The sequence below is a fragment of the Ranitomeya imitator genome, chromosome 1 (genome assembly GCF_032444005.1).
Source record: "Ranitomeya imitator isolate aRanImi1 chromosome 1, aRanImi1.pri, whole genome shotgun sequence".
In the NCBI taxonomy this organism is placed as follows: domain Eukaryota; kingdom Metazoa; phylum Chordata; class Amphibia; order Anura; family Dendrobatidae; genus Ranitomeya; species Ranitomeya imitator.
In genome coordinates, this window is record NC_091282.1 from 951,921,604 (window position 1) to 951,993,692 (window position 72,089).

A 72,089-nucleotide genomic window follows, 5' to 3' on the forward strand; every position below is an offset into this window, starting at 1 on the left:
AGACAGGAGAAATTTAGGGTGCACAGCACTAATGGTAACAGATCTGGCGACTCTCTTAATACGCTTAGGGCAATCAGAAATAGCATGGGCCGAATCACCACAGTAAAAACACAACCCATTCTGACGTCTGTATTCCCTCTGTTCCGCTCTAGTCAAAATCCTATCACATTGCATGGACTCAGGACTCTGCCCAGAGGACACTGCCATATGGTGCACCACCCTGCGTTCACGCAGGCGCCGATCTATCTGAATGGCTAGAGACATAGATTCGCTCAAACCAACAGGCGTGGGAAACCCCACCATAACATCTTTAAGGGCTTCAGAAAGACCCTTCCTGAAAATGGCTGCCAGAGCGTCCTCATTCCATCCAGTGAGCACAGACCATTTTCTAAATTTCTGGCAGTATAGCTCTGCTGCTTCCTGACCCTGACACAGGGCCAACAGTGTTTTCTCAGCATGCTCTACTGAGTTAGGTTCGTCATACAATAATCCGAGCGATTGAAAAAATGAATCTACATTAAGCAATGCCGGATTCCGACTCAAGAGAGAATGCCCAGTCCTGAGGATCGCCACGTAGCAGAGAAATAACAATCTTTACTTGCTGAATGGGTCACCAGAGGAATGGGGTTTCAGAGCAAAAAACAATTTGCAATTATTTTTAAAGTTCAGAAACTTAGATCTATCCCTGTAAAACAAATCCGGAGTAGGAATTCTAGGCTCTAAGGCCGGAGTCTGAACAACAAAATCTTGAATATTCTGTACCCTTGCAGCAAGCTGATCCACACGAGAAAATAACCCTTGAACATCCATGCCTGCATCCAAATCCAGAATCACCCAGAGATCAAGAGGGAAAAAAAAGACAAAACAAACCAAAGGAAAAAAATGACTCAAAACTCCTTTTCTTTTCCTTCTTTTGAGAGGCATTTAGTTCAATTTTGGCCAGTTGTACTGTTATGGTCTGGTGATTATGGAGCGACATGAGACTAGCTCTGAGCAGGTGGTATCTATACTGACCACAGACCCTAAGCTCAACACACAACTAGAAGCAGCCGTGGATTGCTCGTAACGCTCCCTAGGCAACTCGTCACAGCCTAAGAGCTAACTACCCCTACAGACAGAAGCAGGAAAACTATCTTACCTCAGAGAAAATCCCCAAAGGAAAGACAGCCCCCCACATGTAATGACTGTGAGAGGAGAAAGAAATGACATACGTAGTATGAAACAAGATTGAGCACAGGAGGCCACTTCTAGCTAAAAAGGAAAGTACAGGAAAGAGCTATGTGCGGTCAGTAGAAAAAACTAGAAAAAGTCCACCGCAGAGAAATGCAAAAATCTCCACACCTAACTAAAGGTGTGGAGGGCAAACTCTGCTGCCCAGAGCTTCCAGTTAGCTGAAAAGATCCATACTGATAAACTGGACAAATGAGCAAAAAACAAGACAGTACAAAACAACAAGTCCACAATAAGTGAACTGCAAAGGACACGGAAGGACTTAGCTTTGCAGAACTTGGTCAGAGTGTCAGGAAAATCCAAAGAGCACTGACTCCAGGCAGAGACAATTGACAACTGGCATTGATTGAGGGCTAAGGCCAGACTAATATAGCCAAGCCCAAAAGACAATCAAAGGAAACAGCTGAGAAGCTAAATCCAAGAAGCAGCCATACCACTAAAGACCACAGGAGGAGCCCAAGAGCAGAACTCAGAAAAATACTACTTACAACCAAGAACGGAATTCACAACAAGTTTCCACTCATTCATTCCTATTTGTTTTGTTGTGCATTTCGTGTTTTGGATACATATTGCTTTAAGTTTCCGGTCTTGACGCTTTGATGTCTTCCTTGGTCTATCAGTATGTTTGTCTTTAACAACTTTCCCATGTTGTTTGTATTTAGTCCAGATTTTAGACACAGCTGACTGTGAACAATCAACATCTTTTGCAACATTGCGTGATGATTTACCCTCTTTTAAGAGTTTGATAATCCTCTCCCTTGTTTCAATTGACATCTCTTGTGTTGGAGCCATGATTCATGTCAGTCCACTTGGTGCAACAGCTCTCCAAGGTGTGATTACTCCTTTTTAGATGCACACTAACAAGCAGATCTAATTTGATGCAGGTGTTATTTTTGGGTATGAAAATTTTCAGGGTGATTCCATAATTGTTTCCTCAGAATTGAGTGATTCCATAATTTTTCCCCTATGCTTGGTTATAAAAAGTAACCATTACTGACTAAACATTTTCTGTTCTTGATTTCTATTAGTGTTTCTTAAAGCCAGAAAGTTGCCATTTGAAATGACTTTAGTTGTGTGCCATGTCTTTGATCTGCTTTTTTTCTCCAAAATTAAACAACTGAATGAACATCCTCCAAGACTGGTGATTCCATAATTTTTGCCAGGGGTTGTATTATATAGAGTCATTACAAACAGAGCAATCTATTTCAAGTGTTTATTTCTGTTAAAGTTATCGCTTACAGCCAATGAAAACCCAAAAGTCATTATCTCAGTAAATTAGAATACTTTATTACACCAGCTTGAAAAATTATTTTGAAATCCGAAATGTTTGCTAACTGAAATGTATGTTCAGTAAATGCATTCAATACTTGGTCAGAGCTCTTTTTGCTTCAATGTGGTGTGGCATGGAGGCGATCAGCCTGTGGCATTACTGAGGTGTTATTGAAGCCCAGGTTGGTTTGATAGCAGCTGTGAGGCAGCGACCGGTGTTATATGCGAGGGTCACTATGTATTTCCCAGGATGCGCACATAAGCGTATTGAGGCCATGGGAGTGCATTGCAGTCCTAGGCATAGCTGTGATTGCAGTGCAAAATAAAAGTAAGAGATGGTCTTGGGCAACCTATTTTCTCAAGGCAGATTTAAGAAAACCCACCATGGGCTTTTATTTTTTAAACGGACTACTGGAAGGTAGTGGGGTGGTCCACTTCCTCCCGGCCAGTTCTTACAAGTGGCCTATGGCCACAGGTACTTTGTAAAAGCCATGCACCAAAGAGTGGGGGGTGTCAGATTTTGAGTTTGCAACTTGCAGAGCAGACGGCTCTGCAAAAGCTCAGCCTGTGTAAGTTAACACAGAGCCAACAGAGCGAACTCCTGGCACCCCGCAGCGTGATATGGTGGTGCAGTCACCCTTGGCAACCGGACTCATACGGACTTTCTTGTATCCCAGCTGTGATCAGAATACCGTTTGTTGTTTTGTTTGTAAGTACACGGAACATTAAACTACACTTACTTTTGAACTTTCCTGGGTCACTGCCTCATCACTGCACAGCCTTCAGCTCTTCTGCATTGTTCATCCTGGTGTCTCTTCTTCCTCTTGACAATACTCCATAGATTCTCTATGGGGTTAAGGTCAGTCGAGTTTGCTAGCCAACAGTGATACTGTTGTTTTTAAACCAGATATTGGTACTTTTGGCAGTGTGGACAGGTGTCAAGTCCTGCTGGAGAATGAAATTTCCATCTCCAAAAATTTTGTGGACAGATGGAAGCATGAAGTTCCACTAAAATTTCCTGGTAGATGGATGTGCTGACTTTGGTCTTGATAAAACACAGTGAACTTACACCAACAGATGGATGGTAAACCTACACCAGCAGATGGATCCCCAAACCATCATTGATTGTGGAAACTTCACACTAGACCTCAAACAGCTTGTATTGTTGCCTCTCCACTCTTCCTCCAGACTCTGGGACCTTGATTTCCAAATGAAATGAAAAATTTACTTTCATCTGAAAACAACACCTTGGACCACAGAGCAACAATCCAGTTCTTTTTCTCCTTGGCCCAGGTAAGAAGCTTCTGGCATTGTCTATTTTTCATGAGTGGCTTGACACAAGGAATGTGACACTTGCAGCCCATATACTGTACTTGATAAGTCTGTGTGTTGTGGTTCTCAAAGTAATGACTCCAGCAGCAGTCCACTCCCTGTGAATCTCCCCCAAATTTTTGAATGGTATTTTCTTAATCATTTCAAGGCTGCAGTTATCCCGGTTGCTTGTGCATCTTATTCTACACACTTTTTTCTTCCACTCAACTTCCCATTAATATGCTTGGATACAGCACTCTGTAAACAGCGAGCTTTTTAGCAATGACCTTTGGTGGCTTACCCTCCTTGTGGAGTGTGTCAATGACTGCCTTCTGGACATCTGTCAAGTCAGCAGTCTTCTCCATGATTGTGGAGCCTACTGTCTAAGACTAATGGACCTTTTTAAATGCTTAGCAAGCTTTTGCATGTGTTTTCTGTTAATTATTCTAACTTACTGAGATAATGACTTTTTGGTTTTCATTGGCTGTAAACCATAATCATCAACAGTGACAGAAATAAACACTTAAAATAGATCACTCTGTTTATAATGACTATATGAGTTTCACTTTTTGCATCGAAAAATTTAAATAAATTAACTTTTTAATGATATTCTAATTTTGTGAGAAGCACCTGTATCTAAAGTGAGTCGACCAGTATGCACCAACTTTGGTAACGTGTACAAGAGACCAATTGTCAGATTTCAGTCGAGACAGACTTGAATCGGATTGAGAGAATGCCCAGAAAAATTCAGGCAGTGTTGAAAGCCAAAGATAGTAAGGCAAACAAAGGAAACACATTTCGAGGTCAAAGCAGGACCTCTTCATCAGGATAAAAAAAATAGGTTTTTGTCCTGATGAAGAGGTCCTGCATTGATCTCGAAATGCGTTGACTTTGTAAACCTGTTAAAATAAAGTGTCTAAGGAAAATATTCGTGGAATTCTATTATCAGCAGCGCATCCAGTGACACTTCACCCTGGTATGTTCTTTCTGAAAGCCAAAAGGTGGCTATACAAAATACAAATTAAAATGGACTTTTTTTTTTTTAGGAGCAAAACAGTAACAATGTAGTGACTTGACAACAATACGCATAACTAATAATCTGCAAAATAGTTGCAAACCAAATTTATGTATAAGGCTGGTTTCACACTTGCGTTTTTGTCTGCTGCGTTTTTTTTTTCAAAAAAAGCATGCGTTTTTTTTCCTATATTTAACATTGAAAACGCATGCGTTTTTTTGTGTATGCGTTTGGTCGCGTTTTGCAACGCATGCGTTTTTTTACTGCATGCGTTTTTTTTCTAAAATGCTACTTGTAGTATTTTTAGAAGCGTTTTTTGGACAAAAAAAAAACGCATGCGTTTTCTTGTGTCAAAAAATGCATTGGAGTCAATGGGGATGTATGCGTTTTTTGGTGCATGCGTTTTTTGCGTTAAAAAACGCATGCGTTTTTTTATTAAAAACACTGAAAACACACTAATATGCCACCACCCAACGTAAAGGTGATAAAGGGATCCTAACCCTACCCCTAACCCTAAGGGATCCTAACCCTACCCCTAACCCTACGGGATCCTAACCCTACCCCTAACCCTGCCCCTAACCCTAAGGGATCCTAACCCTACCCCTAACCCTAACCCCTTTATGGTTAGGGGTAGGGTTAGGGGTAGGGTTAGGATCCCTTAGGGTTAGGGGTAGGGTTAGGGGTAGGGTTAGGGTTAGGATCCCTTAAGGTTAGGGGTAGGGTTAGGGGTAGGGTTAGGATCTCTTTAGGGTTAGGGTTATGATCCCTACCCCTAACCCTACCCCTACCCCTAACTATTTCTGTTTATAGTGGGTTTTTTACTTTTTTTTAATGATTGGCAGCTGTCACACATTTCTCAGCATGCGTTTAAAAAACACAAACGCATGAAAAAACGCATGTAAACGCGGTAAAACGCCGCGTTTTTTACACCACATGCAAAAACGCATGCGTCAAAAAAACGCAGCGTTTGCATGCGTTTTTTACCGCAAAAACGCACCCAAAAAAACGCAAATGTGAAACCAGCCTAAGATAGCCAAGATGATTGTCTATAAAATGATGGTAGTTTCACATTTGAAACAGTAGTGGATGATGATATATGGAGCCTGAAAGTGAAAAGTTCAAAACATTAAAACATTGTTACCCTTTTGCTCGTTAGTGTAAATGTTTTGCCTGTATTTGGTTTGACCAGTCATTCTGTGTTGACAAAGTCCCTTTAACATTGGACATCATTGGTGGGCAAATGCGAAGGGAGCTGCCAGTGGCCAAATGCATTCCTAAGTCCATTCAGAGTGGCAGAAAATTTCTCAGACAACAATCAATAGCCTCACTGATAGTATGCCAAACCGTAGAATTGCGATATTTTATGCATGTGGAGCTTGTTACTGAATAAATCCAGACGTTTGGAGATTTTGCTTCCATTTTTTTATTATTTATATATCATTAACATGCCCATCGATCCTGTGATTCCACAAATTTTCCTTCCTAGTGTTGCAATTTCAATGTTGAGGAGTGTATGGGGCCGATTCACAAAGACTGGCATTGCGCACAACAGTCTTAATGAAGGGCTCATACAAATGTGATTAGCCAAATTCATTAACAGAAGCACGCCACTTAATTCGGTGCACCTTAGTGGTGTGCACCTTTCCAGAAACTGGAAGTTACACTTCTGGGTTAAGGATCTGCTCATTTTAGTGGAGCAGCTTTAAACTGACATAAAAAATCAAAAGCTGCAAAACTTTTGAAGAAGTCCAGACAGCGCAAAAAGTTAGCAATTATTCAAAGCATTTAACGTTAGTTTTCTGACACTGAAGCTTTGATGAATTGGCCTAGTTATTTGTGGTATATCACAGCCAGGTACAAAGACTTCGAATACTCACAAAACTTAAAACATAGGAATACAGCATAAAATGTGAATGACATTAAAGCAGGGGTGGGGAACTTTTTTCCACCAAGGGCCATTTGGAATTTTATATTAGCGTTCGGGGGCCGTTTAAAATTATTAACTTAAACATTAGCCAACTATGCAGGAAAAGGAGGTCTGGAAGCTTCAACAGGATCCACATGCAACACCAAATGGGTAGAGCCAAATCAGAAAGCAGGTGGGTGCTCGCAAGGCTAGTGAGCACAGCCAAACAGGAAAAATTGAGAAAATAGCGGCACACCACTGATGAAAAATTTTTTTTAAAAACTTTATTCAAGCCATATTAAAAACATAAAAAGCCTTACACGTTTCAGGTGCATACAGCACCCTTAGTATGCACCTGAAACGCGTAAGTTTTCATGTTTTTAATATGGCTTGCTATGCCTGAATAGAGTTTTTTTTCATTTTTTCATCAGTGGTGTGCCACTATCTTCTCAAATTAGCCAACTATATTTATTCAAACATTTAAATAACTTGCAGCTCCCCCCACACACACACACAGTATAGTGCATCTCCCCCCCACACACACACAGTATAGTGCATCTCCCCCTCACACAGTACAATACAGCTCCCCCCACGCACAGTACAGTGCAGCTCCCCCCAACACAGCATAGTGCAGACACACAAACACACACAATACTCACACCCCTCCTTGTTCCCCACGCTGCTCCAGGCTCTGTTCCATAGTGCATCTCCCCCTCACACAGTACAAGTGCATTAAAGGATTAAAGGGGTTGTTCACTACTTTGATATTGATTGCCTATTCTTAGGGTAGGATACGCCTGGCAGATTGTTGGGGATCTATCTAGCCCACAAAGTTATTACCTGCAGTGGCGGATGGATTTAAACAGCGTACAGAGCAGATTACATAGTGTATGGAGCGGTGCCGATTACATGCCGAGAACGGCAGCTCTCTGCAATGGCCACTGAACAGTGCACTGAATTGAGCTTATGACGTAGTGGACAAAACCTTTAAAAATGTAACACGAGTTGGGGCATGAGGTTACCAGGTCATCATAGTATGACAACTATAGACTGAACTGTCTAATAAGGTACAACAGGATTACACGACCTCAATCTCTTTCCATTATGACACATTTTTGACGTAAAGGATTAATTTGGCTCCAAAGTGAATAAAACGTACTGAGACTGGTGTAACAATACCTACATTTTGCTACAATTCAAGCAGTTTTACAGCACAAGACTAGCTTAAATGCTTGATTAATATGCTCCTATGAGTTATAGGAAAGAATGAAAATTTCATTGGATGGGGACTGATGTGCCTCAGTTAACCCCTTAGTGACCACCAATACGCATAAAAACTGCTGTAGGCCTTATTCCCTCACTGTCGTTTTAAAACGACGATTAGGAATAAGGTAATAGCAGCTCCCATAGTCGGAAAATCTCTGGGGGTAGCGGAGACCCTGGAGAACACTATCAGGGCTGGTTTCTCCAGTCCTCAATTATGTGAAGAAAAAAAAAAAAAAAAAAGAGTGGGATCCGGTGTAAAAATCATCTCTCTCTCCTCTAATATGATCTAACATGTATATGTAAAAATGGAGACTCTGGTCCATTTAACAGATATGCAACTTAAAGGCAACTCTGTAACCTGTCTGGCAAGTGGAGCTGCACACAGAGCTAGCTATGCCAGCACTTTACAGAAGCAGCTGACCCCCCCAATACAGCCGGCTAAACCACACCTAAAAGTTGATAATGACAGTTGCACTTAGTATTTATTTTCTGCATATGCAGCTTTATCATTTACAAAATAAATGTAAAATATTCAAAATTGCAAAATTCAAAAGATCAAAAAGGAATCAACTAAAGAACTTTAACAAAAGAAAATGTGTTTATTTACACAGTCATCAGAATCCAGAATGTAATAAAAAGAATATATACAGAGATAAATCGTCCAAGGTTCTTGACAATATGCTTAAGCGTAGCTAGGAATTATATGGCTTGCTTTTTTACAAAATGCCATAGGTCAACTGCAAAACAAAAAAAGTCAGACATTAGTAAGACCGTCCGATCCAGTGACGTTTATTCTGGGGAAGGGGGTGGAATGACATTATAAGAAATTCTACCAAAACAAAGTTTCAAAAGTCACGACGGCAATGATTATTTCTTGCTGATTTCTCCACTGATGTAAAAATAAAATGCCAAGTATAGACCTTGATATGTCTCACTAGAACACTAAAGGGGTATGCCCCTCTCCAAGATCCTATCTCAACATGTAATAGGCGTAATAATAATATTAACAAATACCTCCAAATAGTTCGCCCTTTTCACTATGTTCCTTTGCCCATGTGCAGGGTATTCCAGTAGCCTAAGTATCCATGGTGATGACCACTCATATAAAGACAGTTAGTTGTTAGTGGTCGCAACCATGGTTACCCAAGATACTGCAATGCCCTGCACATGGGGAATGAGACATAGCGAAATACTACATTTCTAATTGGAAGTATTTGCTAATATTACTACACCTACTACATATTGGGATAGGATCTTGGAGATGGAAATACCCCTAATACCTACTAATAGGCCATTTTAGAATCTCATCAGGCAGGTCCGTTACCTAATACTAGAGGATTAAGGGTGATGGTACCAAATACTAAGGGACCCAGACAGGTGCAAAACGGATGCAAATCAGTACCCTCAGAAGTGATTCCCAGTTTCAATAATATTTTAATAGCATTAAGAAACCTAAACTGTAAAAGTAGAACTGTACATTTCTGAATAATAATTTCTTGTTATCAAATGTAAAGACTGATCTTGCCTAATTAAAAAAAAGGAATTGCTTTGGTGAACTAACCAAGTATATTACTTTTTTTTTTAAAGAGCACTATAAAAAATATTAAAACTGCTCTGTTATTTAGATGCTATAGACAAAGGAAATGTCTATTAGATAGTTTCCATGCATTTTGACCAATGTAAAACACTGACCTTCAGTGGACATCGGGCTTGGACTCCCCAGCAATGGCGCCTCCAAGAAGACAGAAAAAAAAATTCTCATTATGGCTTGTCAATATCAGCTTAAGTTCAGCAACTTTACTTAAAGGTTTGTAAATCGCTTTTTTTTTATTACTGCATGTACTATTGCAATTTTTATTTTATTAAAAACGGTCTACCTTTTTTGTTTTTATTAGAGCTTACATGTAATACAATACAGTGCATGCTGCTCGATCTCACTCTGTTCTCATACGCTCTCTATGCAGCCACGTCTCTCATCTCTCCTGAAGTTAAAGATCAAATGCAATTTCAAAACATAAATTAAGGGTGGGCGCAATCTTGCCTTGCGCAGGCGTGTACTATGGAGGACAGAGAATGAACTTCAATCCAATATTGCAGCCAGCAGGTAAGGAAAGGGTGAATCAAAAACCCAAAAACCCCGCCTCTATGGCTGAAGATTGTTCCCTCCAAATTCAGGTGATAGTGTCCCTTTAAAAAGCAATCCGATACGACTAGAAACAAGAGGACGGACTTACGAATTTAACCATAGCAGCAACTTCTTCCGCACTGCAGCAGAATGGGCTGTCCTTAATCAGAATGTTTTTACTGTGCAAAAAAAAAAAAAAAAAAATACAGTTTAGAATTAAAAAAAATGATTTTATAGTGTTTTTAATAGATCAGTGAACTGAATAATAATAATCTTTATTTTTATATAGCGTTAACATATTCCGCAGTGCTTTCCAGTGTGCAGACATTATCATCACTGTCCCCGATGGGGCTCACAATCTAAATCCCCTATCAGTATGTCTTTGGTACTGTAGGCAAACTGATGGCAAAGAAAGACTGCAGACCTTAATCAGGTTAACCCGTTATTGTATTAAGCTACAGGATAATTGATGAATGGATCATTATAGGGTTTTTAAAATGCTGGGACCCAAACAAATCCCAGAATAGGGGTCCCAAAGTCCCCTACATTAATAAAGGAGTAGTGTATAGCGATCCTGGCTCAGTCATCGGATGAGGTCACACGAGTCAGTCCCTCCGAAATTATTTATCCCCCATCCTGTTCTTCAGATGAACATTTACTCCAAAAACACAGAAAAGACACTAGGACTGTACAGAAAATTAGATAATTAAGCAAAAGGTCCAGCAGAAAACACATAACATGAGTCTTACCACACTATATCACCACACTCTGACTTCTTATGAACCATATTTAGCCAATGTTCATGGGTTTCTTTGATAATTCCAACTGCAAAACTCTAAAAATAACAGTCAAGTGTAAGGAAACACAAGTTACCCTAATGTGTCCTATCGGCCAAGATACACGGAGCTCAAGGAGCCAAAATTCTGGCTTAATTTGTACCAAAAAGAAGCATACATGACAGATTTGTTATGTTGTTTTTTAGACTTATGTATTTTATTAGACAGTAAAAAGAACGGCCAACAAGGTTTGGAAAATAAGTCACATTAATGGCATCCATCATTTTGTGGCTAAATATTGGTAAGGTAAGCTGGTCAAGAGGTTGTATAACGAAAACAGTCTAGAAGAAGATGAATTGGCCACAGATTCTGCTCATCTGGTCTAGTGTTATAAGGTATTATCCTGCATTCACACATACGGGTCAAGATTGCTTACAGCGTCCAATTTTTTCTCGTACAACCCGTAGACCCAAAGAGTGGATCTATTCACAAATCCATGAAATACGTGGATACGAGCGAGACGCAGATCAGGTCCTATTTTGATCAGTGTTTGCGGATATGAAAGGTAAACGGGGAATGCTTTATTAACCCCTTCATGACCCAGCCTATTTTGACCTTAATGACCTTGCCGTTTTTTGCAATTCTGACCAGTGTCCCTTTATGAGGTAATAACTCAGGAACGCTTCAACGGATCCTAGCGGTTCTGAGATTGTTTTTTCGTGACATATTGGGCTTCATGTTAGTGGTAAATTTAGGTCAATAAATTCTGCGTTTATTTGTGATAAAAACGGAAATTTGGCGAAAATTTTGAAAATTTCGCAATTTTCACATTTTTAATTTTTATTCTGTTAAACCAGAGAGATATGTGACACAAAATAGTTAATAAATAACATTTCCCACATGTATACTTTACATCAGCACAATTTTGGAAACAAAATTTTTTTTTGTTAGGAAGTTATAAGGGTTAAAATTTCACCAGCGATTTGTCATTTTTACAACGAAATTTACAAAACCATTTTTTTTAGGGACCACCTCACATTTGAAGTCAGTTTGAGGGGTCTATATGGCTGAAAATACCCAAAAGTGACACCATTCTAAAAACTGCACCCCTCAAGGTACTCAAAACCACATTCAAGAAGTTTATTAACCCTTCAGGTGCTTCACAGCAGCAGAAGCAACATGGAAGGAAAAAATGAACATTTAACTTTTTAGTCACAAAAATTATCTTTTAGCAACAATTTTTTTATTTTCCCAATGGTAAAAGGAGAAACTGAACCACGAAAGTTGTTGTCCACGCTGAGTACGCTGATACCTCATATGTGGGGGTAAACCACTGTTTGGGCGCACGGCAGGGCTTGGAAGGGAAGGAGCGCCATTTGACTTTTTGAATCAAAAATTGGCTCCACTCTTTAGCGGACACCATGTCACGTTTGGAGAGCCCCCGTGTGCCTAAAAATTGGAGCTCCCCCAGAAGTGACCCCATTTTGGAAACTAGACGCCCCAAGGAACTTATCTAGATGCATAGTGAGCACTTTGAACCCCCAGGTGCTTCACAAATTGATCCGTAAAAATGAAAAAGTACTTTTTTTTCACAAAAAAATTCTTTTAGCCTCAATTTTTTCATTTTCACATGGGCAACAGGATAAAATGGATCCTAAAATGTGTTGGGCAATTTCTCCTGAGTACACCAATACCTCACATGTGGGGGTAAACCACTGTTTGGGCACATGGTAAGGCTCGGAAGGGAAGGAGCGCCATTTGACTTTTTGAATGAAAAATTATTTCCATCGTTAGCGGACACCATGTCGCGTTTGGATAGCTCCTGTGTGCCTAAACATTGGCGCTCCCCCACAAGTGACCCCATTTTGGAAACTAGACCCCCCAAGGAACTTATCTAGATGCATACTGAGCACTTTAAACCCTCAGGTGCTTCACAAATTGATCTGTAAAAATGAAAAAGTACTTTTTTTTTTTCACAAAAAAATTATTTTCGCCTCAATTTTTTCATTTTCACATGGGCAGTAGGATAAAATGGATCAAAAAATTTGTTGGGCAATTTCTCCCGAGTACGTCGATACCTCATATGTGGGGGTAAACCACTGTTTGGGCACTCGGCAGGGCTCGGAAGGGAAGGCGCGCCATTTGACTTTTTGAATGGAAAATTAGCTCCAATTGTTAGCGGACACCATGTCGGGTTTGGAGAGCCCCTGTGTGCCTAAACATTGGAGCTCCCCCACAAGTGACCCCATTTTGGAAACTAGACCCCCCAAGGAACTTATCTAGATGCATATTGAGCACTTTAAACCCCCAGGTGCTTCACAGAAGTTTATAACGCAGAGCCATGAAAATAAAAAATAATTTTTCTTTCCTCAAAAATGATTTTTTAGCCTGGAATTTCCTATTTTGCCAAGGATAATAGGAGAAATTGGACCCCAAATATTGTTGTCCAGTTTGTCCCGAGTACGCTGATACCCCATATGTGAGGGTAAACCACTGTTTGGGCGCACGGCAGGGCTCGGAAGGGATGGCACGCCATTTGGCTTTTTAAATGGAAAATTAGCTCCAATCATTAGCGGACACCATGTCACGTTTGGAGAGCCCCTGTGTGCCTAAACATTGGAGATCCCCCAGAAATGACACAATTTTGGAAACTAGACCCCCAAAGGAACTAATCTAGATGTGTGGTGAGGACTTTGAACCCCCAAGTGCTTCACAGAAGTTTATAACGCAGAGCCATGAAAAAAAAAAAAAAAAATTATTTTCTCAAAAATGATCTTTTAGCCTGCAATTTTTTATTTTCCCAAGAGTAACAGGAGAAATTTGACCCCAAAAGTTGTTGTCCAGTTTGTCCTGAGTACGCTGATACCCCATATGTGGGGGTAAATCACTGTTTGGGCACATGCCGGGGCTCGGAAGTGAAGTAGTGACGTTTTGAAATGCAGACTTTGATGGAATGCTCTGTGGGCGTCACGTTGCGTTTGCAGAGCCCCTGATGTGGCTTAACAGTAGAAACCCCTCACAAGTGACCCCATTTTGGAAACTAGACCCCGAAAGGAACTTATCTAGATGTGTGGTGAGCACTTTGAACCCCCAAGCGCTTCATAGAAGTTTATAATGCAGAGCCGTGAAAATAATAAATACGTTTTCTTTCCTCAAAAATAATTATTTAGCCCAGAATTTTTTAATTTTCCCAAGGGTAACAGGAGAAATTTGACCCCAATATTTGTTGTCCAGTTTCTCCTGAGTACGGTGATACCCCATATGTGGGGGTAAACTACTGTTTGGGCACATGCCGGGGCTTGGAATTGAAGTAGTGACGTTTTGAAATGCAGACTTTGATGGAATGCTCTGCGGGCGTCACGTTGCGTTTGCAGAGCCCCTGATGTGCCTAAACAGTAGAAACCCCCCACAAGTGACCCCATTTTGGAAACTAGACCCCGAAAGGAACTTATCTAGATGTGTGGTGAGCACTTTGAACCCCCAAGTGCTTCATAGAAGTGTATAATGCAGAGCCGTGAAAATAATAAATACGTTTTCTTTCCTCAAAAATAATTATTTAGCCCAGAATTTTTTATTTTCCCAAGGGTTACAGGAGAAATTGGACCCCAAAAGTTGTTGTCCAGTTTCTCCTGAGTACGCTGATACCCCATGAGTGGGGGTAAACCACTGTTTGGGCACACGTCGGGGCTCAGAAGGGAAGTAGTGACTTTTGAAATGCAGACTTTGATGGAATGGTCTGCGGGTGTCACGTTGCGTTTGCAGAGCCCCTGGTGTGCCTAAACAGTAGAAACCCCCACAAGTGACCCCATTTTAGAAACTAGACCCCCCAAGGAACTTATCTAGATATGTGGTGAGCACTTTGAACCCCCAAGTGCTTCACAGACGTTTACAACGCAGAGCCGTGAAAATAAAAAATCATTTTTCTTTCCTCAAAAATTATGTTTTAGCAAGCATTTTTTTAGATTCACAAGGGTAACAGGAGAAATTGGACCCCAGTAATTGTTGCGCAGTTTGTCCTGAGTATGCTGGTACCCCATATGTGGGGGTAAACCACTGTTTGGGCACACGTCGGGGCTCGGAAGTGAGGGAGCACCATTTGACTTTTTGAATACGAGATTGGCTGGAATCAATGGTGGCGCCATGTTGCGTTTGGAGACCCCTGATGTGCCTAAACAGTGGTAACCCCTCAATTCTACCTCCAACACTAACCCCCCCACACCTCTAACCCTAATCCCAACTGTAGCCATAACCCTAATCACAACCCTAACCACAACCCTAATTCCAACCCTAACCCTAAGGCTATGTGCCCACGTTGCGGATTCGTGTGAGATATTTCCGCACCATTTTTGAAAAATCCGCGAGTAAAAGGCACTGCGTTTTACCTGCGGATTTTCCGCGGATTTCCAGTGTTTTTTGTGCGGATTTCACCTGCGGATTCCTATTGAGGAACAGGTGTAAAACGCTGCGGAATCCGCACAAAGAATTGACATGCTGCGGAAAATACAACGCAGCGTTTCCGCGCGGTATTTTCCGCACCATGGGCACAGCGGATTTGGTTTTTCATATGTTTACATGGTACTGTAAACCTGATGGAGCACTGCTGCGAATCCGCAGCGGCCAATCCGCAGCCAAATCCGCACAGTGTGCACATAGCCTAATTCTAAAGGTATGTGCACACGCTGCGGAAAACGCTGCGGATCCGCAGCAGTTTCCCATGAGTTTACAGTTCAATGTAAACCTACGGGAAACAAAAATCGCTGTACACATGCTGCGGAAAAACTGCACGGAAATGCAGCGGTTTACATTCCGCAGCATGTCACTTCTTTGTGCGGATTCCGCAGCGGTTTTACAACTGCTCCAATAGAAAATCGCAGTTGTAAAACCGCAGTGAAATGCGCAGAAAAAAACGCGGTAAATCCGCCATAAATCCGCAGCGGTTTAGCACTGCGGATTTATCAAATCCGCAGCGGAAAAATCCGCAGAGGAACAGAATACGTGTGCACATACCGAAACCCTAACCCTACCCCTACCCCTAACCCTAACCCTATTCTAACATTAGTGGAAAAAAAAATTTCTTTATTTTTTTATTGTCCCTACCTATGGGGGTGACAAAGGGGGGGGGGGTCATTTATAATTTTTTTTATTTTGATCACTGAGATATAATCTATCTCAGTGATCAAAATGCACTTTGGAACGAATCTGCCGGCCGGCAGATTCGGCGGGCGCACTGCGCATGCGCCCGCCATTTTGGAAGATGGCGGCGCCCAGGGAGAAGACGGACGGGACCCCGGCTGGATCGGTAAGTATGATGGGGTGGGGGGGGACCACGGTGGGGGGATCGGAGCACGGGGGGGGGGGGGAAATCGGAGCGCGGGAGGGGTGGAACGGAACACGGGGGGCGTGGAACGGAGCACGGGGGGGCTGGAATGGAGCACGGGGGGGTGGAACGGAGCACCGGGGGGTGGGGGGTGGATCGGAGTGCGGGGGGGGGTGATTGGAGCACGGGGGGGTGATTGGAGCACGGGGGGAGCGGACAAAAGCACGGGGGGGAGCGGAGCACTGGACGGAGGGGAGCCGGAGCAGAGGACCGGCCAGATCGGGGGGCTGGGGGGGCGATCGGTGGGGTGGGGGCACATTAGTATTTCCAGCCATGGCCGATGATATTGCAGCATCGGCCATGGCTGGATTGTAATATTTCACCCGTTATAATAGGTGAAATATTACAAATCGCTCTGATTGGCAGTTTCACTTTCAACAGCCAATCAGAGCGATCGTAGCCACGAGGGAGTGAAGCCACCCCCCCTGGGCTAAACTACCACTCCCCCTGTCCCTGCAGATCGGGTGAAATGGGAGTTAACCCTTTCACCCGATCTGCAGGGACGCGATCTTTCCATGACGCCACATAGGCGTCATGGGTCGGATTGGCACCGACTTTCATGACACCTACGTGGCGTCATGGGTCGGGAAGGGGTTAAAAAAGAGAAAAAAAAACAATGTATGACCATTCAGGGGTCTTTTTATTGGCTTGGTCGAAACACGTCGGCGTTGACCACCTGGGACCCCCATCTCTTTTTTGCAAATGTTTGCATTTTAAAGTGTTTCCAATAAATTGACTTTTTAGAAGATCCATGCTGGAGATTATTTTTTCTTTTTATTGGCTTGGGAATAACCCCCCCTCCCCCCACCACCACCACCTAAAAAAAACAAAACAGGTTCACATGGTGTTTTCTGAGGAATATTTTGAAATTGATTTACTCCAAAATTTTGATTTAACATAAAAATAATAATACATCTTTAAATATGCTTTCATTACTCTTCTAATATTAATATAAAATCAACCCTGCAAAAATCCCTCAAAAATTAAAAAAGTCTATCATGAATTGAAACCTGCTTAACCCCCGGAGCTTTTTTCGTTTTTCGCTCCCCTTCTTTCCAGAGCCATAACTTTTTTATGTTTCCGTCAATATGGTCATATGAGGGCTTATTTTTTGCGGGTCGAGATGTACTTTTGAACAATACCATTTGTTTTACCATGTCGTGTAACATAAAATGGGAAAAAATTCCAAGTGCAATGAAATTGCAAAAAAAGTGCAATCCCACACTTGTTTTTCGTTTGGCTTTTTTGCTAGGTTCACTAAATGCTATCACTGACCTGCCATTATGATTTTCCACGTCATTACGAGTTCACAGACCCCAAACATGTTTACGTTCTCTTTTATCTAAGTGGTAAAAAAAAAATTCCAAAGTTTGCTAAAAAAATAAAAATTGCGCAATTTTCCAATACCGGTAGCGTCTCCATTTTTTTTTCTAATTTTGGAATGCTTCAATAGCCTCCATGGGATGCTTGAAGCATCCACTACTCGATCGCCTCTGCTACATAGAGGTGATGCACAGATCACCTCTATGTAGCTGAATAACAGCATTGCTATGAGCGTACAGTGGCTCTCATAGCAATCCATCATCAACAACCATAGAGGTCTTTAGGAGACCTCTGGTTGTGATGGCAACCCACCGATGACCCCCGATCACGTGACGGGGTCAGCAGTGCACGTACTTCCAGCTGCGCGGCCAGCAGCGCTTGTTAAATGCCGCTGTCAAGAGTTTGACAGCGGCATTTATCTAGTTAATGGGCGCTGGGGGATCGCGATTCCGCTCACGCCCATTGCGGGCACATGTCACCTGTTGAAAAGAGCTGACATGTCACGGCTTTGAGGTGGGCTCATTTCCGGAGCCCAACTCAAGGCAGGTGATACTGCCAGCTGACGTACTATTCCGTTAGCTGGCAGAAAGGGGTAAAAAGCTCATTGCATTTTCTGCCTCAAAAAAAAAAAAAAACTGTGAACTTACTGTAGTTGAAATTTAAGATGGCATTAATAAATCTCACTCATAGAATAGAAACAGTAATAGAAAACAATTCAACATATTCAGCTCATATTTTAATACGTCTGTCATATAAAGCTCTTCCTTAACCCCTTGCATTAACCTAATCCATACATGGTAAATTTTGGCTGTTTTACATAATTGACACCTCCCTGTAACTCTATGACCAATACCCATGCCAAACCCCTCCACCCAGCCTTGACACAACATTTTGTATTGCCATAATCATACAAACCAGCAGAATAAAATGAAAGTGAGTTGGTCACCAGATTTTTGCTACCCGAGAGCAGCATAATGTAGGGAAAGAGACCCCGATTCCAGCGATGTATAACTTAGTTTACTGGGTGCATCAGTTGTGACACAATTAGAGCGCAGTATGCTAACTTTGACCCCTCCCCTGATTACAGACAGGACAGCAGGGGATCACAGCTGATTCTTTCTTTCTTTAAGGTAAAATATTGTTTAAAAACAGGCAACGAAATGTTTAACTCAAAAAATCATCTGCAATCCCATGCTGTCCTGTCTGTATACTCTTTTGCTTCCTCCCTGCCCAGGAGCTGTGGTATGATCAGACCATGTTCCTGTATGATCAGACACAGCCATTACACAGTGCACAGCAGGGGCACATTTATAAGATTTATAAGATTATCTCAGCACAGGAACATTTTTTTAAACACATCCAATTGTGGAAATTATTATTACTTCGAGATCTGTTGAGTAAAATATACTTTTGTTCATGGAACAATCCTCTAAGAAGAAATCGATCTCACCTGATCTTTAAATTGCCCATTAAAGCCAAACTGGTTTTCTGGCTTTCCATCTGGCACTTTATAGGTTTTCAGCCATTCGACAGTAGCCTCGAGATAGCCAGGTTTGTACTTTCTTACATCATCAATGTCTGTAATTAAAGGAAAAGCCTGATGCCAGTTATTTGCTGTCAGCATATTTGATACAGAACATTACAACAATTGTTAATACAGCAATATGGGGAGAAAAAAAGTTATATTTAAAAACCAAGGATCTCAGTAGTACCATGGCTCCATCTCATTTCTGAAGAGCTTTTAATATCTCAATCTCCATTTAGAAAAACCTCCAACTCTTCTGTCCTAGCACTCAATGCTCTTAATGCTAGAAGGATTTGAAGAGAACATAAGCGGTCAAGCAAGGTCGGAAAAAGAAAAAAATACAGAAACAAACATACATATGTGATACGCATTTGGGCTATCGTTACATCCGTAAAAGTTCAATCATCAAAATATAAAATGAATTAACCCTTTTGGTAAATGGTGTAATGAGAGAAAGAATAAATCTAAAATGCCAAGATTACATGACACGAGAGCCCAAGTTTTTTACATATATATATTTTTTTTATTTACAAATTTCTGAATTTTTGGCAGTTAAATAACAAAAAGTGAGCTATGCGTGATTGGTAGCTCAATAATCATATTGCCAGGTCATTTTTACCATATAGTGAACAGGGTGAATGAAAAACCCAAAAAACAATTGTGTAATTGCACTTTTTCGCAATTTCACTGCACTTGGAATTTGGTTTCCCACCTTTCAGAACATCACATAAAATCAATGACGCCATTCAAAAGTACAGCACATAGAACAAGACATGTTGTATTGGAGATTAACGGGACAATAATAAAGTACCAAATATAAATATTTATTAGAAAAAGATAAGCATAAACATTAAAAACAGTTAAAAAGGCAAGAAAAATACCCACTATGACAGACGGGAAGAGCATACCCCACAGACTAGGATGTACTTTGGCACCTGAGAAGGCTAAACAGGGGGAGTTTGGAAAAAAAACCCTTCAAAAAACAATAAATCAAATAATGATTGTAAACTGGTTATTCAAAGTAGTTATAATACAGGAGGGTCGCCACCATGACATATATCTTCAAGACATTATAAGAAAGTCACCGACATAGGAGCAATAGAATTACCCACCTAAAATAAATAGAGAGTCTTATCCCCCCTGAATTGGCTTATCCCCAACAAGCTGCAATAAGCTGCATAAAGGATCATAGTGAAGCAACAATACTAATCAGAATTATCACAGCCAAGGCATTCATAGAAAAAGGAGCTCCATACTCATGTGTATCAATCAGATATGGGGATCCCCGAGCATAATGGAGGTATCTCAAGTCAAAAAGTCCGGTCGGTCCTGTCAGTCAAGGTGCCAAGAGGTCCGTGGGGCTAGGCAGCCCATCGCGTATCGCCACACAAGGTAGCTTCGTCAGGGGCAAGTGTGCCTGCTCACAAAACCTTACATCTTAAATACACTTACATAATAGAGGGATCCAAATCAGCTGCAGGGGAAACAGCGGCCACGAAACCGGAAGTGGCAATGGAGTTGTTCCCAGTGTAGTGTGCATGCGCTAGAACACTAAGTGGTGTGAGCACAAAGACCCAGGCGTGCGGCCGGAAATGACGTCGGCATGGAGAAAGTCCATGACAACCAAATTAATATGTGTGCGGAATAGCGTGAATTTTGTTCAAAAAGGCTTGCGCATATTGAAGTTATAAATACAAGATCAATTACAACGCCGGCATTACCAAATATTTATATTTATAATACACAGTACCCACAAAACCGGCCGTCCGGCCGGAAATGACGCAGGTATAACATGGAACCATGGCAACCCACATAACAGATATACGGGACGACAGTAAAGCAGTCAAACATGGTGCAGGTGTTACTTAAAAAACTCACACACAAGAAAGATGTTCCAATGAGGTTCGGTTTTTTAATACATCAGATCATTTGGGCAAGAAATCCAGGCCGTCCGGCCCGTAGTGACGTCAAATGAAATGATTCTATGACACCAAAGTAATATATGCATATAGTGCCGGCAGGCTGGCCATGTGTAAAAAACATCAATAGCTCAAAGCCCCGCACTTGTTAACCTTCATCAGGCTGCATAATTTTACAACGTTAACAGGCTGCAGAGGTACAATTGTACCTTCATATATATTTTATTGAAATTTGGCCAATATATTCTGGACCAAAACTGCAGAGATGTCACGAAATTTCAGCCCTCTACGGCTTTTCGAAAAAAAAAGTTATTGCAATTTTAAAACGGAATAGTTACAATTGTACCTACTCAGCCGGACGAAGGTTAAAATATATACACACATAATCAAAGGTGGGTATTCCCAAGTTTCCTTATAATGCGCAGGTGCTGGAGCGCTAAATGGTGTAAAGCACAAAGTAACGGCTCCCTAGCAGCCAAAATACACGATCTATAAGGTACCGGTCATTTATGACCGGATACAACGTGATGGTCCCAAGCCTTAGCACACCAAAAACCGCATAATCCGAAGTGGCTTCAGTGTTCCTAATGCACGGGCTGTGCAACATAAATAAGTAAGGGTCCACTGGCTGTGCTTATTCTATTTTTTGTATTTCCTAGTGCTGTGAGTACATCTGATCATGGCCAAGTGCATTGCATGCAGTCGCTATTTGGCTTTATTGGACTGGGGCTTGATTGTTGGTTTTGGGTATTGTCTATTTGGCAGGGAGGGTGCACCCCTGCATCTTGGGGATAGGCAGTCTATTTACATTTACATTTTTTTTTTTTTGCCTTGTGCCACCCATTAGAGGAGGTGGATATCTTTTATCGGCCAAATTTATATATTAATTTGGCTATTGTAGAAATGTCAATTGATTCCTGCGGGGTTATAACGGGTTCTGAAACCCCCCCTCCCCACCATCCCCCTCTCTTTCCAACTTTCCCGGATAGGTTCCTTTTAGTGGACCCTTACTTATTTATGTTGCGCAGCCCGCGCATTAGGACCACTGCAGCCACTTCGGATTATGCGGTTTTTGGTGTGCTAAGGCTTGGAACCATCACGTTGTATCCGGTCATAAATGACCGGTACCTTATAGATCGTGTATTTTGGCTGCTATGGAGCCACACTATGCTGACGTCACCTTCGGCCGGATGGCCGTTACTTTGTGCTTTACACCATTTAGCGCTCCAGCACCTGTGCATTATAAGGAAACTTGGGAATACCAATACCCACCTTTGATTATGTGTGTATATATTTTAACAAGTGCGGGGCTTTGAGCTATATATGTTTTTTACACATGGCCAGCCTGCCGGCACTATATGCATATATTACTTTTGTGTCATAGAATCATTTCATTTGACGTCACTACGGACCGGACGGCCTGGATTTCTTGCCCAAATGATCTGATGTATTAAAAAACCGAACCTCATTGGAACATCTTTCTTGTGTGTGAGTTTTTTTAAGTAACACCTGCACCATGTTTGACTGCTTTACTGACGTCCCGTATATCTGTTATGAGGGTTGCCATGGTTCCATGTTATAAATGCGTCATTTCCGGCAGGACTGCCGGTTTTGTGGGTGCTGTGTATTATAAATATTTGGTAATGCCGGCGCTGTAATTGATCTTGTATTTATAACTTCAATATGCGCAAGCCTTTTTGAACAAAATTTACGCTATTCCGCATACATATTAATTTGGTTGTCATGGACTTTCTCCATGCCGACGTCATTTCCGGCCGCATGGCCAACTCCATTGCCACTTCCGGTTTCATGGCCGCTGTTTCCCCTGCAGCTGATTTGGATCCCTCTATTATGTAAGTGTATTTAAGATGTAAGGTTTTGTGAGCAGGCACATTTGCCCCCGACAAAGCTACCTTGTGTGGCGATCCCTTTGTTTAGCCTTCTTAGGTGCCAAAGTACATCCTAGTCTGTGGGGTATGCTCTTCCCTTCTGTCATTGTGGGTATTTTTCTTGCCTTTTTAACTGTTTTTAATGTTTATGCTTGCTTATCTTTTTCTAATAAATATTTATATTTGGTACTTTATTATTGTCCCGTTGATCTCCAATACAACATGTCTTGTTCTATGTGCTTTGGTTTATGTTTTTTCATGTTGAGGTAGATTCGAGACATATCTCTATTTGACATATTAGTGGTGGTGCCCTCTTTTTTGATAACGTGCCATTCAAAAGTACATTGCGTTCTGCAAAAACACAAGCTCTCATATGGCTATTTTGACAAAAAAAAAAAGAAAATTAAAATTAATTTCTCTTGGTAGAAGAAGAGGCAAAAAAAACAAAACACAAAAGGTGGAAAATAGCCATGTTGGGAAGGGGTTAAAGGGAATTACCAACAAAATATAAAAATGTATATGAATGGTTTGTTGTGGTGACCATTTTTGCAAAAGCAGAATCAGGAAATATATTGGCTCCTCACAATGCGCTAACTAAATGTGATAGTAGGAACCTTACCATCAGCTTCTGAGAAGTTGTCACTTTTGCAAAAAAATAAGTAAGTCATTACATCCCCAAAAAAACAGCAAACAATTATTTTTACATTTTTGATGACAATACTTTATGAGTCGTAGTCTTGGGGGCAGGTACCTAGGACACTAAACGTTAGACCTGCTGTGCACCCATCCGTATGGACTGATGAGCAGGACAGGTGATGGCGCATCTACCTATCACGAACGCATCCGGGCACGTGTCAGTAGTTGTGATGTCACCTGCCCAGCTCACCTTTTAAGGCCGGTGTCACACTAGACCGTAATAAGGATGAGTGCAATGCGATAAAAAAAATCACATAGCACTCGGCCCAATGTTAATCTATGGGGCAGCTCCTATTATCCGTTGTTTTCTCAGCCGTATTCAGGATCCGAGTGAAATCGCAGCATGCTGCGACTGTCAGTGTATCTCAGCCAAAAATCCCCAATGCAAGTCTGTGGGTGCGATAAAAAAACGGATTACACACGGACCATCAGTGTGACTTGCGAGAAATACGCACCGGTGTTCTATAGAAAAGCCGGCAATTCAGTGCGGTGTACAGTAAAATCACACTGACAGGTTAGAAAAGAATAGATAGAATAAATGTCTACACATAGTATAGGGAGATGTAAATTTGATTATATATATATATATATATATATATATATATATATATATATATATATATATATATATATATATATATGAAATTTCATACAGCGCTAGATAGCAGAAAAGCCGGTAATTCAATTGCCGGCTTTTGCTATCTCCTTCCCAAACCCGACAGGATATGACACATGGTTTACATACAGTAAACCATTTCATATCCCTTATTTTTTAAGATATTCCTCACTAGTAATGTTAGATGTGTCTGTGTGCAAAATTTGGGGTCTCTAGCTGTTAAAATAAAGGGTTAAATCACGGAAAAAACTGGCGTGGGCTCCCACGCAATTTACTCCACCAGAGTGGGAAAGCCAGTGACTGAGGGCAGATATTAATAGCCTAGAGAGGGACCATGGTTATTGGCTCCCCCCCGGCTAAAAACATCTGCCCCCAGCCACCCCAGAAAAGGCACATCTGTAAGATGCACCTATCCTGGCACTTGGCCTCTCTCTTACCACTCCCCTGTAGCGGTGGGATATGGGGTAATAAAGGGTTAATGTCACCTTGCTATTGTAAGGTGACATTAAGCCAGGTTAATAATGGAGAGGTGTCAATAAGACACCTATCCATTATTAATCCAATATTAACCCCTTTACCCCCAAGGGTGGTTTGCACGTTAATGACCAGGCCAATTTTTACAATTCTGACCACTGTCCCTTTATGAGGTTATAACTCCGAAACGCTTCAACGGATCCTGGTGATTCTGACATTGTTTTCTCGTGACATATTGTACTTCATGATAGTGGTAAAATTTCTTTGATAGTACCTGCGTTTATTTGTGAAAAAAACGGAAATTTGGCGAAAATTTAGAAAATTTCGCAATTTTCAAACTTTGAATTTTTATGCAATTAAATCACAGAGATATGTCACACAAAATACTTAATAAGTAACATTTCCCACATGTCTCCTTTACATCAGCATAATTTTGGAACCAATTTTTGTTTTTGTTAGGGAGTTATAAGGGTTAAAAGTTGACCAGCAATTTCTCATTTTTACAACACCATTTTTTTTTAGGGACCACGTCTCATTTGAAGTCATTTTGAGGGGTCTATATGATAGAAAATGCCCAAGTGTGACACCATTCTAAAAACTGCACCCCTCAAGGTGCTCAAAACCACATTCAAGAAGTTTATTAACCCTTCAGGTGTTTAATAGGAATTTTTGGAATGTTTAAATAAAAATGAACATTTAACTTTTTTACACAAAAAATTTACTTCAGCTCCAATTTGTTTTATTTTACCAAGGGTAACAGGAGAAATTGGACCCAAAAAGTTGTTGTCCAATTTGTCCTGAGTACGCTGATACCCCATATGTGGCAGTAAACCACTGTTTGGGCGCATGGGAGAGCTCGGAAGGGAAGGAGCGCTATTTGACTTTTCAATGCAAAATTGACAGGAATTGAGATGGGACGCCATGTTGCGTTTGGAGAGCCACTGATGTGCCTAAACATTGAAACCCCCCACAAGTGACACCATTTTGGAAAGTAGACCCCCTAAGGAACTTATCTGGATGTGTGGTGAGCACTTTGACCCACCAAGTGCTTCACAGAAGTTTATAATGCAGAACCGTAAAAATAAAAAATCATATTTTTTCACAAAAATTATATTTTTGCCCCCAATTTTTTATTTTTCCAAGGGTAAGAGAAGAAATTGGACCTCAAAAGTTGTTGTCCAATTTGTCCCGAGTACGCTGATACCCCATATGTGGCAGTAAACCACTGTTTGGGCGCATGGGAGAGCTCGGAAGGGAAGGAGCGCCGTTTGACTTTTCAATGCAAAATTGACAGGAATTGAGATGGGACGCCATGTTGCGTTTGGAGAGCCACTGATGTGCCTAAACATTGAAACCCCCCACAAGTGACACCATTTTGGAAAGTAGACCCCCTAAGGAACTTATCTGGATGTGTGGTGAGCACTTTGACCCACCAAGGGCTTCACAGAAGTTTATAACGCAGAGCCATGCAAATAAAAAATATTTTTTTTTCCACAAAAATTATATTTTAGCCCCCAGTTTTGTATTTTTCCAAGGTTAGCAGGAGAAATTGGACCCTAAATGTTGTTGTCCAATTTGTCCTGAGTACGCTGATACCCGATATGTGGGGGGGAACCACCGTTTGGGCGCATGGGAGGGCTCGGAAGGGAAGGAGCATCATTTGGAATGCAGACTTAGATGGATTGGTCTGCAGGCGTCACATTGCGTTTGCAGAGCCCCTAATGTACCTAAACAGTAGAAACCCCCCACAAGTGACCCCATATTGGAAACTAGACCCCTCAATGAACTTATCTAGATGTGTTGTGAGAACTTTGAACCCCCAAGTGTTTCACTACAGTTTATAACGCAGAGCCGTGAAAATAAAAAATCTTTTTGTTTTCCCACAAAAATTATTTTTTAGCCCCCAGTTTTGTATTTTCCCAAGGGTAACAGGAGAAATTGGTCCACAAAAGTTGTTGTCCAATTTGTCCTGAGTACGCTGATACCCCATATGTTGGGGTAAACCCCTGTTTGGGCACACAGGAGAGCTCGGAAGGGAAGGAGCACTGTTTTACTTTTTCAACGCAGAATTGGCTGGAATTGAGATCGGACGCCATGTCATGTTTGGAGAGCCCCTGATGTGCCGAAACAGTGGAAACCCCCCAATTATAACTGAAACCCTAATCTAAACACACCTAACCCTAATTCCAACGGTAACCCTAACCACACCTCTAACCCTGACACACCCCTAACCCTAATCCCAACCCTATTCCCAACTGTAAATGTAATCTAAACCCTAACCCTAACTTTAGCCCCAACCCTAACTGTAGCCCCAACCCTAACCCTAACCCTAGCCCTAACCCTAGCCCTAACCCTAACCCTAACCCTAGCCCTAACCCTAGCCCTAACCCTAGCCCTAACCCTAGCCCTAACCCTAGCCCTAGCCCTAACCCTAACCCTAACCCTAGCCCTAACCCTAGCCCTAATGGGAAAATGGAAATAAATACATTTTTTTTTATTTTTCCCTAACTAAGGGGGTGATGAAGGGGGGTTTGATTTACTTTTATAGCGAGTTTTTTAGCGGATTTTTATGATTGGCAGCCGTCACACACTGAAAGACCCTTTTTATTGCAAAAAATATTTTTTGCAATACCACATTTTGAGAGCTATAATTTTTCCATATTTTGGTCCACAGAGTCATGTGAGGTCTTGTTTTTTGCGGGACGAGTTGACGTTTTTATTGAAAACATTTTTGGGCACGTGACATTTTTTTATCGCTTTTTATTCCGATTTTTGTGAGGAAGAATGACCAAAAGCCAGCTATTCATGAATTTCTATTGGGGGAGGCGTTTATACCGTTCCGCGTTTGGTAAAATTGATAAATCAGTTTTATTCTTCGGGTCAGTACGATTACAGCGATACCTCATTTATATCATTTTTTTATGGTTTGGTGCTTTTATACGATAAAAACTATTTTACAGAAAAAATAATTATTTTTGCATCGCTTTATTCTCAGGACTATAACTTTTTTATTTTTTTGCTGATGATGCTGTATGGCGGCTCTTTTTTTGCGGGACAATATGACGCTTTCAGCGGTACCATGGTTATTTATATCTGTCCTTTTGATCGCGTGTTATTCCACTTTTTGTTCGGCGGTATGATAATAAAGCGTTGTTTTTTGCCTCGTTTTTTTTTTTTTTTTCTTACGGTGTTTACTGAAGGGGTTAACTAGTGGGACAGTTTTATAGGTCGGGTCGTTACGGACGCGGCGATACTAAATATGTGTACTTTTATTGGGTTTTTTTTTTTATTTAGATGAAGAAATGTATTTATGGGAATAATATTTTTTTTTTTTTTTCATTATTTTGGAATATTTTTTTTTATTTTTTTTACACATTTGGAAAATTTTTTTTTTACTTTTTTACTTTGTCCCAGGGGGGGACATCACAGATCAGTGATCTGACAGTTTGCACAGCACTCTGTCAGATCACTGATCTGTCTCCGAGTGCTGCAGCCTTCACAGTGCCTGCTCTGAGCAGGCTCTGTGAAGCCACCTCCCTCCCTGCAGGACCCGGATCCGCGGCCATCTTGGATCCGGGGCTCGAGCAGGGAGGGAGGTGAGGAGACCCTCGCAGCAACGCGATCACATCGCGTTGCTGCAGGGGGCTCAGGGAAGCCCGCAGGGAGCCCCCTCCCTGCGCGGTGCTTCCCTGCACCGCCGGCACATCGCGATCATCTTTGATCGCGGTGTGCCAGGGGTTAATGTGCCGGGGGCGGTCCGTGACCGCTCCTGGCACATAGTGCCGGATGTCAGCTGCGATAAGCAGCTGACACCCGGCCGCGATCGGCCGCGCTCCCCCCGTGAGCGCGGCCGATCGGCTATGACGTACTATCCCGTCCAGGGTCAGATAAGCCCAGGGCACCTCGACGGGATAGTACGTCTAAGGTCACAGAGGGGTTAATAAAAACTTAAAAAAACACACACATTAGGAAAAAAGTATTTTAATGAAATAAATACACATGGTGTTGTAATAGCTTATTATACTCTCAATCCAATTGAAGACCCTTGTCACCTGAAGCAAAGTTAAAATGAACAAAACAACAATATCTCATACCTCTCCGGCTTTACAGTCAAGTCCCACGATGTAAATCCATCAGAAGGGGTTAAATAATTTTACAAGCAGGAGCCTGCTAATGCAGCTGTGCCCCTGCCTGTAAAAAGTGGGGAATCAATGGAAAGCAGGGGAACATAGCTACTTTGACTTGCGGTGCTGCGCCCCCTGCTGGCATAAACTCTTATGAACTCGAGCGTGGGAATTTTTCAGAATATGTTCTCACGCTCAAGTTCATATGAGGCTATACCAGCAGGGGGCGCAGCACCGCAAGTCTAGGTAGCTACGTTCCCCTGCATTCCATTCATTCCCCACTTTTTACAGGCAGGAGCACAGCTGCATTAGTAGAGCTTCTGCTTGTAAAATTATTTAACCCCTTCTGATTATTATTATTCATTATTATAGCGCGATTTATTCCATGGCGCTTTACATGTGAGGAGGGGTATACATAATAAAAACAGGTACAATAATCTTGAATAATACAAGTCACAACTGGTACAGGAGGAGAGAGGACCCTGCCCGCAAGGGCTCACAATCAAGAGATGGGTGAGCATACAGTAGGTGAGGATAGAGCTGTTCGTGCAGTGGTTTGGTCGATCGGTGGTTATTGCAGGTTGTAGGCTTGCTGGAAGAGGTAGGTCTTCAGGTTCTTTTTGAAGGTTTCAATGGTAGGTGAGAGTCTGATATGCTGTGGTAGAGAGTTCCAGAGTAGGGGGGATGCACGATGATGGATTTACATCGTGGAACTTGACTAACGCTGGAGAGGTATGGGATATTGTTGTTTTTTTTATTTTAACTTTGTTTCAGGTGACAAGGGTCTTCAATTGGATTGAGCGTTTAATAAACTATTACAACACCATGTGTCTTTATTTAATTAAAATACTTTTTTCCTAATGTGTATGTTTTTTTAAGCCTTTATAAACATAGGATTAATAATGGATAGGTGTCTTATTGACACCTCTCCATTATTAACCTGGCTTAATGTCACCTTACAATAGCAAGGTTTATTACCCCATATCCCACCTCTACAGGGGAGTGGGAAGAGAGTGGATAAGTGCCAGAATAGGTGCATCTTACAGATGTGCCTTTTCTGGGGTGGCTGGGGGCAGATGTTTTTAGCCAGGGGGGCCAATTACCATGGTACCACTCTAGGCTATTAATATCTGCCCTCAGTCACTGGCTTTCCCACTTTGGCGGAGATATTTGCACAGGAGCCCACACCAGTTTTTTCCATGATTTAACCCTTTATTTTAACAGCTAGAGCCCCCAAATTTTGCACACAGACACTTCTAACATTACTAGTGAGGATTATGTTAAAAAATAAGGGATATGAAAAGGTTTACTGTATGTAAACCATGTGTCATATCCTGTCGGGTTTGGGAAGGAGATAGCAAAAGCCGGCAATTGAATTACCGGCTTTTATGCTATCTAGCGGTATATGAAATATAAATATATGTATATATATGTGTCTCACTGACATATATATATATATATATATAGAAAAAAACAGGAACAGCATCCAGTACTACCTCAATGGTGTGCAAAGCTCTCCCAACCAGCAGTCCAAACGGCCTCCAGTAATAATATCAAAAAAAGAAAAGCAGCACAAAAAATAATACAAAAAGTGGACTTTATTGCCTGAGCAGGCGTGGCAACGTTTCGGATATAAGAATCCTTTTTCAAGCCTTGAAAGTATTATTTTTTGTGCTGCTTTTCTTTTTTTGATATTTATATATATATATATATATATATATATATATATATATATATATATATATATATATATATATATATTTATATATTTATATATATATATATATAAATATATATATATATATATATATATATATATATATATATATACACACACTGTATATATGTTTTTACGAATATTTGAGGCAATGGACCCATTCTATGTCCATTTTGCAAATCGGTGACACGGATAGTTTTTGGAGAAAAAAATCGAATCCTCGCATTGAATACGGATCACTGTTCAGGAAATTTTCTGCGTATCTCAGCCATCAAAAAAAGGACCGTATTTTTATACGTTATGTGCGACTCCGGTCTAATGCAGAATTCAGCAAAACAGGACTAACCCTTTAATTCACAGCAAACCCATCTAGTTCACACAGATTACTCATTAAAACAGAACATTCAGAAATCGGCGGCATAGCCAGCAAATTGCGCCGTAATCACTTCTACTGTAATTTAACCAACCATTGAATTTGTCGGCTTCAGGATCTTCAGTATTGATTGCAATAATCTTCCAGTCCATTTCTCCTTCATCTATCAAAGCTAGAACGCCTAGTGGTTTCACTTGAATTACTTCTCCCCTAGAGCAAACCTGCAACACATGATGCATCCTATTAAGATTTTATTACTGAATGGTTTTAATTTGATCATCTAATCTTTCCCCGGCAAGCAATCACGGAGACAACCCTCCGCCTCCCATCTCTATCAATGTTCAAAGATACGCCTGATTGAAGCACGCAGCGGAAGCGCTCAGAGCTGTGCGGATCTTGCACGTGTTCATCTCTCAGTGTTGTAAACGAGCACAAAGCATATGAGATACCATCATGGTTGCTGTGCAACTGCAAGTTGCAGAATGCCCTATAACTGGGCTGGAAAACCGTGAAGACCACTAAAGGTGTAGTCACTCTGTATGTACAAAGGAAAAGTGCACCCAGAATAATACAGTCAGGTTGAAGACATCATCTCAGAGGAGAAATTATAACATGCCGGTAGTTTACTACCACCGATTTCTAAAAGGAATATAGGCTCTTAGACAAGCCTTGGTCTCCTGTACCACTAGTGACGGACTCCATGGATCTTCGACTGAGACCATCTACAGGTTGGAAGGAGACCACTACTTAAGCCAGATTCACACGATTTATGGTCCATACTGACAAACTCAGAAACCTTTTATGCCCGTAGGGATGTGAAGTTCATGTAAAGAGAACCGAAGCTGGTCCAGCCATCGTGGTCCATACTCAGACCATGAAACACCGATGTGTGAGAGTCTGGCCTTAGTCCTTCTCCCAGGAACAAGAGGGTAATATGATATGCAGCCTGGGCAATGCTCTGTGCGCTAAATCGAGCATAAGCACAAATGTCTGAATCTGCTACAATATACTGGATATCTATGTACAATACGTGCTAGATCTGCCTGTCTGTATAGCGAGTCAATGTAACAGGTTTTTTGTGGATAGCTGGAAATGCACTAAAGATTTAGTCGTACTTACAGTACCTTGTAATGTCTTCACATCCTGTTCCGTGATGGGTGTCTCAATATGGAAACTGCTGGTGGTACCAGCCTCTTGTGCGGTACATGGTCACACCATACACATATTGTATATACTGTACACACCACACACACACTGTATATGCCGTACGCACCACACACACTGAATATGCCGTACGCAGCCTTTTGCACGGTACCACCAGCGGAATACCGTCGCGAACACGCCGCCGCCGGGATTAGCCGAATGATTCACTGACCGCCGCCATGTTTGTACAGGAGGAGTGCATGCGCAGTTTTAATGTGACCGCCGCTATCTGTCTGCACAAAGATGGCGGCGGTCTGATTTACTGTGTGAATTCCGCGCAGGCGCAGTGAATCATTCAGCTGATCCTGGTGGCAGATGCGCTATGTGTCTACAGGCAGAGGAAGCCGGTCTCATTACAGGGGTTTTCCCACAAAGAAAAGTTCATTTTAAAAATTGTCTGTGTCTGACTGTATATAGAGCATACCACATCTCCTGGGCAGGGGAGGAAGCAAAAGACAGTACTGACATTACAACACCGGATCACAGAGGATTTCTTTTGTGAGGTAAAATATTTCACTGACTGTTTTTAAACAATATTTTACCTCACAAAATGTATCCTCTGCAATCTCCTGCTGTAATGTCAGTATTGTCTTTGAGGGGAGAACACAGCACAGGAAGGAGAGACAGCAGAAAAGGGGGATAGCACATGGGGTAGACAGGTCAAAGAAGAGAGCACAGATGGAAGAAGTCACAACATGAGGAAAGAGAGAGTGGATAGGTGGGGGAGCACACGGGGGGGGTGATTCTCAATGCTGCAAAGCCTGCCCCCATCGTGACATTACCGCCCTACCGATGCAATAGCATCAGGCCTCCATCTAGTTACCTAATAAAAGGCTACATATATGCCTCTGAAATCCACCGTGAACAGGCTTACATTTTAACAGTATTCCAGAAACGGATAGGAAAGGATATCACTGACAAAGGTCTGACACCCTGGACTCTTCAGGATCCTATTGTTTACGGTCGGCTACAGTTAAGGTACCTTCACACTGAGCGACTTTAGAACAATAACGATAGCGATCCGTGACGTTGCAGCGTCCTGGATAGCAATATCGTTGTGTTTGACACGCAGCAGCGATCGGGATCCTGCTGTGAGATCGCTGGTCGGAGCTAGAAGGCCAGAACTTTATTTTGTCGCTGGATCACCCGCTGACATCGCTGAATCGGCGTGTGTGATGCCGATTCAGCGATGTCTTCACTTCTAACCAGGGTAAACATCGGGTTACTAAGTACAGGGCCGCACTTAGTAACCCGATATTTACCCTGGTTACCTAAAAAAAACAAACACTACATACTTACATTCCGGTGTCTGTGACGTCACCGCTGTGCTTTACGGCCGGCGCAGGGCCGCGCTTAGTAACCTGATGTTTACCCTGGTTACCCGGGGACCTCGGCATCGTTGGTCACTGGAGAGCTGTCTGTGTGACAGCTCTCCAGCGATCACACAACGACTAAACAGCGACGATGCAGCGATCGGCATTGTTGTCTATATCGCTGCAGCGTCGCTTAATGTGACGGTACCTTTAGACTCAACCCTTAAAGGATTATCATGCACATCAGATGATTGTCAGGCAAACCCACAATGTTACCTGTCAACCATCTAATGGGTGAAGTTGTGCACCCATATACACAACAGTAGATGTTGTGGTGAAGAATGATAAGGCATGTTGCATTTGAACATGTCCAATCCTTTCATAGTCATTTTATGTCTGGCAGCAGCTAACTCCCCACATGGTAAAACAAATGTACAGTATGCTCAGGAGTGGTGAGCCTTCAATCAATGATTGTGGTGATATCTGGTGTATGGCGAACTTAACCCCTTACCGGCATCGGACGTACTATACCGTCCGATGCCGGCTCCCCTGCTTTGATGCAGGGCTCCGCGGTGAGCCCGCACCAAAGCCGGGACATGTCAGCTGTTTTGAACAGCTGACATGTGCCCGTAATAGGCGCGGGCAGAATCGCGATCTGCCCGCACCTATTAACTAGTTAAATGCCGCTGTCAAACGCAGACAGCGGCATTTAACTACCGCTTCCGGCCGGGCGGCCGGAAATGACGTCATCGCCGACCCCCGTCACATGATCGGGGGTCGGCGATGCTTGTGAATGGTAACCATAGAGGTCCTTGAGACCTCTATGGTTACTGATTGCCCGTCGCTGTGAGCGCCACCCTGTGGTCGGCGCTCACAGCACACGTGCAATTCTGCTACATAGCAGCGATCAGCAGATCGCTGCTATGTAGCAGAGCCGATCGTGCTATGCCTGCTTCTAGCCTCTCATGGAGGCTATTGAAGCAGGGCAAAAGTTAAAAAAAAAAGTTTAAAAAAATTTGAAAAAAATAAAAAAAACATAAAAGTTTAAATCACCCCCCTTTCGCCCCAATCAAAATAAATCAATAAAAAAAATATCAAATCTACGCATATTTGGTATCGCCGCGCTCAGAATCGCCCGATCTATCAATTAAAAAAAAGTATTAACGTGATCGCTAAACAGCGTAGCGGGAAAAAAATTCGAAACGCCAGAATTACGTTTTTTTGGTCGCCGCGACATTGCATTAAAATGCAATAACGGGCGATCAAAAGAACGTATCTGCACCGAAATGCTATCATTAAAAACGTCATCTCGGCACGCAAAAAATAAGCCCTCAACCGACCCCAGATGATGAAAAATGGAGACGCTACGAGTATCGGAAAATGGCGCAACTTTTTTTTTTTTTTTTTTTAGCAAAGTTTGGAATTTTTTTTCACCACTTACATAAAAAATAACCTAGTCATGTTTGGTGTCTATGAACTCGTAATGACCTGGAGAATCATAATGGCAGGTCAGTTTTAGCATTTAGTGAACCTAGCAAAAAAGCCAAACAAAAAACCAATGTGGGATTGCACTTTTTTTGCAATTTCACCGCACTTGGAATTTTTTTCCCGTTTTCTAGTACACGACATGCTAAAACCAATGATGTCGTTCAAAAGTACAACTCGTCCCGCAAAAAATAAGCCCTCACATGGCCAAATTGACGGGAAAATAAAAAAGTTATGGCTCTGGGAAGGAGGGGAGCGAAAAACGAACACGGAAAAACGAAAAATCCCCTGGTCATGAAGGGGTTAAACACCAAACCTGACACCCCTATAAAAAAAAATTTAAAAAAAACGCCACCTTTGAGCCAATTTCACAGACATCAATAGGATCGTTGTCTCCGCAGCATTTTGTATCTTGGTCTCTATGACTAGGATCCTCCCAGGTCTGTTAAAACAAGGCAAAAAATGTATAGATAAATATATATTGAAATCAAATGCAAAGTTTTCTAGCAGCATCATCCAGAAAAAAAAAAACTTTGACCGTAGGAAATAATTACCTGAGGCATAGCGCCATAGTTCCATATGTATCCCTTGTGAGGGAAGACATTTGACACATAGCGAAGTTTTCCTTTCTTTATATCTTGTTTAATTGGATTTAGAGACTCCTTTGTTGCGATCTAACAAAAGAAATACCAAGCATAGAAAAGTAAGAATGGAAGTACCACCTCAGAAATGGCCATGAAAACGACAGCAGCAAAGCAGATTCAAGTTGTCAAAACGTGTAAGTCTCAGAAAGCAACCAGTTACCTCCATTTTGGCATTCGTCCATCGTGGAACTTCAACCACCATGTTAAAGATATTCTGAAAAATAAATTAGATTTCAGATCATTTGAAGCGCCCCGGTCACATAAAAATGATACTTTAAAGGGGTTGTCCGATCAAAACCGATAAGTCTGCAGTCAGTCTGTGCGCTGCGGGGATTTGCCGGTTCCAGACCAGGAACGTAGGTATGAGTTATACATACCCCCGGCCAGTGGGCGCAGCCTTGCTCTCCATACACTTGTACGGAGCTGAGACCGCACCCCGATGAATGGGCATGTCCGACTAGAGGACGCGGTCTAGGAGCCATACAAGTGAAAGTGTGTTTCGAACAACAGAAAAGCTCAATCAATATAATCGCATTTATTTCCATACACACAAAGGCACTGAGAGCACTGCACATTCAATTCCACATGAAAACATGGACAATTATCATTTTTTAAACTGAAAATGAAGAAACGGGAATAATAGGCTGTAAAACAATAGCAGTGTCTGCATTTTCATTTACGAATTCAAATTTTTACTGTATAAAACAAATTTGCGTACAGACTCAGGTATGGAAATAACTTACACTTGTAAACAGGTATTCCAGCCCAAGCAGAATGGTTCTTTTGCATTCTTAGGTTTTGTCTCAAAAATCAGCATTTTTTTTATGTCACTCCACGAATTCTCAGTTGGATTGAGGTCCAGGGATTGGGCTGGCCACTTCATAGCATCATTCTTGTTGGTCTGGAACCAGGGTATTGCCCATAGGTTGGTGTGTTTGGGGTCATTATCCTGCTGAAATACCCATTTCACGGGTATTTATTGTTTAGCATAAGGCAACATGACTTCTTCCAGTATTTTTTTTTACATATTCAAACAGGTCCATTGTGCCTGGTATACGATAAATTGGCTCAACTCCATAGTATGAGAAACATCCCCAAACCATTGTGCTTGCACCTCCAAATTTTACAGCCTTCACAGTGTACACTGGCTTGAATTCAGTGTTTTTGGGTGGTCTCAAATGGTTTGTGGCCTTTAGACCCAATAAGAACAATCTTGTGCTCATCTGTCCATAGAATGTTGCACCTCATCTCTTTAGGCTAGTCAATGTGCTCTTTGGCAAACTATAACCTTTTCAGCGCATTTTTTTCAGCAATGGTACTTTACGATGGTTTCTTGCAAATAGCATGGCTTCACGTAGGTGTCTTCTGATGGTTGCAGGACCCACAGGTTACTCACGATCTTCTTTGATCTCCCTGGAGCTGATCACTGAATTGTCATTCTTGTGATTTTATGATCTATGCGGATGGTAGAATTTCTATTCCTATCATGTGTTTCAGTTTTGCTTGCCATTTTAAAGCGTTGGTAATCTTTTTAGATGAGCAGACAATAATTTTCTGCACTTCTTTATAGGTTTTCCCCTTTCCAGTCAACCTCTTGATCAAAGCGCTTTCTCCTTCAGTATAATGTCTGGAACAACCCATTTTACTCACTGACCTAATGCTAAAGCCAGCAGGTACAACATTTGATGTCTCCTTCTTTAAATAAGGGCCATAATTGACACCTGTTTTTTCACAGAATGAATGGCCTCACTAATTGACCTCCTCTCTATTAATTACACCCCCTTTCATTAAATAAGTCAATAACACCCAATTAGAAGCGCGCATGACATGACACTTGATTCTGTTGGTTGCCCATTACTCGCCTACACCTAGTCAGGAATTTTTTTCCCATGTTGTATGATCTTTTCTGCCAAAAAAGTAATCACATTAGTGATGCTAGGCTGCTTTTATTTTGCACATAACAATATAAATATAAAAGTCAATGACTAAGCGTCATAAATTCACTTTGCCTGGCCATTATCATACTATGGATTTAACATTTCTCTGAGACCACTCTACAGTATGCACAATGGAATATTGCTGATATGTGAGAGTCACCTGTATTTGTACGGGTCTGGTTATTTAAACACATAAATCACTTATTGAATCTTTCAGCTGACATCATACACAGTTCTGTTGGCTTGATGTAATGTTTCACACATTTTCATATCTGAGATGTTCTATGAATATGTATTCCCTGCTATGAGCCTTGTTCCAAAACATGATGTGCTATGCAGGTGACTTTTCGTTGCAATTTAACCATAGAAAACCAGCATAGAGGCCAATCTGGAAGGGAAGGAACTAATGAAAAAAACAAACAAAATCATTCACTCAGTGATATATGGTAATACCCATTTAATACAGAAGAAAGAAAATTGGTCAATAAGGTCTCTGCGCTAGCAGCTTACATGGTAATTATTACCTTATCACAATTAGACTTAGATTTCTTTGCTGGCACATCATGGTCCTGAAATAAAACAACATACAAGTGGCATCAGTCATAAAGTAATGCATACATAGCTGACAATAGATTTAGTTTTACTGAGAGCATGCCTGGCATTGTACAGAGATAAGCAGTCAGATCACAGACTGTCTAATGCCAACCTTCAGAATTCGGAGAGCCTCAGGATCTGAATAGAGACTTGTCATTAATTACATTGTGCTGGTCATACATTAATGTTAAGGCATCCCAACTCTCCCCTGATAGAAGTCGGAGTAGACCAGAATTGGGCAATTATATTTCAGCTACTCAATTTGTGTATTCTTCGACATTTTCTACCATGAACGCATTCACACTTAGCTATGTGTTCATGTATAAAGAGGTGGGAATCGGGAGAGACAGTGGACACACAAGCAGATATCGAATATACATGGCAGGCCTTAGTGGGTTGATAAAGAAAAAAAAATAGAAATATTCTTTCATGCTACCAACTGACCTGATGTCTTTTACAGATGGCCCCCAGTGAGTGAAGCCTATCCTATGTCACAATCGTTTCCATTGTATCGTGAATACAGAACTCCATGCCATTAGTCTACAAAATTCATCTCTAGGTCCGAGATGTAGAGTTGAGTCTGGAACTTTTCTTCACATGATGTGGCGTTGTCCCAAACGTACTAACTTTTCGCGGGAGGAATTTGACACCGATACCATAATTTATCGGGTTTCAGTTTGATTCATTCCCATACGCATGTATTCTTGGTTATGTGAATGATGTACCACCACATGAGTGGGTCAAGACTGCTGAGGTCAGAGATCTATATGCAGCAAGCAAACTAGTAGAACTGGCTAGACATGTACCACCAACTATGGCTGGATTTAAAAACAAAGTAAACCGGTTGTTGCACATGGAAAAATATGTTCATCATAAGAGAAGAACTTGGCCTAAAAATTACAAACTGTGTGACTTGTCCGGTTAGCGCCAGAATCACTCATCAGAGACAGAACGTTGTGGAACTGCTAATCTTGGATAAGTCTTCAGTTATTGAGCTAAGGAGGGACTTTCATCTTTTCTTCCGCTTCACCACTACTTGATAATGTGATGAAGTAAGGTGGATATGTGCCTTATTGGTTTAGTATAAAGCCAACAGAGATGGATGCCTTAGTCAACACTGTATAAATGAACAAAGAGTTTTATCTAATTTATGACTAATAAATCTGATGTATTCTTTCTAGACAAAATATTCACATGCGGAGGGAGGGGGAATTTTGGTGGGAGGAACAAAAAAAACCCACAAAACGCTCATCTGGATATTTGTAAACTTTAATGAAAACTACTTAATACATAAAGTGGTCTCTTGTACAACAGCATTTTATCTTGGAGCAAGGGGAAAATCTAAAAAGAAAATGCAGGTTACTCTTCATAGGGATGTCCCACGAAAATGGCCAAAGCGCAATCGTGTACATATAAAGAAGTGCATTTGTAATATTCATCCATTAATATAGGGGACAGTTTTGTGTACACGTTATATTTTCATATGTAATGGTCTCATTTTGTGTCTCTTGTGGCTGTAATGTAGGTCCACCTTCAGTAATGGACGCACATGCTCAGTAGTTGCCCTGTGATATCACAGTGAAGAAGATACTACATGGTAGTGACAGCAGAAATGGTGCGTATGTAGTAGCTGTAACACGTGAGCACAAGCAGACAGATTTGTGTGGGATTGATGAAGATGTGTGAGGGTCTGTTTTCTCTCCAAGTCTGGGCAGGAAGACAGAAGAAAAGCAGAAGATGGCTGCAATGCACTCCTGGGTAACTGCTACTTTCTCGTCACATGGGACAATCTGATGCTAGTCCAGAGGGTATGTGCACACAGTGATTTCAATCTTTTTAGGGCAGGTCTTGGGGAAAAATAAATTGCTAAAAATGTTTAATAGACTCAACGTATTCATGTCTACTGTACAACAAACTGTATTGTTAATCTTTTTTTTTTTTTTCTCAACTTCAGATTTTGAACACCCGATGCTTTGAAGCAGTTTTTGATAGAACCAGCTTTACACTTGACACTATCCAATCTGAAGGCTGCAAACTCCTCAATACTCCCCAAAGGAGGAACATTTCCTGAAGAAGTTTCCACTAGAAAACTCATTTTTGACTACTTCAAAAAAGCTTTGTACACATATCCTTAAACTGGTGTTTTTTTGGACTTAAGATGTTAAAATAATGGTGTGTACAACTTTGGAGTTTTTTGTTTTAATTTGTAGGATAACATTTAACGACCAGTGAAGTTTTCCCTATTTGGTACTGCAATTAAATAGGCTCATACTGAGAAACGGAGTTAAAAGCTAAATCATGGCTTATGTCTTATAAGTCAGCATCCGGTCCAGGTACTTATGACTTATTAACCCTACAAGGAGATGAAATACATCACATTTACAGTGGGCACATCGCTGCCCTCTAAGTATAGGTATGACATCCATATGAATGTCAGATTGTTACCTCTTCAGTTCTTGGACGGAGTGGGATGTCATGAAAAGGGGAGATGAATTTACCATCTTCATTCTCTGTGAAATATAAAGAAACTACATTAAGCTTATAAAAAGATAGAAATAATTTAGAAACCTTAAAGTCCTACATGTGCTATCAGCAACACTGAAAAGTAATACAGTATTTCCAGGGATGGGTACTAGTTGAGCACAAGTCTAGCCCGACTTATTTCCGTTTCACAACATGTTCACAATTTTGAGGTGTGGTAATGGTTTAGTACAAGGACACCATGCTTGCTTCCTACCGAAGGAAGAATTTTCGTGATCTGAACAGCTATATCTTGTTGTAGCTCACTATCAATCTGGCGAAAACATGAACGAAAGAAAGGAAGATGGAAAACCAGAATGTTCCGAGACCTTAGTGAAAACACAACTTAGAAAAGGACTAATAAAAGACTGAACCAACCCTGTTCCTTTCTGAAAGTCAGAACAGAGGTCAAATTTAAAAAAAATAAAAAAAACAGCATTATTGAAAACTCAATAGTCATTATGATCCGTTAAAAAAAAACAAAAAAAAACAATCGTAATAGATTTATCACAGATTTTGTAAAAATGACAGCCATGGCGTATGAAAATTCCCAAATTTGCACTACAAGCAGTTCTTTAAAATCTACCCATTTCTCTTGTGTATTAAAGTGATAAATCAGTCAGAAGCTACAGATAGAGCCCTTGTATGAAGAGGGGCGCCCTTCCCAGCCCTAAAATCTCACCAGTGGGGGAGGAGGCCCAAGAGTCTACAGACATCACAGCACCAGATTGCAAATGATTATTTCTTTCAGGTAAAATATTTTTTAAAAAACAGACAGGGAAATGTTTTACCTCACAGAAGGAATAATTTGAGATGCTGTGCTGTGCTATCTATATACTCTCTTGTTTCCTCCCTGCCCAGGAGCTGTCGTATTTTCAGACCATGTTACTGCACGGTTAGACACGGCCATTACACAGTACACAGCAGGGGCACATTTATAAGATTATCTCAGCACAGGAACAATTTTTTTAAACACATCCAATTGTGGAAATTATTATTATTCCAAGATTTATTGATTAAAATCAACGTTAAAATTACCTTTGTTTCTGCGAAAACCCCTTTAATGCAACACTGCATTTGAATGAAAATACAGCAACAAATAAGAAAATATCTTTTTTTCAGAACCCATATAGGTCATTGTTTTGAGATTGATCTTACTGATAGATTCCCCTTAAGCAATGTATCCATATATCATAACTTACTGGTCAGTGTAATGGAGGAATAAAGCTGCATCGATAATGTTTCAGATTTTATGTTCTAAAAATAGGGAAATCCATACTGATTCTGGCAGACTCTTCTGTTGGTTGGAGAATGGCCCAGAGAGAACTTATTCAGGGCATTCATTCTTGTGTGTAATATCATGTTCATCCCGGTCAAATGATCTCACCCAAAGTCAGAGAAAGTCTACTGTATTAAATGGAGTCAAAGCCAAAACTGAACAGTCGCATTACTGCAGCTTTCTACATGAGGACTCTGATCCACTGCCGCTTTCTACATGAGGACTCTGATCCACTGCCATTTACAATAATATAGTCATGGAGATAAACGGTTTTCCGATTTACAGCAGTTTTCAAAAGTTACAAAAAAAACAACAACATACTAGTGAGTCTACACACTACATAGTGATAATGTTACGCAGGCAGTGACTGGCCATCTTTGGTATGTGACATTGCATGAAGGCCAATTTATTGCATCATAGTAGAGGCAAGGGAGGAAGACGAGTAAATTATAGGGGTTGTTCCATGACAAATCCATATTAGACTGAATGCCAAGGAGGAGTTGTCTTCACAAGATGAGACGAGGAGAATAGTACAATTTTTATTTTACCATTCACTATTAGAACACAAAGCTCATGAATTGTAAATCCCCATGAAAACCAGATATAAGTTGGGGCTACAAGGTAATTTGCTGTATACCAGCATAACTACAGCATAATTCAAAGTCAATGGCGTTACATTGCGATCCACAAAGCACTCCGATAAGCAAGTTGCAAGAAATGGAAGTTAGATTTGTTGCCACTTGCAAGTGTCAATACGCCAGTGACTGGCACTCTGCCCCAGTGGCATACAGCGCTCTCTGACCGTGCAAACAATGTCTTGGTCAGTCGTTGCGGACCCTCACTAATGAAACGCTTGCTTGTTAGCTATCAAACTTATACATACAATATACAACTAGGAGGAAGCTGTCGCGAAACGCGCGTCGGGGTCTGGCAAGGTGCAGCGTGCCACGCGGCTATTAACACTAGGACTACTGGACTCGTGACCCCGACTAGAACTACTCAAGTGCAAGTAGTCAAAATGACTATACCAGTAGTCCTAGTGTTAACAGGGAGCACCACGCATTTAGGTAATATGTATTGATTAGTTTCCACAGCTTAATTATGCGTTTGTCAATCTTTATTATTAACAATTCTATAGTGTACGAGTCTTGTTGAGCTGACATACCCGCTATTCTGTCACTAAAACCTGCATATTCTGATGCCGGACTGGGTGAACAAACACTGCTGTGGTTTGATGATTTGTCTTTGGAGAAACATTTGTGGGTTAATAAGCTTTCTAATTGTTATGTAGATGCATGTAGTATTTTTATACACATATCATTTTGGCTAGCATAAATTGTTTTTTTGGATAAGGCTTATAAGACTGTTTGGATTGAGATACCAGCATAGCTTATACCTGTAGATTGAATGCAGTTTTTTGTACATTCTACGGATTACCCATAGCTACTAGCAACTTTTGACATCTTTTTCTTGATAGTAATCTACAAATATAAAACATTAATAAACAAGTGTTTTGCATGAAATCAAGGATAGCCAACTGGGTATAATAATTGAGGTGTTTTCTTAGCATGTTCTATGATTTTTTGGTAGCGATTTATAAATATTAACAATCAAATGTTTTGCAACTTTCCTTTATGCGTGTATTGCTAGCGCTTACCTGCCATCATTGTGATTTTTGTGGTTCAGAGGCACTATTTTAATTGTATATATTATGCTTGTGTTAATAAAGTTATAGCTTTTTAACCCCTTAGCGACCGCCGATACGGCTTTTAACGGCGGCCGCTAAGGGTACTTAAACCACAGCGCCGTTAATTAACGGCGCTGTGGAAAAAGTACATAGCGCCCCCCAGAGGCCGACTTTCTCCGGGGTCTCGGCTGCCGGGGGTAGCCGAGACCCCAGAGAACATGATTCGGGTTTTTTTTTAACCCACCCCGCATTTGCGATCGCCGGTAATTAACCGTTTACCGGCGATCGCAAAAAAAAAAAAAAGCGATCTCTTTTTAATTTCTCTGTCCTCCGATGTGATCGCACATCGGAGGACAGAGAAAAGGGGTCCCAGGTGGCCCCCCAATACTCACCTAGCTCCCCCAATGCTCCTCGTGTCTCCCGGTGGGTGCCGCCATCTTCAAAATGGCGGGCGCATGTGCAGTGCGCCCGCCGGCCGGCACCGGGAGAATCTTTGGGGTCTCGGCTGCCGGGGGTAGCCGAGACCCCAAAGAGCATGATCGGGGTCGGTTTTACCAACCCCTGTTTTGCGATCGCCGGTAATTAACTGTTTACCGGCGACCGCAAAAAAAAAAAAAAAAGTGTAATTCTCTGTCCTCTGATGTGATCGCACATCAGAGGACAGAGAAATAGGGGGATTCGGGGACCCTACAATACTCACCTGTGTCCCTGGATCCTCTTGCTGATCCTCCTGGCCGCCGGCAGAAGAAAATGGCGGGCGCATGCCCAGTGCGCCCGCCATCTGTCTCCATCTGCCGGCCGGCAGGAGAACAGCAGTTGGGGCTAAAATTAGGGGTAGGATTAGGGGTAGGGTTAGGGGTAGGGTTAGGTTAGGGGTAGGGGTAGGGATAGGGTTAGGGGTAGGGTTAGGGCTAGGGTTAGGGCTAAATTTAGGGTTAGGGTTGGGGCTAAATTTAGGGTTAGGCTTCTTTCACACTTACGTCGGTACGGGGCCGTCGCAATGCGTCGGCCCGACATACTGACGCACGTTGTGAAAATTGTGCACAACGTGGGCAGCAGCTGTAGTTTTTCAACGCATCCGCTGCCCAATCTATGTCCTGGGGAGGAGGGGGCGGAGTTACGGCCACGCATGCGCGGTCAGAAATGGCGGATGCGACGTACAAAAAAACGTTTCATTGAACTTTTTTTGTGCCGACGCTCCGCCAAAACACAACTGATCCAGTGCACGACGGACGCGACGTGTGGCCATCCGTCACGATCCGTCGGCAATACAAGTCTATGGGCAAAAAACGCATCCTGCGGGCACATTTGCAGTATCCGTTTCTTGTCCAAAACGACGGATTGCGACGGAATGCCAAACGACGCAAGTGTGAAAGTAGCCTTAGGGCTAGGGTTAGGGTTGGGGCTAAAGTTAGGGCTAGGGTTGGGGCTAAAGTTAGGGTTAGAGCTGGGATTAGGGTTAGGGTTTGGATTAGGGTTGGTATTAGGGTTAGGGTTGGCATTAGGGTTACGCTTGGGATTAGGGTTAGGTTTGGGATTAGGGTTAAGGTTAGGGTTGTGATTAGGGGTGTATTGGGATTAGGGTTAGGTTTGAGGTTAGGGTTGAGATTAGGATTAGGGGTGTGTTGGATTTAGGGTTATGGTTAGGGTTGACATTAGGGTTGTTTTGGGGTAAGGGTTGTGATTATGGTTAGGGTTAGTGATTAGGATTATGGATCAGGTTGGGATTAGGGTTAGGGGTGTGTTGGGGTTAGGGTTGGAGCTAGAATTGGGGGGTTTCCACTGTTTAGGTGCATCAGGGGGTCTCCAAACACGACAGCCAATTTTGCGCTCAAAAAGTCAAATGGTGCTCCCTCCCTTCTGAGCTCTGCCGTGCGCCCAAACAGTGGGTTACCCCCACATATGGGGCATCAGTGTACTCGGGATAAATTGGACAACAACTTCTGGGGTCCAATTTCTCTTGTTACCCTTGTGAAAATAAAAACTTGGGGGCTACAATATCTTTTTTGTGAAAAAAAAAATATTTTTTATTTTCACGACTCTGCATTCTAAACTTCTGTGAAGCACTTGGGCATTCAAAGTTCTCACCACACATCTAGATAAGTTCCTTGGGGGGTCTAGTTTCCAAAATGGGGTCACTTGTGGGGGGTTACTACAGTTTAGGTATATCAGGGGCTCTGCAATCGCAACATAATGCCCACAGACCATTCTATCAAAGTCTGCATTCCAAAAAGGCGCTCCTTCCCTTCCGAGCTCTGCCGTGCGCCCAAACAGTGGTTTACTCCCACATATGGCGCATCAGCGTACTCGGGATAAATTGGACAACTATTGCAGTCCAATTTCTCCTGTTACCCTTGTGAAAATAAAAACTTGGGGGCTACAATATCTTTTTTGTGGAGAAAAAAAAATATTTTTTATTTTCACAACTCTGCATTCTAAACTTCTGTGAAGCACTTGGGCATTCAAAGTTCTCACCACACATCTAGATAAGTTTCTTGGGTGGTCTAGTTTCCAAAATGGTGTCACTTGTGGAGGGTTTCTACTGGTTAGGTACATCAGGGGCTCTGCAAACGCAACATAATACCCGCAGACCATTCTATCAAAGTCTGCATTCCAAAACGGCGCTCCTTCCTTCCGAGCTCTGCCGTGCGCCCAAACAGTGGTTTACCCCCACATATGGGGTACCAGCATACTCAGGACAAATTGGACAACAACTTTTGGGGTCCAATTTCTCTTGTTACCCTTGTGAAAATAAAAACTTGGGGGCTAAAAAATCTTTTTTGTGGAAAAAAAAAATATTTTTTATTTTCACGGCTCTGCATTATAAACTTCTGTGAAGCACTTGGGCATTCAAGGTTCTCACCACACATCTAGATAAATTCCATGGGGGGTCTATTATGTTTGCTAATGACAGGTGTTATGAAGGCAATCCAGAAACACAGTGTGCTTAGCGATCAGAGCGCACACAGTGATCTGACAAATACCCAAAAATACAAGAACGAGCTCTGAGACGTGGAAACTCTGTAGACTGCACACCTGATCCTATCCTAAACACAACTAAAAGCGGCTGTGGATTGCGCCTAACAACTACCTAGGCAACTCGGCACAGCCTAAGAAACTAGCTAGCCTGAAGATAGAAAAATAGGCCTGACTTGCCCCAGAGAAATTCCCCAAAGGAAAAGGCAGCCCCCCACATATAATGACTGTGAGTAAGATGAAAAGACAAAACGTAGGGATGAAATAGATTCAGCAAAGTGGGGCCCGATATTCTAGGACAGAGCGAGGACAGTAAAGCGAACTTTGCAGTCTACAAAAAACCCTAAAGCAAAACCACGCAAAGGGGGCAAAAAAAACCCACCGTGCCGAACTAACGGCACGGCGGTACACCCTTTGCGTCTCAGAGCTTCCAGCAAAACAAAAGACAAGCTGGACAGAAAAAAAGCAACAAAAAAGCAAAAAGCACTTAGCTATACAGAGCAGCAGGTCACAGGAACAATCAGGAGAAGCTCAGATCCAACACTGGAACATTGACAAGGAGCAAGGATAGCAGCATCAGGCGGAGTTAAGTAATGAAGCAGTTAACGAGCTCACCAGAACACCTGAGGGAGGAAGCTCAGAAGCTGCAGTACCACTTGTGACCACAGGAGTGAATTCAGCCACAGAATTCACAACAGGGGTCTAGTTTCCAAAATGGGGTCACTTGTGGGGGGATTTCTACTGTTTAGGCACATCAGGGGCTCTCCAAACGCGACATGGCGTCCGATCTCAATTCCAGCCAATTCTACATTGAAAAAGTAAAACGGCACTCTTTCTCTTCCAAGCTCTGCGGTGCGCCCAAACAGTGGTTTACCCCCACATATTGGGTATCGACGTACTCAGGAGAAATTGCACAACAACTTTAGTGGTCTAATTTCTCCTGTTACCCTTGTGAAAATAAAAATTTGTGGGCAAAAAGATCATTTTTGTAGAAAAAATGCAATTTTTTTTTTTCACGGCTCTACGTTATAAACTTCTGTGAAGCACATGGGGGTTCAAAGTGCTCGCCACACATCTAGATAAGTTCCTTACTGGGTCTAGTTTCCAAAATGGTGTCACTTGTGGGGGGTTTCCACTGTTTAGGCACATCAGGGGCTCTCCAAACGCGACATGGCGTCCAATCTCAATTCCAGCCAATTCTACATTGAAAAAGTAAAACGGCACTCCTTCTCTTCCAAGCTCTGCGGTGCGCCCTAACAGTGGTTTACCCCCACATATTGGGTATCAGCGTACTCAGGAGAAATTGCACAACAACTTTTGTGGTCTAATTTCTCCTGCGATTTTTTATTTTCACGGCTCAACGTTATAAACTTCTGTGAAGCACATGGGGGTTCAAAGTGCTCACCACACATCTAGATAAGTTCCTTAAGGGGTCTAGTTTACAAAATGGGGTCACTTGTGGGGGGTTTCCACTGTTTAGGCACATCAGGGGCTCTCCAAACACGACACGGCGTCCAATCTCAATTCCAGCCAATTCTACATTGAAAAAGTAAAACGGCGCTCCTTCACTTCCAAGCTCTGCGGTGCGCCCAAACAGTGGTTTACCCTCACATATGGGGTATCGACGTATTCAGGAGAAATCGCACAACAACTTTTGTGGTCTAATTTCTCCTGTTACCCTTGTGAAAATAAGAATTTGTGGGCGAAAAGATCATTTTTGTGTAAACAAAAGCGATTTTTTATTTTCACGGCTCTACGTTATAAACTTCTGTGAAGCACTTGGGGGTTCAAAGTGCTCACCACACATCTAGATAAGTTCCTTTAGGGGTCTAGTTTCCAAAATGGTGTCACTTGTGGGGAGTTTCCACTGTTTAGGCACATCAGGGGCTCTCTAAACGTGACATGGCGTCCGATCTCAAATCCAGCCAATTCTGCATTGAAAAAGTCAAACGGCGCTCCTTCACTTCTAAGTTCTGCGGTGCGCCCAAAAAGTGGTTTACCCCCACATATGGGGTATTGGCGCATTCAGGAGAAATTGCACAACAAAATTTATGGTTACATTTCTGTTTTTACACTTGTGAAAATAAAAAAAATGGTTCTGAATTAAGATGTTTGCAAAAAAAAGTTAAATGTTCATTTTTTGCTTCCACATTGTTTCAGTTCCTGTGAAGCACGTAAAGGGTTAATAAACTTCTTGAATGTGGTTTTGAGAACCTTGAGGGGTGTAGTTTTTAGAATGGTGTCACACTTCGTTATTTTCTATCATATAGACCCCTCAAAATGACTTCAAATGTGATGTGGTCCCTAAAAAAAAATGGTGTTGTAAAAATGAGAAATTGCTGGTCAACTTTTAACCCTTATAACTCCCTAACAAAAAAAAATTTTGTTTCCAAAATTGTGCTGATGTAAAGTAGACATGTGGGAAATGTTATTTATTAACTATTTTTTGTGACATATCTCTCTGATTTAAGGGCATAAAAAAACAAAGTTTGAAAATTGCAAAATTTTAAAAATTTTCGCCATATTTCCGTTTTTTTTCATAAATAATCGCAAGTAATATCGAAGAAATGTTACCACTAACATGAAATACAATATGTCACGAAAAAACAATCTCAGAATCAGCGGGATCCGTTGAAGCGTTCCAGAGTTATAACCTCATAAAGTGACAGTGGTCAGAATTGCAAAAATTGGCCTGGTCATTAAGTACCAAATTGGCTCTGTCACTAAGGGGTTAAGCAAAAAAGGAACAACACTTCTTTGATTGAGCACAGTTTAATAACTGTATTGTTGGTCAGTATGTTTATATATTTAGTAGAGTGTTACCCTTCCCAAGTGTAAGGTAATGGGTCTGGGTTATATGTTTAAATATACAACTAGTCAAATATGAAAAGACTATCTTTAATTCAGCCGAACAACCAATTATCAAAAATTTAAAAAAAAACATTTAAGGGGAAAAAGTCTCACAAGACAACACGTCACTTTATTTATATTCTTATAATTAATATACCTATTTCTGGTTATTATTTATTAGCGGAGTCCATTTAGCCGGCTAAATTAAAAATAAAGATAATCTTCTCATATTTGACTAGTGTATTATATATTTACATTTGATAGTTTTTATAGATACAGAACTACTAACTTGTGTATCAAACAATTGCTTGCTAGCTGATCAAATCTTCACGGAAAGTAACAGTCGTCACTGAGCATAAGCAAACTGTATGGGTCTTTACGATTATATGTCCAGTTTGCATCAGTCCGATCAACTTGCGAGATCACTGATCGACATTCGGTACAAACTGCAAGTCAGTGGAGGTCTCCTGATCAAGACCCCCTACATTAGAGCAGGAGCAGCCTAAATGGCTAGGTGTCCACCTGGTTCCACACCTGCAACGTTTTACTTCTGCAGATACACAGCATTTTTACTAAAATACCTTTAATAAAAGCCATAGGTAAATGAGGAGGAGGGGTGGAGGAAGGGAAGATAGACAAAATCTTCTGTAGTAGAAATCTGAACGGTGTCTTCCATCCTAGAAAGTGGTGGTCGAAATTCACAGAAGGCATCAACATGGTCATTCCACATGCAAGTATGATATCACGGGGTCACCATAAAGGGGGTCGGACAACCCATTTGACCTACTGTATCTAAACTATTAACATGGGCATACAGCTTATAGACTTCTGAAGTAAGCCCTACCTTGTATGTCTCATATCTGATGCCTTGTTGTTTGAGAAATCATCTTTTATCACTTCATATAAATGACCTCTTCCAGGCTATGGGGAGGACGCTGCCTGGAAGGTAACTCTGCCTCCAGACATTATTTTACATGAAGGGGAGATACCAGTGTGAGACAAGTAACTAACTCAGGATAGGAGAAATATAATTTGGCTTCTTGCAAACACATTTTCTGGAGCTCTCTGAGCTCTGCTGTATTGTAACAATATTACAACCCTGTCTGCCTGCGAGCTGGAAGCTGAGAGGAACCTGCAGATGTGTCAGTTATAATCACACACAGCTCTGCAGGGAGATCAGGTGAGCGGCCATTAGATACCACACTGGTAACTCCACCACCACCACCACTTTGGACGACGTGGAGGCACTTCTCAAGGCTCGGTCACTCCAGCTCTATTCTCCACCCAGTTTTGCCTTCTCCTTCCTGCTTGACCGACAGCCCTTCTGCTGTATGACTAAGCAAAGAGCTTAGTCATACAGCAGAAGGAGGGTGAAGAATAGAGCTGGAATGACAGAGGCTTGAGAAGTGCTACCGCATCCAAAGCACATCAGTCTCATTTTCATATTAACTTAAACACAGATTTCTCATTAATGGAGGAACAGACTGGCCATTTAAAGGTTTTTTGATCCTACAGAGAACAAGGAGTCATAGCCCTCAAAGAAACACAAAGGTATATAAAGTGAAGCGAGACAGAAGTTGTTTAAGTAGAATAAAAAAATACTTTTATTAATTAAACTCACTCACAAAATTAATGCGGGCATATAGCCCGAATACAAAATGAGAGTAAAAATGGGGGGGACAAAACAAATAGGCGTCACAAAACACCAGAGAACCTCCCTCCACTAGAGGTATTAAAGGGAACCTGTCACCCCGTTTTTTGAGATTGAGCTATAAATACTGTTAAATAGGGCCTGCGCTGTGCGTTACTATAGTGTATGTAGTGTACCCTGATTCCCCACCTATGCTGAGAAATACATTACCAAAGTCGCCGTTTTCGCCTGTCAATCAGGCTGGTCAGGTTGGGTGGACGTGTTCACAGCGCTCTTTTCTTCCCCAGCTTTCCGTTGGTGGCGTAGTGGTGTGCGCATGTCCAAGTTCCGAATTCCCTGCGCCCACGTGAAGACACAGCGCGCGATCTGCGCTGTCATCCCTTTCATCGGTGGGGGCGGCCATCTTCCTGGGGCCGCGCGTGCGCAGATAGAGTGCTCTGCTGCACGGGGCTTCAGGAAAATGGCCGCGGGATGCCGCGCATGCGCAGAAGAGATCGCGGCGGCCATTTTCCCAAAGCCGAGATGCAAACTCGGCTTTGGGAAAATGGCCGCCGCGATCTCTTGTGCGCACGCGCGGCATCCCGCGGCCATTTTCCTGAAGCCCCGTGCAGCAGAGCACTCCATCTGCGCACGCGTGGCCCCAGGAAGATGGCCGACCCCACCGATGAAAGGGATGACAGCGCAGATCGCGCGCTGTGTCTTCACGTGGGCGCAGGGAATTCGGAACTTGGACATGCGCACACCACTACGCCACCAACGGAAAGCTGGGGAAGAAAAGAGCGCTGTGAACACGCCCACCCGACCTGACCAGCCTGATTGACAGGCGAAAACGGCGACTTTGGTAATGTATTTCTCAGCATAGGTGGGGAATCAGGGTACACTACATACACTATAGTAACACACAGCGCAGGCCCTATTTAACAGTATTTATAGCTCAATCTGAAAAAACGGGGTGACAGGTTCCCTTTAACATCAAAGAATAGCCCCGAGCAAAAACGGACAGATGAAACTCCATGAAGAGAGGACTAACTAGCAAGTGCTATTCAGGACCCAGGAGAGGAAAAAAGCGAGTGTTGCTCATAGTGCATAGTAGGATCTGTTGCTTACCCGTGTGGGGGGAGGGAACGCACTTGCTAGTTAGACCTCTCTTCATGGAGTTTCATCTGTCCGTTTTTGCTCGGGGCTATTCTTTGATGTTGATACGTCTAGTGGAGGGAGGTTCTCTGGTGTTTTGTGACACCTATTTGTTTTGTCCCCCCCATTGTATTTGGGCTATATGCCCGCATTCATTTTGTGAGTTTAATTTATAAAGATATTTTTGTATTCTACTTAAACAACTTGCGTCTCACGTCACTTTATATACCTTTGTGTTTCTCTGAGGTATAGGACTCCTTGTTTACTCCTTGTATTCTGTAGGATCAAATGATTTTTGTGGAGTTGCCCTTGCACGTTCAGTAAGGTCTCGGCCTAGGGGTCATTAAATTTAATGAGTTTCCAACATGGCAGTTTTTGCTAACTGGCCAAGTAAAGGTGTTGTGTTGCTGGACTTGTCTTTGAAAAAGCTACAGGTGCATATAAATAATTTTGAGGGGGTAAAATATTGCTGAAAGATTCCCTTTAAAGAAATTCTGTCAGAAAGTTTTTGCTATGTAGTCAGAGCATAAAGATGTAGCTGCAGAAAGCCCGCTTCCAACAATCAGCAGCTTCATGTAGTTTCAATACAATCAGTGTTTTATCAGCAGGAGATTATCAATACAGGACTACATCCCACATGCCAGGCAGTCCAGTTAATCTGTGTAACCCCACCCCCATCAGAGGTGTCCAGCTCTTTTTGGTGATCTGACTCTCAGCTCCACTCAAGAGCCAGCGGTTTTGGATCCTAACTTGATCCCTATTAAATGTGTTCAGAATATGTGAACACATTTAAAATGACGTGAATGTGTTCAAAACCCCGCCCACTCACGCCCGAAACACTGCCTACTTGCAGTCAGCCACTTAAATTGACTAATGGGTGGAGTTGCATCAGCTGGGCACAGAATTTTACGCCCAGTGAGAGCCATTCAGTGGGGTGCTGGTTCCCATCGTTTACAGCAGGGAGCCGCATCTTTGTTCACAAACGACCCATCACCAGCATTCTGACCACTGCTACATCTCCACCTGAGAAAGCAGGGATTCTATCAGAACTGCACCAAGCAGTCCAGTGACAGCACTGGAATCAGGGGCTCTGTCTCTACATCGCGCTGCTCTCAGATTCCATAGCAAGAAGCTGCTGACAGATTGCCTTTAAGCATGAGCTGTAGATGGACAGAGGCACAATGGGCAGGACCAGTCACGTGCACACTTCCAGCACGTTTTTATTGCGGATGATGCCCCAGAAACATTCTTTATTTTAAGGTGGTGGACAAAAGGTTCAGTCAATTTGTTCTCTCCACCTCCAGTGGGGCAGCACATGGGCACCACACGGGGTCATAGATACGACCTTTCGGTAATTTTGTACCAGGCTTAATATTGTGTCATTTACTGAGAGACTTTCATCATGGTTACCAGCGACCTTCAGGCGAGGTGACCTCCTGTACAGGCAGGTCATGACCCCACCACATGGAGTGCACAGGACAAGGAGAGTGGAAAGGTGGCATTGTAAGGCAGTGACAGAGGAAGGTCAAACGCTTTTCCCACGTCCAGGTGTGACAAGGTCACAGAGGCCTGTCAGCCTCCACAGCCAGCAGACCAGTCTGGTAGACGGCACTGTGGACGGAGTATTTATAGCCGCCGCCAGGTCCATGTGACGAGAAGAGAGGGGAGTCCGTGCGCTCACTGACAGGAGACTGCGCGGCTGGCGACGAGAACCCCCCTGTCCTCAGCCTGCTCCTACTTACTGAAGTACAGCCGGTACTCCGCAGTGTTGGGCCGCCCCCGCTCCTCAGTGCTGTAGCGCTGCATGCTGAGCCAGCGGCGACACGCTAGAGGTCTTCCGGGACTACAGGAGACCACGGCCCGATGGAGTCGGAGCAAACCGCCGCTCCACAGCACGCTCATGGTTTATCCCCTCCTCTGCGCGAGAAGCACGGCCCCTGCAAGTACACAAGGGCGAGCCGACACTGCCATCTACACGCCTGACAGGGGCAGGGCACGGAGACCTCCTATCCAGAACATGGCCGCTGGGAAAACAAAGCGTCTCATAGAAAATGGCTGACCAGACGCTGACAGCTGGAATGAGCGCTGTTCACGGATCTCATTGGCGTCCTGATAGCGGCCACGTGCCTGGAATTAATGCGCAGTCACTAGTGCAAAGCGCGGGCTCTAACGCAGACAGACAGACTATATACACACACTGCATACACTATATACACACTGCATACACTATATACACACTGCATACACTATACACACACTGCATACACTATACACACACTGCATACACTATACACACACTGCATACACTATATACACACTGCATACACTATATACACACTGCATACACTATATACACACACTGCATACACTATATACACACTGCATACACTATATACACACACTGCATACACTATACACACACTGCATACACTATATACACACTGCATACACTATATACACACTGCATACACTATATACACACTGCATACACTATACACACACTGCATACACTATATACACACTGCATACACTATATACACACACTGCATACACTATACACACACTGCATACACTATATACACACTGCATACACTATATACACACTGCATACACTATATACACACTGCATACACTATATACACACTGCATACACTATACACACACTGCATACACTATACACACACTGCATACACTATATACACACTGCATACACTATATACACACTGCATACACTATATACACACACTGCATACACTATATACACACTGCATACACTATATACACACACTGCATACACTATACACACACTGCATACACTATATCCACACTGCATACACTATATACACACTGCATACACTATATACACACTGCATACACTATATACACACTGCATACACTATACACACACTGCATACACTATACACACACTGCATACACTATATACACACTGCATACACTATATACACACTGCATACACTATATACACACACTGCATACACTATATACACACTGCATACACTATATACACACACTGCATACACTATACACACACTGCATACACTATATACACACTGCATACACTATACACACACTGCATACACTATACACACACTGCATACACTATATACACACTGCATACACTATATACACACTGCATACACTATATACACACACTGCATACACTATATACACACTGCATACACTATATACACACTGCATACACTATATACACACACTGCATACACTATATACACACACTGCATACACTATACACACACTGCATACACTATACACACACTGCATACACTATACACACACTGCATACACTATACACACACTGCATACACTATATACACACACTGCATACACTATACACACACTGCATACACTATACACACACTGCATACACTATACACACACTGCATACACTATATACACACACTGCATACACTATACACACACTGCATACACTATACACACACTGCATACACTATATACACACACTGCATACACTATACACACACTGCATACACTATACACACACTGCATACACTATACACACACTGCATACACTATACACACTGCATACACTATATACACACTGCATACACTATATACACACACTGCATACACTATATACACACTGCATACACTGTATACACACTGCATACACTGTATACACACTGCATACACTGTATACACACTGCATACACTGTATACACACTGCATACACTGTATACACACTGCACACTGTACACACACTGCACACACTATACACACACTGCATACACTATACACACACTGCATACACTATACACACACTGCATACACTATACACACACTGCATACACTACACACACTGCATACACTATATACACACACTGCATACACTATATACACACTGCATACACTATATACACACACTGCATACACTATATACACACTGCATACACTATATACACACTGCATACACTATATACACACACTGCATACACTATACACACACTGCATACACTGTATACACACTGCATACACTGTATACACACTGCACACACTGTATACACACTGCACACACTGTATACACACTGCATACACTGTATACACACTGCATACACTGTATACACACTGCATACACTGTATACACACTGCATACACTGTATACACACTGCATACACTATATACACACACTGCATACACTATATACACACACTGCATACACTATATACACACTGCATACACTATATACACACACTGCATACACTATATACACACTGCATACACTATATACACTATGCACACACTGCATACACTATATACACACACTGCATACACTATGCACACACTGCATACACTATATACACACTGCATACACTATATACACACTGCATACACTATATACACACTGCATACACTATATACACTATGCACACACTGCATACACTATATACACACACTGCATACACTATATACACACACTGCATACACTATGCACACACTGCATACACTATATACACACTGCATACACTATATACACACTGCATACACTATATACACACTGCATACACTATATACACACACTGCATACACTATATACACACACTGCATACACTATATACACACACTGCATACACTATATACACACTGCATACACTATATACACACTGCATACACTATATACACACTGCATACACTATATACACACTGCATACACTATATACACTGCATACACTATATACACACTGCATACACTATATACACACACTGCATACACTATATACACACTGCATACACTATATACACACTGCATACACTATATACACACTGCATACACTATATACACACTGCATACACTATATACACACTGCATACACTATATACACACTGCATACACTATATACACACTGCATACACTATATACACACTGCATACACTATATACACACTGCATACACTATATACACACTGCATACACTATATACACACTGCATACACTATATACACACACTGCATACACTATATACACACTGCACACACTATATACACTATGCACACACTATATACACACTGCATACACTATATACACACTGCATACACTATATACACACACTGCATACACACACTGCATACACTATATACACACACTGCATACACTATATACACACTGCATACACTATGTACACACTGCATACACTATGTACACACTGCATACACTATATACACACACTGCATACACTGTATACACACACTGCATACACTGTATACACACTGCATACACTATATACACACTGCATACACTATATACACACTGCATACACTATATACACACTGTATACACTATATACACACTGCATACACTATATACACACTGCATACACTATATACACACTGCATACACTATATACACACTGCATACACTATATACACACTGCATACACTATATACACACAGTGCATACACTACACACACTGCATACACTATATACACACTGCATACACTATATACACACTATACTCACATATACACTATACTCATATATACACTATATACACACTGCATACACTATATACACACTGCATACACTATATACACACACTGCATACACTATATACACACACTGTATACACTATATACACACTGCATACACTATATACACACACTGCATACACTATATACACACACTGCATACACTATATACACACTGCATACACACACTGCATATACTATATACACACTGCATACACTATATACACACACTGCATACACTATATACACACACTGCATACACTATATACACACACTGCATACACTATATACACACTGCATACACTATATACACACTGCATACACTATATACACACACTGCATACACTATATACACACTGCATACACTATATACACACTGCATACACTATATACACACTGCATACACTATATACACACTGCATACACTATATACACACTGCATACACTATATATACACACTGCATACACTATATACACACACTGCATACACTATATACACACTATACTCACATATACACTATACTCATATATACACTATATACACACTGCATACACTATATACACACTGCATACACTATATACACACTGCATACACTATATACACACTGCATACACTATATACACACTGCATACACTATACACACACTGCATACACTATACACACACTGCATACACTGTATACTCACTGTATACTCACTGCATACACTATATACACACACTGCATACACTATATACACACACTGCATACACTATATACACACACTGCATACACTATATACACACTGCATACACTATATACACACTGCATACACTATATACACACTGCATACACTATACACACACTGCATACACTATATACACACACTGCATACACTATATACACACTGTATACTCACTGCATACACTATATACACACACTGCATACACTATATACACACACTGCATACACTATATACACACTGCATACACTATATACACACACTGCATACACTATATACACACTGTATACTCACTGCATACACTATATACACACACTGCATACACTATATACACACACTGCATACACTATATACAGACACTGCATACACTATATACACACACTGCATACACTATATACACACACTGCATACACTATATACACACTGCATACACTATATACACACACTGCATACACTATATACACACTGCATACACTATATACACACACTGCATACACTATATACACACTGCATACACTATATATACACACTGCATACACTATATATACACACTGCATACACTACACTGCATACACTATACACTACACTGCATACACTACATGCACACACTGCATACACTACATGCACACACTGCATACACTATATACACACACTGCATACACTATATACACACTGCATACACTATATATACACACTGCATACACTATATATACACACTGCATACACTACACGGCATACACTATACACTACACTGCATACACTACATGCACACACTGCATACACTACATGCACACACTGCATACACTACATACACACACTGCATACACTATATACACACTGCATACACTATATACACACTGCATACACTATATACACACACTGCATACACTATATACACACTGCATACACCATATACACACACTGCATACACTATATACACACACTGCATACACTATATACACACACTGCATACACTATGTACACACTGCATACACTATGTACACACTGCATACACTATACACACACACTGCATACAGTATATACACACACTGCATACAGTATATACACACACTGCATACACTATATACACACACTGCATACACTATATACACACTGCATACACTATATACACACTGCATACACTATATACACACACTGCATACACTATATACACACACTGCATACACTATGTACACACTGCATACACTATATACACGCTGCATACACTATGTACACACTGCATACACTATGTACACGCTGCATACACTATATACACACACTGCATACACTATATACACACTGCATACACTATATACACACTGCATACACCATATACACACACTGCATACACTATATACACACTGCATACACTATACACTATATACACACTGCATACACTATATACACACACTGCATACACTATGTACACACTGCATACACTATGTACACACTGCATACACTATATACACACACTGCATACACTATATACACACTGCATACACTATATACACACTGCATACACTATATACACACACTGCATACACTATATACACACACTGCATACACTATATACACACACTGCATACACTATACACTGCATACACTATATATACACTGCATACACTATACACACTGCATATACTATATACACACACTTCATACACTATATATACACTGCATACACTATATACACACTGCATACACTATATACACACTGCATACACTATATACACACTGCATACACTATATACGCACACTGCATACACTATATACGCACACTGCATACACTATACACGCACACTGAATACACTATATACACACACTGCATACACTATATACACACTGCATACACTATACACACTGCATACACTATATATACACTGCATACAATATATACACACTGCATACACTATATACACACACTGCATACACTATATACACACTGCATACACCATATACACACACTGCATACACTATATACACACTGCATACACTATACACTATATACACACTGCATACACTATATACACACTGCATACACAGACTGTGGAGACCTGGGTGTCGTAACCAGTGCCTTCCCCCCTCCCATCAGTCCCGTAATCAAACACACACAGTCCTAGGTGGGTTGAACAGGTCGGTCACAGTTTATTAATTAAATAATCAGAGAAAGGGCAATTACATATCGTAACGAGCGGCTCGCGCCGAGCTCCTGTCCGTGATCGACAGGGGAATTGGCCCAACGAGCGGTTACGACCTTTGCCCTCCCCCGCTTCTTCCGCTGTGACTTAATAAAGGTTACCAGGGTTAGTTATATCACATACGTATGCAAAAAAAACCACTTTTTTTTTTTTTTTTTTTTTTTAAATATTACAACATAATTTACACATTTACATTCTCCTGCGGGTTAGTATCATAATTAGCCTTTAAAAGGGAGGGTGGGTGGGACAAACGCTTCCAGGTGTCCTGCCGAGAGTGAAAGAGAAAGTTCTCGGCCGGACACCTGGATTTAACCCCTGTAGGAGTGGCCGTAGGACCCCTCCCCTCTAGTGCCCACTGGCCGGCTGGGGGTCTTCCAATTAGTGCATCACTAAAGGGGGGGGGGAGTGATGCTAGGGGGGAACTGGCACAGACCACCTTTACGTGCAGCTCTCTGTGTGCTCCCCAGTCAGAGACGCGCACCTTATACAGTACCGCGTCTGCCAGACTGTGGAGACCTGGGTGTCGTAACCAGTGCCTTCCCCCCTCCCATCAGTCCCGTAATCAAACACACACAGTCCTAGGTGGGTTGAACAGGTCGGTCACAGTTTATTAATTAAATAATCAGAGAAAGGGCAATTACATATCGTAACGAGCGGCTCGCGCCGAGCTCCTGTCCGTGATCGACAGGGGAATTGGCCCAACGAGCGGTTACGACCTTTGCCCTCCCCCGCTTCTTCCGCCACGGAGGATCCCGTGTACTACCTACGCGGGACTCCGACCCCACCCCTCAATGTTAGGGCCTGTTCAACCCCATCCTGTAAACCAGACAGAAAAATATCGAGGCCAATGTCGGTTAGGTGAACTCCGTCCGGTCTTAATTGTGGCGTGTTATCCCCTTGTAGCTGGTGGTGACGAATCACGATACCGCCTCTTCCTCTCACATATTTTCCAATCCGAGCATTGAATTTGCTCCTTGTCCGCTCTATGGCTTTTTTATCTCTTGCTCCGTGCCAGACGGCCCGTGGTGTTATATCCGACCACACCAGTATCATGTTCCTGAATAGACAGCTGAACCTTTCCATATCAGTTGTCACCCATTTGTACAATTCGGCCACCTTTTGTTTGCCAAGGTCATTGCCACACGCGTGTACCACCATTATCACCGGGTGTTCCGCCATCCCTGCTATTCCAACCATCTCTTTGAACACCTGTTTCCACTGGAGGCCTCTGACACCCCTCCATTTAACTTTTATGCCCGGGAGGTAAAGATTTATCCCTCCTGGCCGCCGTTCGGCCCTCTTTTCGGCCCAGTAAACGTAGGAATCTCCTACCACCCAAACTTCAACCCCTGTAAGAGACAACACATGTTAATTAAGCAAGTCGGGTCTAATGTATCTGGCGAAGCATGCGGACTTCCAACGACCCCTTCTCTGCACCTCGGCCTCTGACACTCCTGCCCTAGCCGCTTCCGTGGCTGCCCCAATGCGGAACGAATGTGTTCCGTACTCCTTTGGGTTTGCGCCGTTTTTTTCCAAGCATAGCTTGAATATCGCCTGGAATTGGTACTTGGTCAGGGGGGACCCGTCTGTATGAGTGAAGAAAAATCTACCAGCGTGTCTTATCTCGGCGAATCTTCTAACCATTTTTAGCGGGCAAGCTGGGCCATCAGTGGAGTTAACCAGGACCCATGTTCCCCTACCGGTGGGATCGCATTTGGATTTTCTAACCCTGATGCGCAGGGCGTCGCTGCATATTACTATGTCCTCATTAATTAGGCCGCCTTCCGACGCGTTTTTTGACCGCGGTAGCAATTCACTGATACGCAGTGCTCCGAAAAAGACGGTCGCAAAAGCTGCCGATAAGAGGGCTGCCTCGTATTGCGATGAGCAGACCGACGGGGATATAGCAATCAGGTCCTGCAATAGTCTCAGTGAAATGGGGCGGCGACATTCTTGGCTTGGCTGAAGCCTTTTCCAACCTTTTATGGCTTGTCTTATGCAGAAGGACTTAGTTACGTCTACCCATCCCAATAATTGAAAGAAAAATGCTAGCCCCGATAATTTCCGTTGTGCCGAGGTGCCCGACGCCCCATCTCCTCTCATCCGCATTAGAAAATCAGTCGTCACCGCGCTTCGTGCTTGATCGCATTTATCTACTGGCCTACCCCGAATTAGTGAGCACCACTCCTCCCAAGCCTTACCATACACCTGCCAGGTAGCTGGCGAAACGGAGGCCCGGATTAAGGGCATCAATGATTGGCCACTGTATCCCACAGGGACAGTGGACACAGGATACCCAGGGGTTGCGCGTTGGGCTGCTGGATTCTGAAAGCCTGCCAATTGGAAAATAACAATGGGTTAATGATATTCTCGTCAACCTCCGCCACCACGGTGGCTCTACACCAAATATTGTTTTCTAGGCATATCAGTGCGAGCCGTCGCAAGAGAGCGAGTATGGGCAAGGATGAAGACGACATGTGATTTAGACTCCTCGCTGTTTTCACATTTTTAGTTTGGAAATGAATGTTCATGTTCCTCAACAGATCGGCCCATATCTCGAACGCTGCTACTACCGCAAACAATTCCCATAGGGCTGGGTCTTGCCCCCACTTTGTTGTCGTCCATCTTTCTGGCCAACCAGATTTGCACCATTGGTTTTTATAGATTGCTGCGAAACCCTCCTTTTTGTTCCACCCTATTGTCAGCCCTAATTCCTTGCTTGTGATCTCTCTAGCCATGACACACGTGTGACCGTTGTACGATTGCAGGAACGTCTGCCATACCAGCAGATCAGCTTTTAGCGAACGAGTGAGCCTAATTCTATGGCCGGGCTGCGAAGCGCCTTTTGTTGCCAGAGATAGTCTGCGCGAGAATGCTCTGCCGACTGGCATTACGCGGCAGGCAAACGTCAGTAGACCCAATTACGCCTGCATTTGCTGTAGGGTTACCTTTTTAACTTCGCGGAAGCCTTTCAACATTTGCAGGGTTTTTTGTATTTTATCCTCTGGTAAGCGGAACACCATCAAGTTGGTGTCTATTTCAATGCCCAGAAAGGGCAATACATTACATGGACCCTCCGTTTTCTCCGGTGACAATGGCACGCCGAATTTGAGTGAGATAGATTTGAATGTTTCTAGTAGATCGGAGCAGAGTTTAGAATTTCTGGGGCCGACGAACAGGAAATCGTCGAGGTAGTGAATTAGGGATTTACTGCCCGTTTCGTACTGAACTACCCAATCTAGGAAGGTGCTGAATAGCTCGAAATAGTGACATGAGATGGAACATCCCATTGGGAGGCACATGTCGAAGTAATAGTGTTGGTCCACTTTGCAGCCCAGAAGGTGGAAACATTCGGGGTGCACGGGTAGTAAACGGAATGCCGATTCAATGTCCGATTTGGCGAGCAGGGCGCCGGTCCCGGCTGCCCGCACTAATTCTACCGCCCTATCAAAAGACGCGTATGAGACAGAAGCTTCTTCTGGAGTAATTGCGTCGTTAACCGAATCGCCCTTTGGGTGAGATAAATGATGGATTAGGCGGTATTTACCGGGTTCCTTTTTTGGTATGATGCCTAACGGTGATATTTTAATGTTTTTGAAGGGGAGCGACGTAAAGGGGCCTGCTATTCTACCCAATTCTACCTCCTTTCCAATTTTTTGCCTAAGAATTTTGGGGAATTCGCGAGCCGATTTAAGGTTATCGGATAGGGTTGGCGTTCTTGTTAGCCTAAAGGGAATAAAGAACCCGTCGGAGAATCCCGCCTGCAGCTGCTGAGCCGCTTTCTTATTGGGGTAGAGCTTTAGCCAGGGGGCCATCGCGGTTACGCTCACTGGGGTTCTGCCTTGTAGGCCCTTTGTGCGGCTGACGAGTGCACCTCAATGCTTGGTGTCCCCCCCCGCAAGCGGAGCATTCGTGTCTGAACTTGCATAGCGCGTGGAAACGGCAGTTTCCCTCGTTATATAGCCAGCAGGCCCCGGGTTTTCGCACGACCACTGAGTTCTGACCTGCGGCTCCGGAGTAATTAGTGGTCGTGGCTGAAAAGGGGGGCTGCTTTTGAGACAACATCATACGCAACCACACGTCTGTCGCTTTTACCCCCCAGCCTAGATTGGGCTGTAGGGCCAGACGCCTGCGGAACTCCTCGTCGTACCTTTGCCAGGCTGAACCGCCGTGCGACTTGTACGAACTATATATCATGTCCTGATATATAAACAATTCGGAGCAGCGTTCCGGATGTTTCTGGCCCATAATACAGCCCAATACTGCGAAGGCCTGGATCCAATTATTCATGGTTAGAGCAATTTTCGATCTCCCCCTATCAAAACCCCTATCGTTCTCTTTATCCACCGTTTGTTGGTCGGCTGATAACAGCGACCATATATCTATGTAATCGTTGCTCCATATCTTCAGTCTCGTTTCCTGGTCTATATGAGCGCCTAGCGGACTGATCCCGCAGAAGAAGGCGTCTTTGTGTAGATTAGCGGACTGTGGTATTGAATTGTTCACCACATTTCCCCTTGCCTGAGATAATTGCAGGATTATCTCCTTTAACGCTGAAGTTAGCTCCATTTCCTTCACATTAACCCCGTAGCGTAACGTTTCCTCGCTACCCTTGGAACACTCACCGCTGTGTGACTCTGGACGAGTGGACACCGATCCTGGAGGAACCCCCGCCGATGTTGACGGGGGGATGTCGCAGGACGGGGAAACTCTGGCTCCCGCTACAGCGTGGGACTGGCCGATGTGTTGAGTATCGTGCGTTGGAGCCCGATTACTACCACATAGTGGCGGATTGATGGCTCCGTCTTCAGCGACTGCGCGGTGGTAGTTGTGGCTGGAAGCCGCGGGGGGAGCCCGATTACTACCACATAGTGGCGGATTGATGGCTCCGTCTTCAGCGACTGCGTGATGGTTGTTGTGGCTGGAAGCCGCGGGGGATTGTTCTCCCCGGCTGAAAGCCCTAGAGGGTGCCCGCGATTTAGAGGACTTGCCACGTTCACGATGACTCTTATCCGGACTTAGCGATACCTCGGACCCCTCGGATGTTGCTGATGAAAGCCATCCTGAGGCCCGGGATCTGCGGCGGCTCCTATGGGAGCTGCGTCTGCGACGGTGACGGGAGGGGCGTTTAGAGGAGTAGCGGGAACGGCGACGGGAGTTATCGGAGGAAGATTGGGAGGACGTGCGGCGCCTACGCCTTCGTCCGCCGTTATTATGCGGTGCAATGGGGGGGATTCTATCAGTAGACAGAGGGGGATAATTGGCCGTAGATGGTCCTGTAACGCTAATCGGAAGGGGGGGCGTCAGTAGGTAACCATATTCATCCCCATTGCTGGGATTTGACGGGGCAGCGGTTACCGGATAATTTTTATTTAGGTTTTGGGCAGTGGGGGGAGGTGATAATGTGTTTGTGCTTGGTGCGTTTACTGAGGTGTCGCCATGATTCCCGCTGCGCGGCTGTTGAGCGCCTAGCTCGGTCCCATGGGACCGAACAACGCGCTCTTCAGCCGCCCTGTGACCTCTCCGGTCTGACCCCTGATACCCCCGTACAGGCATCAGGGCTGCGTCTGCCGGGGGTAGGCTGGTGGTCAGGCCAGGTGATAAATCAGCACGCTGATCGGTCGAGTTCGACCGATCAGCGCACTGTGGTGAACGTGATGGGTTAACACCAGCCCCCAGGTTACCCCCTGCGGGCGGCGTATATGTGCCCGCAGGGAAGGCAACCGAGGACTGGCCAGCGCTGTGTTCAGCGCTGATCTGCCGCGACCGGAAGTGGGTGGGCGGGGACTGGAAGTGGCTGGGCGGAGCCTCCCCAGCACTCCGAGCGGTGTCCGAGGCCTCCGGAAGACGCCTGCAGCTGCGAGGCGGCGAGGCCCTCCCCTCCCCGACTTGGAGCCGCTCCGGGGCGCGGGGTAAGCGGGCGGATCGCCTGCCACCCGGCGCCACCACCGGCCTCTCCGGAGCGGCCGGGGAAGGGGGCGACACCGTCCGCCGCCGGGCGCCGCCGGATGTAGCCCCGCACAGCCGGGACGGAGCCGGCTGCCCATCACTGCCATCTGCCCCCACCGGAGTCCGGACAAGAGCCGGCGAGGAGATGCCGGCCACCCTCCGACAGGTGCGACGCCCGGCTCTACCCCGCCGCCTTCGAGAGGCCCCCAGACCCCCTACAGCCGAGGGGTCCGGCACCGACAGCGGCGCAGAGAGGGGCCTCTGTCCACCGATCGGGGCCGGGCCAAGCGACGGACCGCAGGGTGCTGGTGCTCCCGAAGGTATTGGAGGTGAGCTAGGCCCGAGGGGGCCCGATGGCGGAGGGGTGAGGGAGAACAGCCCTGGAGAAGGGATACTGGGGGACGGACCCAGGGGACCAGAGGGCGATGGGGTAATATAGGACGGACATACGGGACCAGGGGACAAAGGGGTAATGGAGGACGGACCTATGGGGCCAGGGGACGAAGGGGTGAGGAAAGACAGAGCGGGGTCAGGAGAAGGCCCAGGGAGGTGAGCCCTGAGGCCGGTAAGGATGGCCTGAAGCCAGTGCTCACCTCTCTGTTCCAATCCTTTCCGCAGGGCCTCGACCAGGGGGTCCGACATTACTACAGGGATGCAGGGACAAACGCTTCCAGGTGTCCTGCCGAGAGTGAAAGAGAAAGTTCTCGGCCGGACACCTGGATTTAACCCCTGTAGGAGTGGCCGTAGGACCCCTCCCCTCTAGTGCCCACTGGCCGGCTGGGGGTCTTCCAATTAGTGCATCACTAAAGGGGGGGGGGGAGTGATGCTAGGGGGGAACTGGCACAGACCACCTTTACGTGCAGCTCTCTGTGTGCTCCCCAGTCAGAGACGCGCACCTTATACAGTACCGCGTCTGCCACACTGCATACACTATATACACACACTGCATACACTATATACACACACTACATACACTATATACACACTGCATACACTATATACACACACTGCATACACTATATATATACACACACTGCATACACTATATACACACTGCATACACTATATACACACTGCATACACTATATACACACTGCATACACTATATACACACTGCATACACTATATACACACTGCATACACTATATACACACACTGCATACGCTATATACACACACTGCATACGCTATATACACACACTGCATACGCTATATACACACACTGCATACGCTATATACACACACTGCATACGCTATATACACACACTGCATACGCTATATACACACACTGCATACGCTATATACACACACTGCATACGCTATATACACACACTGCATACGCTATATACACACACTGCATACGCTATATACACACACTGCATACGCTATATACACACACTGCATACGCTATATACACACACTGCATACGCTATATACACACACTGCATACGCTATATACACACACTGCATACGCTATATACACACACTGCATACGCTATATACACACTGCATACGCTATATACACACACTGCATACGCTATATACACTACATACTGCATACGCTATATACACTACATACTGCATACGCTATATACACTACATACTGCATACGCTATATACGCATACTGCATACACTATATACGCACACTGCATACACTATATACGCACACTGCATACACTACATACGCACACTGCATACACTATATACGCACACTGCATACACTATATACGCACACTGCATACACTATATACGCACACTGCATACACTATATACGCACACTGCATACACTATATACACACACTGCATACACTATATACACACACTGCATACACTACTGCTCAGCGCTGGCTCTAACTTACAGACGGACATGCACACTACACACTATATACACATACTATATACACTGCACACGACACACTATACACATACACACACTATATAAACATACACACTGCACACACTATATACACACACTATATACACACTGCACACTGTCTGCACATACACTATATACACACTGCACACTATATAAACTTACACACACTATATACACACTGCACACACTATATGCACACGACACACTATATACACATTGCATACATATACACTACATACACAGCTGGGTGTGAGGCTGTGTGCACGTGCAGGATTTTTCGCTATAAAAACGCATACATATGCATCCCATTATTTATAATGCATTCCGCAATTTTTGTGCATATGTTGTGTTTTTTTCCGTGAAAAAAACGCATTGCGGTAAAAAATGCAGCATGTTCATTAATTTTGCCGATTTTTCGCGTTTTTACCACTATTTAATTGCATTGGGAAAGCTCCAGAAAAAAACGCAGTAAAAACGCATGCGGATTTCCTGAAGAAAAAGTCCGGTTTTGTTCAGGGTAAATTCTGCAGAAAATCCTGACGTGTGCACATAGCCTAATAGATACAGACATGCACACGACACACTATATACACATACACACTGCACACACACACTATATACACACTAAACACACATACACACTGCACACATATACACACTGCGCACACACTATATACCACTGCACACACTATATTCACACGCTATATATACACACACTGCATACATATACATTGCTGCTCAGCGCTGGGTGTAATAGATACAGAGGTGCACACTACACACTATATACACATTGCACACACTATATACATGCACACACTATATACTCATACACACTATGCACACTATATACACTGTATATACACACTGCACACACTATATACACACACTGCTGCTCAGCGCTTGGTGTAAGAGATGCACCCTACACACAAAAATATACACACACTGCATACATATACACACATTGCATACATATACACATACTGCATATATACACACTACATACACATTGCATACATACTATATACACATACAGTCATGGCCAAAAGTATTGACACCCCTGCAATTCTGTCAGATAGTATTCAGTTTCTTCCTGAAAATGATTGCAAACACAAATTCTTTGGTATTATTATCTTCATTTAACCCCTTCATGACCCAGCCTATTTTGACCTTAATGACCTGGCCGTTTTTTGCAATTCTGACCAGTGTCCCTTTATGAGGTAATAACTCAGGAACGCTTCAACGAATCCTAGCGGTTCTGAGATTGTTTTTTTTGTGACATATTGGGCTTCATGTTAGTGGTAAATTTAGGTCAATAAATTCTGCGTTTATTTGTGATAAAAACGGAAATTTGGCGAAAATTTCGCAATTTTCACATTTTGAATTTTTATTCTGTTACACCAGAGAGTTATGTGACACAACATAGTTAATAAATAACATTTCCCACATGTATACTTTACATCAGCACAATTTTGGAAACAAAATTTTTTTTTGCTAGGAAGTTATAAAGGTTAAAATTTGACCAGCGATTTCTCATTTTTACAACGAAATTTACAAAACCATTTTTTTAGGGACCACCTCACATTTGAAGTCAGTCTGAGGGGTCTACATGGCTGGAAATACCCAAAAGTGACACCATTCTAAAAACTGCACCCCTCAAGGTGCTCAAAACCACATTCAAGAAGTTTATTAACCCTTCAGGTGCTTCACAGCAGCAGAAGCAACATGGAAGGAAAAAATGAACATTTAACTTTTTAGTCACAAAAATGATCTTTTAGCAACAATTTTTTTATTTTCCCAATGGTAAAAGGAGAAACTGAACCACAAAAGTGGTTGTCCAATTTGTCTTGAGTACGCTGATACCTCATATGTGGGGGTAAACCACTCTTTGGGCGCACGGCAGGGCTTGGAAGGGAAGGAGCGCCATTTGACTTTTTGAATGAAAAATTGGCTCCACTCATTAGCGGACACCATGTCACATTTGGAGAGCCCCCGTGTGCCTAAAAATTGGAGCTCCCCCACAAGTGACCCCATTTTGGAAACTAGACGCCCCAAGGAACTTATCTGGATGCATAGTGAGCACTTTAAAGGGACACTGTCACCTGAATTTGGAGGGAACAATCTTCAGCCATGGAGGCGGGGTTTGGGGGTTTTTGATTCACCCTTTCCTTACCCGCTGGCTGCATGCTGGCTGCAATATTGGATTGAAGTTTATTCTCTGTCCTCCATAGTACATGCCTGCACAAGGCAAGATTGCACCTTGTGCAGGCATGTACTACGGAGGACAGAGAATGAACTTGAATCCCATATTGCAGCCAGCATGCAGCCAGCGGGTAAGGAAAGGGTGAATCAAAAACCCCAAAACCCCACCTCCATGGCTGAAGATTGTTCCCTCCAAATTCAGGTGACAGTGTCCCTTTAAACCCCCAGGTGCTTCACAAATTGATCCGTACAAATGAAAAAGTACTTTTTTTCACAAAAAAATTCTTTTAGCCTCAATTTTTTCATTTTCACATGGGCAACAGGATAAAATGGATCCTAACATTTGTTGGGAAATTTCCCCTGAGTACACCGATACCTCACATGTGGGGGTAAACCACTGTTTGGGCACATGGTAAGGCTCGGAAGGGAAGGACCGCCATTTGACTTTTTGAATGAAAAATTATCTCTATAGTTAGCGGACACCATGTCGCGTTTGGAGAGCCCCTATGTGCCTAAACATTGGAGCCCCCCACAAGTGACCCCATTTTGGAAACTGGACCCCCCAAAGAACTTATCTAGATGCCTAGTGAGCACTTAAACCCTCAGGTGCTTCACAAATTGATCCGTAAAAATGAAAAAGTACTTTTTTTTCACAAAATTCTTTTCGCCTCAATTTTTTCTTTTTCACATGGGCAATAGGATAAAATGGATCCTAAAATTTGTTTGGCAATTTCTCCCGAGTACGCCGATACCTCATATGTGGGGGTAAACCACTGTTTGGGCACACGGCAGGGCTCGGAAGGGAAGGCGCGCCATTTGACTTTTTGAATGGAAAATTAGCTCCATTTGTTAGCGGTTTTGTACATCTACATACTTTTTTGCATACTTCATTCTAGTGCCTTATTCTGATCTGAGTCACATATTGCTCATGCCATTTATTGGGCTGTGTTTTCAATTTTTTGGTCCGTTGCTGCTGTTTGTTTTTATGGAGTTTTTTTCTGTATTTATATATCCTTTGGCTTATCATATTGTGTTATGAGAATTTTTTCTAAATAACTTTTTGGACTTTTTAAAAAAATCTTTGCCTTGGTTTTTCTCCTTGCTGTACGGAGAATGAGTTTATTATCTACTGTTTGTGAGGTTTATATATGCTAGTGCTGGATATTGGTTGTTTATTTTTAAATGGAAAATTAGCTCCAATTGTTAGTGGACACCATGTCGCGTTTGGAGTGCCCCTGTGTGCCTAAACATTGGAGCTCCCCCACAAGTGACCCCATTTTGGAAACTAGACCCCCCAAGGAACTTATCTAGATGCATATTGAGCACTTTAAAACCCCAGGTGCTTCACAGAAGTTTATAACGCAGAGCCATGAAAATAAAAAATAATTTTTCTTTCCTCAAAAATGATGTTTTAGCCTGGAA

At 42.8% G+C, this 72,089-nt stretch overlaps 1 protein-coding gene across 1 annotated transcript; it reads right to left on the minus strand.

Moving 5' to 3' along the window:
* Positions 1 to 8,576: 8,576 nt before the first annotated feature.
* PPA2 (inorganic pyrophosphatase 2) lies at positions 8,577 to 54,275 on the minus strand. Its single transcript, XM_069743703.1, has 12 exons — positions 53,947 to 54,275; positions 40,553 to 40,617; positions 38,038 to 38,082; positions 35,737 to 35,790; positions 35,487 to 35,606; positions 35,288 to 35,374; positions 31,026 to 31,152; positions 19,049 to 19,176; positions 10,872 to 10,957; positions 10,232 to 10,301; positions 9,690 to 9,729; positions 8,577 to 8,734 (listed from the first exon to the last, which is right to left on the minus strand). The coding sequence occupies exons 1-12, from the start codon at positions 54,104 to 54,106 to the stop codon at positions 8,697 to 8,699; spliced, it is 1,020 nt and encodes a 339-aa protein (XP_069599804.1). The 5' UTR covers positions 54,107 to 54,275; the 3' UTR covers positions 8,577 to 8,696.
* Positions 54,276 to 72,089: the final 17,814 nt, after the last annotated feature.

Coding starts and splice junctions, on each gene's coding strand:
- PPA2 (XM_069743703.1), bottom strand. CDS start 54,106: ATGAGCGTGCTGTGGAGCGGCGGTTTGCTCCGACTCCATCGGGCCGTG. Junction 35,607..35,736: donor GGACGAATGCCAAAATGGAG/GTAACTGGTTGC, acceptor TTCTTTTGTTAG/ATCGCAACAAAGGAGTCTCT. Junction 35,375..35,486: donor ACTATGGCGCTATGCCTCAG/GTAATTATTTCC, acceptor TTGTTTTAACAG/ACCTGGGAGGATCCTAGTCA.